Below are 72,089 nucleotides of genomic sequence, written 5' to 3'. Positions count from 1 at the left end.
AATAATGCACACATTGATGCTGTAGAAAAGGAGCGAAGAGACATGAAATGAAGGTTCTAATTGCATAATTGAAATGGCCCAGTAAGGATAGCAGGTCCCATTTAAAAAAAGAAATAAATAAATCATAGAAATTAAGGATCCAAGGTTGTCGAGTGTAAGTTATTGAGAATGTGCGATGATACATTATGAAAATATCTTTAGTTCAGTAGCAGTGAAACTGGAAGTGTACAGACTGGGGAAAATCCAGTACAAATAGCAGTGTGAAGCCTGTTTCCAAAAAATAAACTTGACAAAAACAACAACTCCGCCATTTCTTTTAGTACTTGCAAGCAGTCTTAAATTAGAACTGTACTTGAAAATGCTCTCTTTCAGAAAAATAAATTAAAATGAGCTGGAAAATAGCTTTGAGAATCTAGTCCTTAATGTTGCAAAAATATTGAAAGTAGAAGCCATATGTGGTCGCTGGACTTGATTTCTCACTACAGGTGCGTGCTATGGACCATTGAGGGAGCTGATGCCAGGTTGTAAGTGGGAACGTCAGCTGTGGGGCCCGGAAGTGCTAAACCGAGAAGGTGGCCATGACTGGAGTGGTGAATACTGGGCTTGATAGAGATTGCTACAGCAATGGAAGCAGCAATTGAGACAGTGAAGGGGTGAATGAGGGACTTCATATCCTCGAAAATGTTGTTTATGAAGCTGAAGGGTGGGATTTGTTTCAGCTGCGTCTCCCGGTTGCTGGGAGGAAACGAGTGACCATGACTGGAGAGAACTACGGTGCTGCCGCCTGTGGGCGAGCGAGTTTGCGGAAGTGCGCTTGAGAAGCAGGTAGGCAGCATGGTGTAGCAGATATAAAAGGTACAATAGATATTGAACAATGCCATATTATCGCTTTCAGCTGGGATGTTGATATTGTTGTCGTGCACGGTTTCTAAAAGTTAGGCAAGTGGCCAATCCTTATAAAATAGCTGCAACGAATATAGGCCTTAGGCTTTCCCACATGTTTGTCTGTGGGCCAAATGAGCCGTGCTGAAGATTTCCAATATTCGATTCTAACTTCTGTGTGGTTTGCTGAAGAATTTAATGGCATGGTAATCATTACTAAATAAAAAATAAAAAATAAGGGTAATAGTATTGCAATACTAATGCACTTATTGATGCTATAACCTTATGTTACTCCGGTCATAATCATAATAAATCAGTTAAGATTTTTTTCAGTTTCTACTGTTGTATTCATGTTTTACTACATTTTTATATTCTTCTCAAACACCAGTCAGCACCAAAGTAGGCACATTTTTTAAGGTATTTTGATCATTTGCATATTATTTCACTTTGTTTATTCAAAAACACCAATAGGCCTGCCCAATAGTAGCCCTTTTCCATCATTTTATATTAATGTTATTATTATTATGTTATATTATATTATTTCATAGAAAATAGAAATCTGGAGGGTTTCGGTCCAAATCCAGAGATTTTTTCAAACTTGTACAGAGATATTTCTTTTCATGATATGGTAACACTGCTTGCCTCCTCTGAGGAGCCAGAACTGCTGTTCATACTGTATGGGAATGAATCTAGTGCTTTGGTTAAATTTCTTTTTTTCTTGCATTTAAGACAATTTTGTTGTTTCAATGGACATTATTATATTATAATGCTACACAACAATAAATAGATATGATATTTTATTTATGAAAATACTTTATTATTAAGTATTTATAAAAAAGTTAAAAAAAAACATTGAAAACCATTACATAAAAGATTAAAACAATCGTTTCATTGATTAAATATTAATATTAGAAAAGCCAGTTATATGAGAATTCAAAAGAGAAAACTCCCCCACAATATTCAAAACTTCACACACAGTTTATCATCTTCAATATCACACAACACATCATCAATATACCAAATCTGCTGAAAACTCTCTAAATTATTTTTAGTTTTATAATAACAACAACATTCTAAAAATGACAACAAATGATTACTAAAACCATTAATCCTATTTTTTCTGCTCTTTCAAATAGCCAGTTGGGCTTGTCCAAAAATACAATTAACAAGTTGAATAATAAAATTGTTCTTTTTACAAAATCGAAAAACTAAAATAAAGATGACATCACTAACCTGGAAACCCAATCAAACAATAATATTTCTCAGCACATTGAACATTGGTTTGAATCTTTTACAGAAAAGAAAACAATGAAAAACAGCCTCTCCGAGAGCAGAAAGGGCAACTATCTTTAACTTCAGGATTACTAATACACACAAAAGAATTAACAGCAAGAATAGCATGTACATTCTCCACTGCAGATCACCTGATCTTTTTGGTAATGGTGGCTTGTATAAGGAAGCCCAGGCTGACTGTATATGCTCCTCCACCCCCAACCTCTCTGTCCAAGGAGAATCAGGCAGTGACTCAAGCTGTTTTTGATGCTGTGTTTTCACACAAATTCTATACAGCTTCTTCCCATCTACTGTAGCCAGGCAAAGATCTTTCAGATCTTTAACAGCCAATAGCTTCCCTGGCACATCAGAGTCCAGACTGAGTTCAGGGGAAATATCTAAAGAGGGAAAATCAGGGTCGGGCTGAGGCAGAGTCTTATTTCTAAGACGTTCGTCCAACAGCTCTATATTTTTCTTGAGGATGGCATTGCGCATTTCATTAATGAAACGTTCAGCCAAGCAGAGCGAGTGGATCCCTAGCCCTAAAACCAGGGACCTCTTCTCTGACCTCTTCCATGTGAACCTGCGATAATCCAGCAGCTGTCTCAGTTTTACTATTCCCGCCCTCACTAAATGCTCCATAAAACTGTTGGATTCCCCAAATGTTGTTTTTAAACCAGGATTCGCTACAAGAGGCTCTTCTAACAGCCAATACAGGTTTATATTCCCAGGTCCCTCTTTACTGTCAGTAACTTCCATGCCTTAAATAGACTGCCATAATGTCCTGGCAGCTGCTTCAAGTCCAACTTATTAAATTGACAAAAAAACAAACCAACAATGTTTTATCTAACTCCATCCCACCCACCAGGGGAATATAGCAACCTCTGCAGGGCCTGAAGCTGGAATGCAGCAATTCTGCTGGAAATGTCTATAATACCCTGTCCCCCTTCAACCAATGGCATATAGATCACACTATTTCTTACCCAGTGCACTTCCCTCCAAAAGAACTCCAACAGTGCTGACTGAACTTGCCTAACAAGACTTTCCGGGGGATCTAAACAGATAAAACGATGCCATAAGCTACAGGCCACCAAGTTATTGTTTATCAACATTGTCTCTGTGGGAGAGCTGTGGGATGAGCCACCTCCATCTCTGGAGTCTGGCCTCTCCAGAGGTAACCATGGTCAACCCTATCGAAAACTATTTATTGATAAAGCGACACTAAACATGCCCTAAAACCATAATTTGGAGGCTGCCAGAATTTCTCGAATCAAAAATATATTATTAAAAATTGATCTATCAGGTACACAGTAAGTTTGATCTGAATGCACCACCTTTCCTATCACAGTTTATAAACGATTTGCCAGAGCTTTAGGAAAAAATGTATAATAATTCACACCAATAATTGATACAGGTCTCCAGTTTTTTTATATCACACAGATCAGCTTTCTTAGGAAGAGTAAGAACAGCCCTCCTGCAACTCTGAGGTAACACTCCTTCTTGTACACTCTCTCCAAACACCCCCCACAAATCCTCTCCCAACAAAGGCCAGAAGGCTTTATAAAATTCCACTGGGAGACCATTAAGTCCAGGTATTTTGCCATTATTCAGTCCTTGGAGGGCATCAGTCAGTTCCCCCAAAGTCAAAGGGCTGCCTAACCCTCTATCCTCCTCTACTGGCAGTTGAGGGAGATTCTGCAGGAAGCACTGTAACTCCCCAGTTTCCTCCACAATATCCACTGAAAACTATTTATAAAAGTCCACAGCCACTATCCTAATCTCCACAGGCTCCCTCAACTCTTGCCCACCCTCTGTCTTCAGGCAATGAATCATTTTACCCTGTGGGCACTTTTCTTTTTTAGCCCCCCCAAAAAATGTGTGGGGGGTCCCCGAATGGCTCACCTTGTAAAAGCACTGCCGCGCGGCATGCAAGGCGAGTCATACAACCAGAGATTGCAAGTCTGAATCCTGGTTGTGCAATGCAGCCGATCTCCACTGGGGATTCCATGGAGGCGCCGCATTGGCTTTGGCGCTCCCGGGGTTGTGGAGGTGGGATCCGGCTTAGACTGTTTCTCCTCTCCGCTCTGTGGCGACTCCTACAGGCCAGGTGCGGAGTGAGCTTGGGGACGGAGATTTGCTGGGCTGGTCTTTATCCTCCAGAGGCTGGTAGCCTGCAGACTTCTGCTCTAGTTCCTGGGTGTAAAAAGACGCTGATTGGCCCGTGGGATCGGAGGACACCCACTGAGCCTCGGGTCCCCAAGCTGCCTTGCCTTGTTTAAACTCTTAGTGACATTCTATTAAACTGTTGACAAAAAAGACTGGATCTGTACTTTCCCAACCTCCCACCATAACCTCAAAAGAAGAAAAATCCCCTTTCTTCACCCTTCATCTCTCCCAAAAGAAAGTAAAACATTTTTTAAAATGTCCCTCACTGGCTAAAAGATTATTAAAATGCCATTATGCACTATGCAATACACAGCATGATGATCCAATCAGCCAATAATAACACCGGATTTAAAAAGACTCAGGTTATGTTTGAAAGTATAAAAACTATCCAATCGGGCCAGGTAAACATCATTACCACATGTTTTAACCCATGTGTAACATATGCCATTAAAACTCCTCCATACATCAATCAGTTCTGAATGTTTTAAAATTCTTAAAAACTCTCTAGCAGACTGTGGATGAGGCTCAATGTGATTTCTATCTAACCCATTATTTACTGTACAATTAAAATCACCACCTAAAATAAGAACTTTTACTGGTCCACAGTCTGCTAATATACTTTCTAAATGTTGGAGAAACAAGACTCACTCCCTACCATTAGTGGGTGCATAAACATTTATAAAAATAAAAACCCTGCCCTCAATACAAGCTTGAATTTTCAACAGCTGACCTTTCACTATTTCATCAACAATAACTGAGCTGGGATTGAAATTTTCTAAAAACCGAAGAGTCTGAAACGATAGAAGAGTCTGTAAGACTACCTTCCTCGCTCTCTGAACTCTCCTCTACCACTTCACTAGCTGCCTGTTTGCACTGCAGTCACCTTTACAGAACTCACAGCTTCACTACTGACACTGTTTTTTTTTTTTACATGAATGTCACAGGTGGGGTGACCAGGGGTAACCACAAGTAAATAAATGATTTGAATAGTACCAACTACGCCACCTTGAGTTTGAAAAGAGAAAGGATCTTTATGACCGAGTAGTAATAACCTTCCCAGAACAGGTTCTTTTGATCCCCGGGGGTCCAACACACACACCAAGGGAAAACCAGGTAGGTTAAAACAAATGTTATTGTTTCTCAACAGGGTAAAAATGCTCTTTAAAAACCACACATAAACTCACAACAAATAGAAACAGTTAAATGAGGGAGAACCTAAAAAAAAATACAAACTGAGGTAATCCCCTCCTGTTGGTAAAAGTCTATAAAAAATATATATATCAAAATAATGTTTGTGCTTAGCTGCCACAAAGAGTCCAGTAAAAGTATTGGAAGTCCGATTAAAGTTGGTTCCCAAACCGCTCAGCTGCCCACTCGTCCTGACGTCCACTGTCCCACGTATCGAACTGCCAATGGACCTCACTGCAACGATACGCCGACCCACTGAAGAAGATGAAGATGGAGATCCGGGGAAACCTGAGAGGGGGAAGGGGGGGGGGGCAAAGAAGGGAGGCCATCAGAGACGTGTACAATGGTAAGTAAAGTTTTCTCATACACTCCTGTGTTCCAACTGGTTACTTCCCCTTAGCTTATCTTTGACTCTTGCATATCTATCTCCCTCTCTCTCTCTCTGCCCAATATGACAGGGCATGAAAAGCAGTCACAAAAAAGTTGGTGCAGTAAATAAACAAAATAAGATAATCCCGAAAAAAATAAACAGAAAAATTGTAGCACATCCCAAAACAATAAAAATCCCAAAACAACCAAACAAAAGAATCCAAATCCGTTAATTACCCTACAGCCAGAATCCTTCTTTCAGGGTAGCCAAGACTGTCTTATTTTTTTCTTCTCTTCTGTCCCAACCACAACCACAACCACAACCACAACCACAACCACAACCACAACCAGACCCAGACCCAGACCCAGACCCAGACCGCTTACCAACTCCACAACGCTCCACTCCTCCTTCCTGTCCTTCCTCTTTTATATCTCCCTGGATACTCTCATTCGCTGGACTGGGTGTGGGGCCGGACTTCCTACTAATGTGGGGAAAGTGCTCATGCAGATGGTAAAATAGTGTGCACACAAAAATAAACAGTGATTTAAACATGCAGATTCCAAAAGTGCAACAACAAAAAGAAAATACAAAAGAAAAACTAATCAGGTAAAGGTACATCGTAAGTGGGAAACACAATAATAAATCATTTCAGTGTACAAAAAAATAATAATTAATACAACGTCACTTGTGACATTAATACCATCCTTTGGTTTTCTTTGCCTTTTTCTACAGGGTAACATAAACCCATTACTCTCCCTCTCCCACTTCCGTCTGCACGTTTTCTGACACACTGTTCTCTGCAACCACACACTTTTATTTCCTACCTCTTCTGCTGTCCCTACTATTGCAGCCTTATTTTCAAACTCTCTCAGCCTGCCCTGCTTCAGTGTTTTGATCAGCTGGCTGTATTCTGTCTGATACAGCGCTACCGTCTGTAACCTCTCCCTGTAACTTGATCTTCTTCTCACCTGCAGACTCTACATTCAATCCACTTTCATTATCACGTCTGTCTGTTGGCAGTAGAAGAACCTGCCTGTTGACCACTGTGACCCCGTTGCTTCTTCCATCATTATCAGTCGGTCTGTCAGCATTCAAGGACCTGGCTGATCATTGCCTTCATGCCTTCTCCTCTCCTCTCTCTCTTTCTCTGGGCAATTTTTAATAATAGGTCACTCACTCCAACATTTAAAGCACTTCGAGTCAGAAGTGGTGAAAATGACATGAATCAGTACCTTTAATCTTAAATTTAAGAACAATATTTAAATCTTCATTTACTTCATTAAGCACCATATATACCTGTCTTCTAAATGACACTACATGCTTAAACTGGGGAGATTTACAGCCCAAAAGTTCACTTTACCCCCGACATTAATTGCCCATTTTTTGCTGAATGAAACAAAGTCTTTGCATTTGCTTCAGAATTGACCAGTGCTTCTGACATGGCAAATATTTTGAACTGCCTTACTTGGGGAATAATTACCTTCAAAAGAACAGTACTCGCTTTTCTTTGTTGATGTGGGAATTACCATGCAGAGACTCCATTGGTACTGGTTGTGCCATTTGGTGCTACTTGCATGTATTTGTAATTAATGCATGCTCAGTAAGCACATACTGAACATTTTATGTTGAAACACCTGCCCAATTTTGTAGGTTTGCAATTACTAAAACCGTAACTTCACAACAGCAAGGTTAGCTTGGTTTCTTAGCGCTTCTTAATTGTACGCTCAGCTGTTCGTCTTTCAGTTTTCCCCCCACTTTTTAACGACGTTAGGTGCCTATGACAGACACAAAATCCTTTGACCATTGCTTCTGACATTGATTAAAACACAGAATTGTTGTACTGCTTTTAGAATGGAAAAATCACCTATAGGTACCAAAACTGACGCAGTGTTACAGAATTAGAAAGTTTACTGGTCCACAGCTTACCTATACTCAACGTGATTAGAATTTAGATTTTACGTATATAAACTGACGCAGTGTTACAGAATTAGAAAGTTTACTGGTCCACAGCTTACCTATACTCAACCTGATTAGAATTTAGATTTTACGTATATAAACTGACGCAGTGTTACAGAATTAGAAAGTTTACTGGTCCACAGCTTACCTATACTCAACATGATTAGAATTTAGATTTTACGTATATAAACTGACGCAGTGTTACAGAATTAGAAAGTTTACTGGTCCACAGCTTACCTATACTCAACCTGATTAGAATTTAGATTTTACGTATATAAACTGACGCAGTGTTACAGAATTAGAAAGTTTACTGGTCCACAGCTTACCTATACTCAACCTGATTAGAATTTAGATTTTACGTATATAGTTACATAAACTGTTAATGCAAAACCTGTATTTTTCACAGTTGGTTATTAGTAATCAACATTGAAAATGATATCAAACTCCTTAAATTAAGTCTTTGAAAATTGTCAAAATGGTCCCTGAAGTCCTTGAAATTTGTATCAGAAAAACTGTATGAACCCTGTATTTACGACATCTGATTGAGTTAAGCAGATTGTATATTACTTTTTTCAGCTGAGGTTTTATAAAATGTATATTATGTGAATTGGGTATAAATGTAAAAGGTTTGATCAGTAACATTTCAAAATCTATGTTTGTTAACTAGCCTCATGTGTGGTTTATCAGGTTCATCCATCTGGTAAAATGACAAGTTGTAAGTGAAGTCACATCAGAATTTCTTTTTCTACAAAGTCCAGTTCAAATTTGCTTCTGAAAGTGGTCCACGATGGCTCAGAACGCACCTGAGAGAATGTACAACCCCAGAGCCCCAGCCAAAAGACTGGTTTAGTGCCCCAGGAGTTTGTCAAAATGACCATTGGCCACTTTCACCCATGTACAAATTACAGCATGTGACATTTAAGAAATATATTTTTGTTAACAAGTTTCTACCTTTCTTACAGTTTCTGAAATGTTATGTGCAGAATCTTTCCCATTCTTGTAAAAATAAAAAGGCTGCCACAAAACTAGAAAACCTTGAGTTTTATAATAACACATACAGCATTGTGGGCACTAAGATTTGTAGTAGCACTAAACATTATCTTGGGGCTATAATTAATAATAGACAGCTCTCTCTAGAGTATAATTATCATTATTAATGTCACTCTCTTGGTTTTAATTGATGGAATTACATGTACAAAACTATAATTAGTAATGTTTTATTTACACTAACAATTAGCTTCCACATATCATTGTCATATATTCTACAGTAGAATACACACAGTTTGCAGTACAATTATTCCTATCACAGTATGGTCTTCAGGCTCAATATAAGTAGATTAAACACAGTATTATAAAATAAATGCAAGGCCTTGAAAGAGTTTCTGTTTTTTGTGTTTTCTTTGGATCTGGCGTAACATGGCTCTTCAGTTTCAAGCAATTACGAACCACTGATGAGAGATATGGATAGCACTCAAGTGACTGACTCACAGGAACTAAAATTACCTCAATGAGGTATTTGGTTATGTAAGCGATATACTTTCAAGCAACAAGAGACTTAAGTGGTGTTGTGGAACAACATGGTCTTAATATGGCTATGTGCCAAATGACAAAGAGGTGTAAGAATATACTGAAATCTAACAGCTGTAGCATTGGTTTGATTCTACAAGACCTTTTTAGGACAGTTTAACCTCAACTCAAATTGTAGGTATTATTCCAGTATCTCCTTTAACAATATATACATTGTGTCTTGGATTTTGTTTATTTAAACTAATGTGTACATTTATCATAGAAACACACAAGACTGTTCAACTGGATTAATTCATTGGCAATTTCATGGTTCTGTTACAATACAGTATATTTAGGGTGAAAAAATGAACACACATCTTAGTGGTCCCTGTCAATGCTGTGTTATTTCTTTACCGTTATTTTTACTGAAATCAACAAACCTGTGACTTATATTGTGGGTTATATAGTTTAATATAGATACTGTAACATTTGCACTAAACCCCAAGCTGCATCAAGATGTCACCCACAACAGATTATTTCTTAATTTCCTGATCGTAATCTAACATTATTATTTTTAGAAGGCCAGAATCATTTTCAAGACAGTACTTTATAGTACTAGGTATTATTTTTATGGGGCTTTTCAGATTGAATCGTAAATATTTTGGATTATATATATATATATATATTATATATATATATATATATATATTATATATATATATATATATATATATATATATATATATATATTGTAACGATTTCACCTCTCTCGGGTTCGTTGCCCCTTTAAAAACAGTGACCCAACACACAGAAATGGATTTTTCTTGCACGGTTGCGCTATTTTAATAAACACCAAAACAAAAATACAAAAAAGAAACACCTAGCTCTTTATGAGCACTAACTACACAAACAGGAACTCCCTGACTAACACGGGACAGCTAAGCTGTTTCCCCGTCTTTTCAAAAACCCCGGTTTAACACAGCACTTACTTTAATTCAATGGCTACTCGGAGACAGCGCACCTCTCTGCCTCCTTCCACTCAGCAGCCCCGAGCAGACTGCCTGCTCTCTTTTAAACCCCCACACCTGGGTCTAATTCCCCAATACCGCCCAGGTGCGGATGATAATTAACAATAAAACAATTAAACAAAACAATAAGCAACCAATCCAAAACAATTAACAAAAAGGTGCATTCTTCTCGCAGGGAGGTTTTAACCCCCTCCCTGCTGTCTCACCCAACCTGCTTCCTTACAATATATATATAGCTCAAGTACACAAATGTACTATGTCTTTACTATGTTTTTACAAAAATGTGTGTCATATAAGAGTACTAGCAAACAGAAAACATATAGAACAAGGTATATTTCAAGAATGTACCCCACCAAGGTTATAAAAACATTACAGATGTCATTAGCATGGAAAATAATGCCACCCTAACCAACACCACAGCAACAGCAGATCCCTGAAGCATGTGCTGTATTGTTCTTTAATACATATATCACACTTGAGGGAAAAACACCAGCCGGATTATTAGCGTTAAAAGGACAGTGACTTTAGGATCCACCCGTTTAGATCATTAATATCGACCCCAGCATCTTATAACAAAATAACCAGGCAAATATTCATCCAATCAAAACCATACGCTAGAATGCTTATATGCTTAAATAATAACAATCATACACTTGGATAAGAATGTCTTATGTGGGGAAATTAGCAGAAAGTGCAACTACAGCAGAAATGTGTCCCTGAACATATGCTTAATAAGTCCCATTGCCATGAGAAAGCATTTATTTGTTTATAGAAACATACCATCTAAAGATACACACATACTCATGATTATTGAGAAAAGAATAAATATATTTAGTGTTTTTTACTGGTATTAGATTTAGTTTTACATATGCAGATCTGCTACATGCGAAATATTAACTCTGTTATGAAGTAATAGTATCCTGACTTCTAAACATATAATTAGGTTAATTTTCCAGGAAAACAAATCAGAAGATGTTACTGGTCATATTCACTCCATTCAAGCTTTAATATACTGTATCAGCTACAGAATAAACAAAAAGCAAATGGGTCGCTTAATATCAATTCAACAATAGAAATGAATCTGTCTAAATGAGGTGGAATGACATTAACTGGCTTTTGAAACATTTTTTGATTTTCTTTTTTTAGGGGGCTCTTTAGATTGAACTGTAAATCTTCAATGATATAACTATTCAGGGAAGCATTTTTTTTAAATGTTCTTGTAAGAATATACAGTAGTCTAACACAAAGACTGATTGATATGTTTTGCTGATTCAGGGTTTTATTCAGACAATCAGATCTATAAAAGCTTATATTTGATCACAGTATCAGGAGGTCAAAGACCGTGAACATCACAGTATTAATGTCCATGTTACTTCACATTTTGAATATGATGATTTATCTAAGAAAGCTGACTTTATGCGGTTTAATATGTTGGATCTTCTGGTGGAATTACCATTACTTGTCTGCACTCATCAGACAAGCAATGCAAGCAATTAATGTTGTGCCTGACTGGGCACTATCTATTAGCCTTTGCCCTGCATTTAAAAAGGCATAAGAAAATTGACAACCTGCATACCATTGATCTCATTGCATAAACAAACATTAATGAAACTATAACCTGAATAAAGCACCAGTTAACAACAAGCTTTATGGTGTTTCTTCTTAGTTTGCTGTAGAAATAGCAACAATTATTTGTCACCATCTAATAACCACTAAAGCACTAAATTGAAGAAGAAATCTGTGGGAATCTAAGGTTAACCCAACTTAAAATTGAGAGGAACGGTAGTTCCTCGAACCATCAGCGAGAACTGCCAGAGACTCTCTATACAGCAAGGATAAGTTTACATGTTTTCAGGGTATTGACGCAGCAAAAGTAAATCAGCCAAAAAGCACCATTTCACTTTTAATTTGTAATTCCCAACAAATGTAGAAAAAAAGTCAATACCTGTCATACAGTAAGATTAATAAGTCGCCAAAAAAAGGTACAAATGTCCTTCTCCTGGGTTTTTTTGAAGATTTTTGCAGACCCCAGGCACTTTTATCCAAGCATATGTATAATAAAGGACATCCAAGTTTAATAACAATTAACTTGTTTTGTCAACATGGAAATATACTAGGGAACACATTTATTATGACGTCTAGATCATTTATATTAAATTATTTATCTGTTTTAAAATGCAACATTTGCCTTCCAGAAATCTATAATTTTTTATATAATATAAATATAAAAAGGTCTAGCATGCAGTATGGAGTAGTGGTTAGGGCTCTGGACTCTTGACTGGAGGGTCGTGGGTTCAATCCCCGGTGGGGGACACTGCTGCTGTACCCTTGAGCAAGGTACTTTACCTAGATTGCTCCAGTAAAAACCCAACTTTATGAATGGGTAATTGTATGTAAAAAAAAAAAAAATAATGTAAAAATAATGTGATATCTTGTAGCAATTGTAAGTCGTCTTGGATAATGGCATCTGCTAAAAATAAATAATAATAATAATGCATGGGATGCTGCATGATTAGTTGAGAAAACAAACAAGCAGTATTTTGAAAGATGAAGCCAGCCAGCTGAGAATTCAGGACTTTGTTATTTTTTACATTTTGGAGATTTTTTCATTTTGATTTCAAGTCATCTCATCATTCTGAAATTCTGATCTTGATCTCTGAAAATTTGGGGTTTCCTGTCGGTGTAACACTCATTGTGGTCCCTATTGGTGTAAGGAAGTACGGTTTCCTCTCATTACTGGTTGATGAGAGTAACGCTATTTGTTGTCCTCACGGGACAAAAAGGAACGTTAATTTCTGAGAATTAGCTATGCTGAAGGATAGCCTATATATTTGTTAAAAGTAAAACAAATACAATGTCATCCCAGGGGACTTTTTCGACCTGAAAAAAGAAACCAGGAACAGGGATCACAAATGGAGATTAAAAACAGAAAATAGGAGGCACTTTTTTACACAGAGAATTGTGAGGGTCAGGAACCAACTCCCCCGTAATGTTGTTGAAGCCGACACCCTGGGATCCTTCAAGAAGCTGCTTGATGAGATTCTGGGATCAATAAGCTACTAACAACCAAACGAGCAAGATCGGCCGAATGGCCTCCTCTTGTTTGTAAACTTTCTTATAAATATTGATGAATACATAAATCAAAACATAGACATTTCTTTCTTTCTTTATCTTGATATGTATTTCTTTTTCACTATCAGATATAAACACTGCCATTTAATACTGTATGAAACTAAAATAAATACTCAATAGTTCTTGTTCATGTATATTCTTGTACATTAGTGAAGATTTTTGTACATAAAGGTTGTCATGCTTTCATATATTTTTACTTTCAATTTAAAAAATATATTGTACCGACCCAGACAATTGCTTTGTTGCAGGACTTCTTGTCTGTTCAGTTTGTCTTGTCTGTCTTATGTTACATGTATTGTCTTCACCCTGCCACAATATTATATAGACTGACTATCATCTCTAATAACAGAGAAAAGTAAAGAAGCCTTTATTTCAATTCTTTGTTCTCTATGTATTCTCCTATACCAGGGGTAGGCAACCCTGGTCCTGGAGAGCCTCAGGGTCTGCTGGTTTTTGTTTTACCCGAGCCTCTTAATGAGTTAATTGACTCAATGAATGGGCTTAATTGGTCAAAATTACCATTTGCTCCATGTATTCAGCAATTGATAATTACAAGACACCTACAAAACCTGCAGGATGGTGGCTCTCCAGGACCAGGGTTGCCTACCTCTGTACTATACAGTAATTTAAACACAATGGTTAGGTGCTTGTTAAAATAAAGAAAAAAATAAAGAAATAATATTTGGTAACATTTTCAAGGGTATTAAATCTACTGAACCAGATTTTAGCAAACACAATGATTGTATATTTTAATTATTGCTTTTGTAATTAGTTATATAAGAGTCACTGGTTGAAAATTCTGACCTGTCATTGGTTAAAACCTCATCATAGGAGGAAAAATAGATTGAACTATTGCCCCAACATCCTTACACCACCGGGCAACAGTCCACTGCTGAACAGTGATTCTGTGACTTAACAGAAAATGAATTACAAAACATGCTACAAAAGAAAGAAAAAAAAAACTTGCAGTATAAACTTCAAAAACATTTTCTGTTATTTATGTTATTTACTGTATCTGCTATATTTAAACAAAATACTGTAAACCCATAAATATTTGCGACCAAAATATTTGGTGAATCACACCCATAAAACCTGTTTTGCTCCAGAAATGTTGCCGACCTGTTGCACTGGTAGTAGTATATTACTTCATTATATGTACAGCACTAAAGATATTTGTGCGAAAAATGTTTACGCTTTTTTTTCTTATATGCACAAAACCCATAATAAATGGCTTGCAACTATCTATGGCTTTACAGTATATAAAGTCATATTTACTATCCAACCTTGCCTCTCATTATTTTGACTGACTCGTATATTAAATATGTACTGCAGACTCAGCTCATAGCCTGCGGCTTTAAGCACTATAGCCCCCCTGTCACCCCCCTGAACACTAGTCTTCTTTCGGGTCAATAATTTCGGGTCAATAAGCCCTCCTCTCCAAATATATATGGTACAAACACACTGTTTAGTTTCCTTGTAGGAATTTGCTTGAGATTCTTCTGTCATAAAACAAAATCCTTGAAACTTTGACCTCACAGATGATGTAGCATAGTTGTCTGAACTTGCATACAATTGACTATATAAATATACTCTATACAGAGTAATAGAACACACTTCTAAAAGAGCTGAGAGTAAACACATGGCAATAATTAATCAGTTTGAAATGCTGCTATGAAAAACTCACTCTGAACATACAGAATGCCATCTGTACACTGATATTTTTCTCTCAATGATGAACCAAGTAATGCCCACATTATTCAGTTTCTGCAATTTCTCTTCTGGGTGTCAGCTAAAGGGTCTTTTATGACCCCTGTCAGTAGTCTCATAGAATCTAGGTATTAATTATCAGTATCAATTTTATACTTGCCAAAAGCAATTGGCCTCTAATTCATGGGATTAAGGTATCTCTCATTCAGTACTTTTTGTAATAAGTATTCTGTGCTCTGCAGTATTCTTCTTAGACTATAAGTTTATGGATTATGTTCCGCATAATGCCATTCCTCTAGAAAATCCCTATTTACATGCAACTTTGGTAGAATACTAAAATATACTCATCTGTAAGTAACACTCATGGGCCAAAATCCCATAAAAACAAATGAAGCTGTGCGCATGTCTCTCACATTGTCTTATGGGAGAATTCCACCAGTATACTACATACTGCAAAAGGGACTTTAAGTATTCTGCATACAACTGGCATATACTGTACCTCAAAAAGGCCCATGTCTATAAACTATCCTTTGGTTAATCACAATGTTCTTGCTCTCAGGCTGCAGAGTTGGGCAATGTGAGTTTATGCAAGTTTATTCTTTAGTATCAGACATACATTTAGAGTTTTTGTAAAATGTATAAAAAGAACATAATAAAACAATATATAGATCCAAAACATAGAGCCCCATTGCTAATAGGTATGTTGTATGATCTAGTACAGTTTATAAGTGATAAACCAACACAACAAGTACAAGTGTTTTCACTTCAAAAGCATATTTAAATTGCACACCAAATAGTCTTCAATCTTTATTGCAAAAGTACACAATTTATTCAAAATTACTCCAACAATGTGTGAACCATGAATATTTAAATATAAAATACACAGTACTATACATTTGTTTCCCTGGCTTATCTCCAATAACAGTCAATATACCCTTAAGACATAGTAAAGGTTAGTTTTAGCAAAGCATTATTCAATATATAAAATATAAAGGTTGTAAAACCAATATTTGACAAAGCATGGAGAGTATTCATAATGCAGAAGATTATAAGGAACCACTTTAAATGTGTGACAGATAGATAGATAGATAGATAGATAGATAGATAGATAGATAAACAAAGAAATCCATAATACTGAAATAACAAAAATAGATACCCTTGAGTCAAACTAAGTTATAAAATACATTCATTACTTATGGAGCATTTTGAAATCTACAGATTTACAAGTTTTTTGGTATGGGCATATGTTTATTCCTCTTAAGTTCAAGGTTATTATGATATTTTTTTTTTTTACATTTACTTTAGCTATCTACTTACTACTTCAAAATACAGACTTTTAAATGGCACAAAAACAGATCCACAGCAGACAGTAGTAGACTGTAATGACTTTAGTCCCTCTACTACATTAGTAATGCAGTATTTCAGATTGTGTTAAGCATAAATATGCACATCTGGCACATCTTTGAGGATACTTTCTTAGAGGGCTTGTATTAGAATATCCACTACTTATCATTAAAATAGACCCAACTATCTTAAAAAGGATACTACATTGAAAAATAAGCATTTTTTTCAGTGGTTTATCTTTGCAGTAATTGTTGAACACACACAATTGTACCCACAAGTGCTAGAATTAAAGATTTACACAAATACAGTTCTTTGGTACGAGCAATGAAGACAGAAAATAGACATAAAAGTCACATCCCAGTGATAAAAAATAAGATTGAAATCTGGCAGTTTGAATGAGCACCTATATTATTTCACTTTGTTAATTTATCATTTGAGAACTAGAAGTTGGATTAATTCCATGGGAAGCACATTTCAGCAGGTTGTTTTTTTTTTTTTTGAGCTGTAGTCTTTTAACTTATTTTTTGTTCACGATGCTGGGAGTTTTGACTGCTGCCCTGGAAAATAGGCTGATAATGTTTGTGGTTTTATCTGATTTGATAACAGCGCTCTAGTTGGCACTGGAAGAAAAAAAACAAAAAAAAACAAAACACAATTGTTATTTTATACTGTTGTTTCATATATAATTTTACGTAAGTTGTTCAACCTTTCAATTATTTAAAACACAATGTAAAAAAAAAACAGCAACACTTGGTGACGTTTATTGTGTTTAAAAACTTAAATGAATACCAAACTACCTGCATTATAGGGATTGTGGCCCTTCTGTGCTTTGAGCGGAATGCTCTTTTGCAAGTACTTCATGTCTAATCCAGGAGCATCACTGCAAAATGAATGTTAAATAAAAGTTTAGAAAACTTTATATATAAATACAACATATCGAAACGTTGGGCAGCTGGCTCTTTGAGCTAATATTTTATTGTGTGTATTTATTTTTTAATGCAGAGCAAATACCTGACCAATGAAACATTACAATATTGTTGCGAGGAACATACTTTTTATCTGAGGTATGAGGTATCATAGGAGTGGAAGTTGATGGACCTGGTCTCGGTTCAGATGCACTAGGGGTTGCACTATTCATTGAAAGGGGGCTGAAACGCACCTGCAGGAATAAAGGATTGAATGTTACAGCAAACCAACCTCTCTTTATACTGTTGCTACGTAATGTACAGTATATTAACATGAAGATGTATTTCAAGAAAATTGCAAACTTGCCATTAAAATGTATAATGTACAAATGTGTTTCAAAACATAAAAAAAAAAAAAATCTGCCTATAAAAAGATAGAAGATATATAAAAAAAGAAACACAGAAGATGCCTGCCTGGGGTCTGTGTCTAATCATACTGGGGCCAAAAGATGCTGTATGCATTCCAATCGAAGAAGCAAAGATCTTAGAATAGTTATCTGAAGGCTGGGCAGAAGGGGCATGCTGGGGCATCAGGGGGACAGAGAAAGGAGTGCTGTAGAGAGCTGGGGGCTGCTGCTGCAAAGACAAACAGTATTGTTAAAAGCCAGCTTTGATCATCATATGAAAAGCAAAAAAGATCATTAAAAATGCAGTATTTATCATAGTTGTTCCACATATGAATAAGTATAGCCGTCATTCAAAAATAATAAGCAGACAGCTGCTCACCTTACTAAATTAAAATACTGCAGAAGATTATCCCAATCTTTATCAAAGCTTTTTGATACTCAAGTTGTGTTACAAAAGTAGTGAGAAGCTACCCAGTAAGATTAAGGACTCTGTAGCCCATCTAAAGTTGCATTTGCAAGGTTTCATTCATCCAATGTTTTTGAGTCAACCTTGACCAAGAAAATCAGACCACCTACTTCGATCAAAGTTCTTTGAAGAACATGCTCAAACTCATCAAATTTCTTTGAAGAAACATCACGTCCAAGTTAGCTCTGATTGGTTGACAAGTTTGCAGTCACACATTAAGCTTGCTGATGACATAGCTGGTGCCTTTTTAATATACCAAATATATTGCTCATCAAAATAAATTGGATCCAGCGTTGATCCTATTTAAATATGACCATGAAATCAGTTATTCCAATAAACTGAATCAACTCAGATCCAACTTGATGTACATTTATTTGACTCCGAAAGTACACTTTATATAGTTTCTTACAAAAACAATGCAAACTGGAAATTGAAAATTCATAGAGGTGGTGAGAATCAATAGGTGAAATCAACATTGATAAAAATCGGACCACCCTCAACAACCAATATGTTATTGGTAAATATGTTTTATATTTCATTTTCTTTTTTTTTTTTTTTTTTTTAATTCCCTTAACAACCACTGTGATTTTGTGGTGGTTTGTTTTAACTTGTATGTAAAATATTAGTTGTAAATGATAGATGTCTACTTTATCATAATTGATCTTGTTTGCTGGACCAGAAATGACAAACTAAATCAACAATTAATGGATGTAACATCAATACTTAAGCACCATTGTTCCTGACATGCAAGTATTATGCAAACCTAGTCTCAACCAAGGTAACCCCATACCATCTGGCGCAGCTGCAGGTGACTGCCACATTATATGTAACAGATTGATCCGAGAACTTACTGACATGACCAAAACAACTGGTAGGGAATCCACTACAAGCTAAAACAACCCAATTAGACAGTTATCTACATGTGCAACCACACAGATAGCTAAATTAGGATGGATTAACAGTCATACATCCTACAATTACAGTACTGGCTACAGTGGGCCATGGGACAGGTCATTTGGACACAAAGACAACGGTACACCAAAGAAATCCAGAGTTCAATCCCTCATCAGTCTCAATGGCCTCTATACATCCATGTTTGAGCAACACTGCAAGAAGCTTATTCTTCCCAGTCTTTGCATTAACCCCACATCAGCAGCAAGGGGTGCGAACCGTCCCCCCCCCCCCCCCCCCCCCCCAGATCTTTCAAATTCGCAGATGTCATAATTATCTGAAGATCTCTGAAGAACTTTTTGAATATCCTTACATGTGATTAAGTGATAAATCAATTAACTTTATTTTGATACCAGGCATGGATTTGTTTGCCTCTGGAAACGACAGCAATCCTTCGTCAAAGTACACCCCTTTCAGCCTTCAAAGGGTTACAAAAATATTAATATTAATCACATAGCACATCATAGCTCCTGCTTACTGCTTACAGGGTTTCACTTCTAAAACTGATTTATCCCTACATATTTCTTTTTTCAGCTAATATGATTTTCGTGAAACTGAATTTGTGTGTCTAATACATTAGTTTCCAGCACTGTATTTGATACCTGCATTCTTTATAGTGTCCTGTTTATTACCAGATACAACATAGGATTGAAAATAATTTATTTCCTAAATATTTTCGTCTTAAGGGAGTTGAAAAAAAGGGCACGTCTTTCATATACTGCACAGGCTACCACACACAGCTGTCTGAAAGAGAAGACAGGAAATATGCCCCCCATCTAGAAGGACTTTCAAACTAACATATTGGATTGCCTTTTTTTTTTTTTTTTTTTTTTTAAGATTTGAGGGATTTAGCCTTTCTTTTTTGTTATGTTTGAAAGTTCTCTTGTGCACTATGTTTTTTTTTTTTTTTTCGATGAAGACTGAAGCTGCTTTAATGCGCAATGTGACTTCATATTGAAGTTCAGGTATGTGTTGACAAATTGTTGTACATGATGTACAAATATAATATTTATTTTTGTAGTGTATATTTGTGTTTGTGGCATTGTAAAGGCATTTACTATTAATAGCAAAATAATAAATGCTTGGCACTTCAACCTTTATTTAATAAATGATTGCTTAAATAATAATAATATAAACCAGTTTTGCTTTAAAATTACAAGTTAACCGCATTTACGTATGTGGTGTGCATTTGCACTCCTTTCCGCGCGAGCCCTATTATTGCTGCTGAAGAAGGGTTAAGGATGCATGATGCCCAAGTTAAGAGTCTAAAAATGTCCTTATCCATGTCTACACCATGCACATTTATCAGAATGGGATAGCCACACCACATAATGGACCTTATTCACAAAATCCCTTTTAAAAACATTTCTATAACATCACCCTTTGATCTTTTGATTGATTAATTTTACAAATCTTCTAACAAAGTGGCTGTGTGGCTTTGAAAAGAAGAGGGTGTGGAACAAATATTCAGTTGATTAGCAAATCCACAGATTGCGCTACGAATCCACAGAAAACTGTTGATTAGTCAACAAAAGCACAGTCAGAACAATAACAGAAAAGTGAATGCCATTTTATTACACAACAATCATTTCAACAATTCGTTAATTACAGTACTACACATTTCATACAACACCTAGAAAAGAGCTTGGTTTAGCATTTCACATTTCATATAGCTTTTGATTTGTTCCGTTTAACCATTATTCAAATGAGCTTACAGCCTACTTCTCAAACGGATGTCTGGCAATAATATTTAGGTCTTCATCTGTTTTAGGTTTGGCAAAATGATCAATAACTTTACTCAGTTCACTTTTTTTTTGCATTTTCATTTTTTTAATTCCACTTTCATGTTCTACATCTAACATAGTCCTCACTACTATCTTCATTTACAAGAGACACTTTTGTGAATTCATGACAACACTCACACAATATGAGAGACTAACATTTTAACTGTTTAACCTAAAATGTAACAAAAGAGCAAAAATCCAAATCCAATGACCCAACTTAACAATTAAGTATCAGATTAGGAGGAAATGTTTTAAGTGCCATAAACAACTCAAAGTGTTGAAAATCGGTACGAAAAGAATCCACAGTTCATTACTTTTTACCGATTCAACACTTATCGTTGTTTATCCCTTAGGAAAACTATAGCCGACCACTTTAATTGTTCAGTAAAAGTATTATGTTCACAGTATTTAATAAGATAATGTTCCAGTTTGTCAGCTTACCAGGCTGTTCTGCATCACCGAAGGCTTTGATGAGATGCTACCAGGCATGGCAGAATCACAGAACCCAGCTGTTCCTTGCACCGAAGCTATCTTATTTTCATTTAGTTGTTTATTCAACCAAGATATCACTGGAATAGAGATTGACACACTTAATTGTATTTAATACCATACTTTATGATTTTTACAAAACTTTTTTTTAAATACAAGTATCTCAGCATACAGAAATACAGAGTACTGTACCAGTACAATAGTGCAAAAAAAATAAATATTTGCCAATACATACATTTACTCACCATTTTCATTTGTCTTAAGCAACTGTTTACTTTCATCCAATTTTTGTGCTGTGCTATCAAGTTGTTCTTGCAGCTTTGAGGCCTAAAGGGAGAAAATAATATTTTCTGATGTTATATTTGACCAAGTTATCAAACAAGAATTTACTTTTGTACAGAGTCATTGGCTTACGTGCATAAGACAATCATTTTTACAACAGAAGTGTGTGCAGCAAAGCCTATGTAATTATTGCAATGTTGTTCTACAAATGCCCAATGTATTATAAATCCCCAGCAAAAGGGATATAGCAATGGTGTCGCATGGAGAAGGTTCTTCACATTTAAACAGTTTTCCATATAAATGGAAAATCTCTTTTCCAATTATAATGAGACTTGGTATTAACATTATTTAACATTAATTACTGGGAGTATCAGAGTGTGGGGATCTATGGCGGTGTCTCTGCCTGTAGATCCGTCTGTCTGCATGTTACACTTACATTTTTACATCCATTTTGAACACAAGAAGTTATATGACATACGTTTATTATGTCATTTTAATCCATGATACGAACACCTCATTTGTTTACCTAATGACATCTAGTTCTTTAATACCACTTGTCCAACTTTCATTTAACTATTAATTGCTATATATTTTTCTAAGCTACTCTGTACATGCTGTGGATATACGGTCATCAACATTTCATCATACTGATAGCTCTAATTTTGAATTTACAGCCGTGGCGAGGGATATGTTACCGATAGACTTGCTTTTACCTCATCTTCCTTTTGTTCCAATGCATGTTTCAAGTTGTCCAGCTCCAATGTTTCTTTTTGAAGCATTTGCTCCTTTTCTGTAAGAAGTTTCTCTTGTTGCATAGTAACAGCATTTTTTAGTTTCATTTTTTCCATTAGTTTCTTTATATCCCCCTGCAACTTTTTTATAATTTCATTGGCCTGTGTAGATAACATTTCAGAAATGTAACCCAATAGCACAAAAGAGAATATATTATATATATAATTTTTTTACATATACATCTTTGTGCATTACCTTTAAAAGCTCCTCTGACAGGGATTTCACAGTGGCTTCAAAATTTCCAATTAGCAACTGTTTGTGTTCCACACTTTCTTCCAACTTTTTCTGAAAATACACACAAGCATACTTTTTTCTTCTTCAGATTCTTCTTTACTTCCCATGTTACTAATGCAATAAATTGTGAAAACAGGGACTGACATATAGAAAGAGCAAACGTGTCACAAACTTTACTAAAGTCTAAGTTTCTCAAGTAACATCCATTTTAGATTTCACAAATCGTACTTGGTTTTCGAACCACTGGTTTTGAATTTAGTCTTTCATTTTGCGGTTGTATGTCAGAAAATGGTCTGCTGAACATACAGAGTTTAAGGTGGAGTGTACAAATACCTTGTGCTCCTTTGCAGTTTCAAACTCATCTGTTGTCCTTGTGACAACTTGCTCCTTATCTTTTACTTTCTGCTCCAAGACAGCTGTCCTTGTCCTTAGCTGATTCAGTAGCTTCTCTTTTTCATGACACTCTGAATCTAGGGTAGAATTCTCTCTTCTCAAGGAAATTACTTCTTGTTTAGCTCGATGATAATCCTGTCAAACAGCACAGTATAACCAAACTTATTACCTTGGACAAAATAAAAAAAAATTTAAAAATTGATGATCACATTATACAAGGTATACTTGAACATACAATAGGTTAAGTTGTTTGTACAGAGCAATCCTGCAACAAAATATTCAATTGCCATTCCAGCAACACACTGCAGCACTGACAACACTAATTTCAGCATTAGCCTATGTCCTACCACATAAAATCTCTAAACTTTTTTTTTTTTCTTTTAATTATACAATATTTGTGCTTAGGAGGCACTTTTTTTTTTAAAAAACCTTGTTTACCTCTTCCAGGCCTGTCAGCTTAGCTTTCAGCTCTCGAATTGCAGAGTCTGATTTGTACTTTCTCTCTGTGAGCTCTTTGTTGGTGGATTCCAGTTCTGCTACTCTGCTTTCTAAGTGCTGCACTGCTCTGCTGTGTGCCATCTCCATCTCCCTTTTCTGTTGTTCATATTTTATCTGGCACTGGGACTGAATCTGTGAAAAGCAATTTAAGAGACAAAACTGCTGTAACATACAGCATTGGAGTGTCTCCTAAAACATTAACTTTTTGAAGCAACATAATTAATGAATGAACAACAATATTCGACTTGAGTATGTCCAGATATCCAATAAGCAGAGGACATCTTAAATAAAAAAGCAGAGAATCACAAAGTTCAAAATAAAGCGATAACTTCTACAGACCACAAAATGGGTTTTCTTCATGGCATATAACTCTATGGACTGCAGCAAGTCTAGCAGGTAGTGTTGTAAGTTGCACTGCCATTCGAATTCTGACCCGTGACAGTTAGATGAGAAGGGGAAATGCCTCCACTCAGTTGCTTTGGTGCTGTGAGTCGAGTTCTCATAAGCCCCTTTCACACAGGCATGCTCTATCCGGGTCGGACCCTACCTGGATCCTGACACAGGATCGACCTGGGTGACAGAAGCAAATACACAATGCCCCGGAAGCAGTAACGTTCACCCTTTCATCTGTTCAGGTTCCATCCAAGCTTCTCTGGACTGAATCGTCGGCCCAAATGTTGATTAGAGCAAATGTTTCTTCATCCCTGCTGCAATCTGGCTCATGGTGCATCTCAATCAACAGAAATATGGCTTGAACAGAATAAACAGACGTTCCTTGCAGGCATGGCTGTTTGTTACTTTGTCCGATTCCAAATGCCGAAGACGTATTTTGTGGCGCTTGACCAGGGTCAAAGCATGGAACCGGGTAGGAGCTCCAGTGTGAAAGGGGCTTTAGATAGCTGCGATCGATTGCCAAGGTAAAGGGGGTAGGTGTTGTGTGATGCATGGCTGTTCAGATTCTGACCTTGGCCCATGTGGCAGAGTGCAAAACTACATGAATGTATGGTTGGCTGTTTGTTCCCAGCCTCAGCCCACACAGCTGTACTATGAATGATGATGCACAGCTTTAATGTATAGCCTATAAAATCACCCATGATAGTCAGTACTGGTATTTATAAACACATTTCACAAAGTAGATAGTTCTATAAAAAGTTGTACATACTGAGAAAAATACCTGGCGCTTGTTGACTCTCCATTGTCTCTCTCTACTCTACTATGCTCTGTGTGGAGGAAATGTGAGAAAACAGGATCCTTCTTTATCATGCAACCAAATATATGGTATATATGAATACCATAAACTTTTGCAAAAGTGACAGTTCTGGTGGCCCTAAGTTTAATAGATTGTTTGTATAAAAAATAAAAATTCAAATGTAGCACACTATTGTAATAACAATCACCAAATTGGATCCTTCATGCCAGGATTCAATTGACAGTCAGCTTGTTTATTTAAAGGAATGTCTCTGGTTTTTACAATTCTCAAAGTAAAACCTCCGATTTAAAACACCAAAGAATATTCAGAGGAAATATGTTCAAATATTTCATAGTGCATTTAACTGCTATCACTTCTATTGATAATTTTGGTGAAGTTAAATTAAGAGTTCAAATTATCATATATAAACCAACCTCCGATACCATCGCTAATAATTAAGGCTGGGATTAAGTCACAGATGTAGCGGATTCTGTGATTTTTGCTGGATTTCGTTATTTTTGTTGGTGTCCATGATTAACAGAGAGCATTGAACTTTATCAACTCTACTTGAAATTCTACTAAAGACCTGAACTATAAATGTGGGGGGGGGGGGCACAAAATCTATCTCGTAAGTACATGACAGTTTCACATACATACATGATATCTATGGAAAGATCTTGATGGATTTCCATATTATCATTATTATTATTATTTATTCATAAAGCATGATGCCTTTATCCAAGGTGACTTACAATTTCACTATGCAGCAAGTGACAAACACAATAAATATGGTAGAATTACAATACATGAATACAAAAGCTGTTTTATAATAAGAAGTTTGCAGAATGCATTGGTCCAGCGTGGCGGCATGGTATAGCAGGCGATGCAGTGCTGGGATCCAGGGTGCTGTAAATCAGTGAGTAGAGTGAGATCAGAGGTAGATCGGTAGAGTCTACAAGTGCAGCCTAAACTGACTGGTGAAGATGATACATTTTGGAACTTCTTTCCATTGGACGCGGCCTTACTGCAAGCCTCCGAAGACTCCAGACAGCACCGCAGAGGAAGAGGCTGGATCGCCGAAAACATTACTCTGACATAGTTCATGTTGCAATTTACATAATGGAAGAAACCGAGAAATCGGGACAACGCCATGGATATCGGTTGATGCATTTGAAATGCATATGAATTGTATAGATATTATTACCTACATACTTGATACTTTCACAGTACTTTTCACAGTAACGCGAATGATGTTGAACTAGCCTGGCTGACCAGTGTAGCTACTGACACCTTGCTACATTGCAAGCAAAACAGCAAAAACAAGTGTGAAAGCACGATCTGGACAATACCCCAAAAATGTTTTTCATGAAAGTGGGGGTTTACTGTTTTGTTCAACATATTGGTAGATTACAGTCGTAAAGCAAGCTGTGAAGAACAAACAAACAAATAGAACCGAAAACTGTATCACAGCAGAAATACGGCAAACTCTGCATAAGTCTTAAATTTGTTCTCAATGAATTTGTAAACTTTAACGAACATAGGTAACATGCAAACGGTTAACGCAAAGATGGAAAAAGGAACACAACTGACCTGCAGAGATTTCTCTCTCTCAGCTGTAACGTCCTGAGTGTGCCGGTTTGTCAGCAAGGAGGCGTGAGATGACCATTCATTCCGCAACCCGTCTAATTCTTTAGTTTTTTCAGCCAAAGTCTACGCAAAACAACAAAACAGGGATTTCAGTTGAAAGCTGAAAAATACACAAAAAGATTTTTAAAGAATCTATGGGCAAATAATACCTGCTGAGTTATACTTAATCTTTTAGATAGGTCATCTTCAGTTCTGTGAAGCTTTTCCTCCAGCATATGTTTTTCTGTCTAAAAGCAAGATGATTGAGACAGTTAAATTGGCTGTTCATATCTGGTTTGTTTCCAATTTCACTGTTGGTCCACTTAGATTAACCTTTAGCTGGGAAAACGCAATTTTGTTAATATAAATTACTCAATTAACAAAATGGATGTGGGACATTTTTTTATTTTGAGGGCTTATTACTCTATAAAATGTATTTCTCTTAGTTTGTGGCCATTATTTAATTGTCTTAATTTGTGGCCATCTTCTGTCAAAATTTGCTTAGGGATGTACAGGGAAGCCATTGAAGAAGTCATACTCCTAGGTCACTGTGAAAGGTTAGCGTTGTGGCCAAGGCTTGTTACCAAAAGGAAGCAGACCCGGAAGCTGCAGTTTTAGCACTAATGCATTATTAACAATACAAGAACACAAATAAAAGGGTTAAACAAAACACTTTAAAAACAGAACAGAAAAAACAGCAGCCAAGCTGAGCTACCACAGTGCCTGCACTGAGAGCACACCCTGCTGCACTCAGCCTCTCCCCCAACTAACTTGCTCAAACATGTGGCTGGGCTTAATTGATCTTTAATCCATTAAGCTCCAGCCACGTTCTGCACAAGGATTCGGCAGGGCTGGAATAAACCCCATCCCTGCCAAACTTAAATACAAAAACAATAAAACACATAAATTTATACAGGCAGGGCTTCCGCCCTGCCACAGTCACTCATACTTGAAAGTGGGTGGTAAACGCCTTTCTGGATCTTAGAAAACAACTAGACCGTGCTTTAACAGTGTAAGTGGGTAGTGCTAGAACTGGAACTGCCTCAATAATGCATTTCTGGAAACTGAACAGTGATTTAACATTATTTGCGACTGATTAATTTGTAATTTTGTATTTATCAACGGAAGTCAGCAGTTTCATAAAAAAACGAGTATGTGTAATAAGCTTCGGTCAGCTTCTCCTTATAAATCTGATCTTCTGTTTTATACAATACAAGTTAAACAGTGGCAATATTTAATCTGCCGCGGCTTAGATAATTAAAATAGACCCCAAAGTACTTTGCACACATTGTAGTATACAGGATTTACTATGTATACAGACAAATAGAACAGAAATATGCTCACTTAAAATATTTATAAGTTATTTTGTATGATAAACTCAGAAAGACAAATACACAGAGACAATGTGTATATCTTAAACATTTCTGGCATTTTAAAAAAATGAACAAATTGAAATATATACTGAACCTTTAAGCTTTTGAGACAGATTGCTAAATATTTCTTCACATCACTGTCGTTTCCTGGGAGCAGCTTCAGTGAAAGGTGAGTAAGGTGTTTGAATGGGTTTGTTTCTATTACATTCAAACTGGCCGGCAATCTGTCTAGGACTGAAGATGATGCTTCCAATTGCAGTAAAAACCTTTAAATAAAAATTAAATCATATATTCAAAGCTAAGCATCATTTGTTGGGCAGATTGAATGTTTATCTAAAGCATGTTGTGAACACCACAGTACTGTCAATAACAGATGGTTTAATAGTCAAGACTGCATTACGAAGTACACCATTATCCACACGCTCAAGATACCTTGGGTTTAGTCATGTTAAAGTGACAAGTATTCACATTATTCTTTAAACAAAATGCCATGGTTGTTAAAATATTTCTTCGCGCTTGAGAAAGTCCACATATTTTATATTTAAAAAAATCTGATCAGATATTTAGTTTTATACACACAACTTTACATTCATAACCTACCTTGGCACTTCTTTTGTTTGCTCCAAGATGCACTGTTCTAAAAGGTCTATAAATCGTTGAGGGAATGATGAAAATTCTACTAACAATCCTTGCTGGCATTTTAGGCTAGAAAATAAAAGATTTCATGATTATCTAAACACATGTGCGCAGCTACAGAGAAAATACAGGTAATATGCACATTGGCTTTGCATATAACATAGAACAATCCAACTTCTAACAAAATGACGATCATAAAATAACAAGGGTGCAATGGGCCATATTTTCTGCTTTGACCAGGCTTTAATTAACTCCTAGGACAAAACAACTAAGTAATATAATCCAAGCACTCTTAAGCAAAAATGCAGGAGTTAAAGACTGGAGGAAAACTGTACAACCTAACACAGGTGTGGCACAGCTTTACTGGCACAGAGTGATGAATCTCATTTTAGAAACTCACATGGAGGACTGAACTTTCCTCCTCTGCAGCAACAGCATCATATAAAGGGTATTCCCTTCAAGTATCTGACACAACACAAAACAATTAAATATTTTCTCCCAAAGCATTAGTCCAAAGTCATTGTAATCAAACAACCCCCTGCTGTCTCTCTTAAAACATGAAGCTGAATGACATTTATTACAGCTAAGGGCCACTCATACGTTCCTGGAGAAAATACAGATATGGATATAGGTTTAGACACATACTGTACAGTCATACCGCATACAAGGTTTTCCTTCGCAGTAGGGCATACATGAAGATTCACATATACTGATTTGTCACACAGGCCCTTACATAAGCTTTGACAGCAGCTTACCAGTTGATATTTACAGCAGATTGACATGTGACATTTTCCCAGTCAGTTTAATTTCTCACTTATAGTTGGGAGAAATGTCAGCGATCGTTGGATAATATCTGACATTCTAAAGCGTCTTATGTCGACAGTGAAGGGGGAAAAAATATATGTAATTTATACAGTACTTGTGTAAAGTTCCCCGGCCATCAGTATGCAATCCAGAACGACCAAACTTTAGAGAAGTGTTTCAGTTTTGCATCATGAACCATCCTTCTCCAAACAATCAACCAAATGTCAGTTGTTCTTAGAGTCGTGGCCATTTGTATTTCTTTCTAAAATGGTATTACAAACCTAACATGAACAACTTTTTTCATCTTGTTTGTTTTGTACTTCCATGCCAAAAAAAAAAGTAAAAGTTGATGTCCTCTACAAACAGTGCCAGATTTAAAAAAGGTTCAAATATAATTTACATATCCTACAACAACCACAAGAAAGTTTTTTTTTGTTTGTTTAAGGTTTTAGTGGAGGGATTTCTATGCCATACCTCTGGAAATCTTCTTCACTGATCGTGAGGTTGTATAGAAAAAAAGGATCTGTGTCATCAGTTAGCCGGACGATCAAATCCTGTTAAATTAAAATTAGATTTTTAGTCAAAGGTATTAAAAGGTGAACAATAACTTAGGATGACATCTAAGGGAAAGGTGTTTGCTGGCCTGAACTACTGGATTTGGACATTAATGGACTATTTTGCTGCTAATTTAGAAAATATGAAAACTTTTGCCAAGCATAATTATTTATTTTAATATAAATTATATTGTTTTTAAATGACAGTCCAACACTCACTTATTGCCAACAAAATCATTCACATTGTCTGACAGCAAGGCATGATTTTTGTACATGAATTCCCACAAAAACACACATACATATATTTATATACACACATACATTATATATACACACATACATTATATATGTATATATATATATATATATATTATATATATATATATATATATATATATATATATATATATATATATATATATATATATATAAATAAATCAGTGGTAGCTGGTGGCCAAAAAATGTGGAGGCAGAAAAAAGGCAGAGGGCTTAGGGTCCCCTTAAGATCCCAGCAGCTGTAGAATCTTATTGTGTTCGGACTGACAACTCTTTTTATATTATTAAAGGCAACTTAAAGGTTTTACAGGGCAGTACAGGGGTACAATGCAAGATTAACATTTAAATACAGTATAGTTTACAGGGAGTAAAAATAATACTGCTAAAATACAATATAATCTAGGACGCAACCAGTTAGGATTACAAGAGGTGATCTCTACAATGACATAATAGAAGTGCAATAGTGAAAGGATAGTGCATCAGCTGAGGATCCAGTAACGTGGTGCGTAGGTCAGGGAAGTCCAGTGCATAGTAGAAGGGGTCGATCAAAAGATCTACAAGTGCAGTCTAAAAAGGTTTACCCCAATTTGACTGTTAAACACATTTTCTCCACTAACTAACAGAGAAAAGAAGCCAGTATCCCATCATAGTTTATTCTAATATACTTAACTGTTACACACTGCCAGCATCTGTTTAAAAATGCACTGTATACAACATTGATATAGCATTTCAATTTCTACCATACTTTGCATAAAATATTTTTCAAACATAGTTGTTACGGTACGAGAAAGGCAGACAAAAATCAAGCACATCTTATAGACTTAATTTGGTAAACTTAAATAAATGACCAACAAAATAATTATATACCGTACAGGCGATAAGAAAGTGAAAGAGTTTACCTGCGCTGGGGAAAATATACAAATGCTGCTGGGGAAGGGCTAAAATAATATAAATACAACATCCAACAAAAAACAAATGCAGTGTCCGCCCGCATTTAAACATACTATAATAATAATAATAATAATAATACAAATGAAAATACATACATTAATAAATATGCACAAGGGGTGGGCACCCTGTCACACACCTTCAGAAAATGGAATATGAAACTGAATTATGCAATTCCCATTCTTCAACACGTCACTCATAATCAAGCATACAGCAGCAATGCTTCAGCATACAAAAGACATGCCTCCTCCGAGGAGCCAGTACTGCTGCGAATATAGGAATGCTGAATCTAGGGTTTTAGTTAAAATGTCATTTTTTTTCTTGCATTTAAGACAATATTTTTCTTTTTGTTTTATTGAACATTTACATTATAATGCTACACAACAGATACTTTCATTATTTTAACATTTTTAATCGTTTTTCAATTAAAATCTGTTTCGATATTCATTATATATGCATTTAAAAAGTACTACCAACAGTAAATGTCTTTAAAATGCCTCAAACACAACTATACAAAAATGATTATATTGTACTTGGAAACCCAATATACAAAATCTGTCAACACATTGCTTCAATGTAAAAAAAAAAAAAAGGTGCACAACAGAACTTGCTTACATAACAAAAAAATGTAATAGAATGCCAATTCAAACAGCACTGTTATCAAAGCCCTGGCATCAGACATCGATTCTACAAGTTAACCGTGCAATAGTGGGAACTTAGAACGATGTATTATTTTTCAACCCATGAAATAAATTAACTGTGAATAATGTACTGCAAGAGGCAATAAGGAGGGTACTGTAAAGAATGCAGTAATGAAATAGTGCTGAATTCTGATGTAAAATTAATTTGTAGGGCTACATCGATCATTTTAGAAGCAGTACACAGTCTATCACAGCTGCCCTGCAACTATCAGCAATCTATTCAGTCAACTGGGGCTGCACATAGACTACACAGTACAGTACATGGAATACATGCCTTTTTTAAAACTCCCTAAACACAAAAAATAATAAAATTGTATTTGTTAAATACTGCACTTTAGCGAACAAGGATGTGCTTGGTATCACAATAAAAGGTAATCAATTAACATTTAATCATATGTAAGCACCTTCATGGTGCTTCAAAAAGTTATGAGAAATGTTCATTTTAAACTCACTGGGGTGCATTTACACCCCTTGTCGCTGACAAAGGGTTAAAGAAAGCTTTGTAGCCAGTGGCATCCTGAAGACACTGCTGGTGTGAAATGATCTAGTAACAGTCAGCCAAAAAGTAAGGCATGCAAACTAAGAACTTTATAATGTTTGCAAATGAATAAGACAGAATTCTTTAATTAGCTACAGCCCTTTAAGACAAAATGATATGAAGTAATATAGGGCTATTGAACATCTTTTTGTATTTACTTAGTGTGGTAACGTGACTGGCAGTCAAGGCAGACATCAGCAGGAATAGCACTCAACCAGAGACACAACTGTAGTTCTGTGCACTTTTATTCACAAACACTTTTAAACAAAACAAATAAACAAACAAAAAACCCATGGGAGTACTAACTAACTTTTCCCAATCCCTAAACTATAATCCGGATTGCTAAACAGTTTACCGGTTACCAAAACAATATTCACAGTACCTTTCTTCTCTGTCTGACCACACAGGTCTCTTCACACGCTGCACACTTTCCACAAACAAACATTTCAGACCTGGTTTTATACACCATGTGTGCCTCATTATTGGCTCAACAGCCAATTAGCCCTCAAGGTATTCTGGGGGATGTAGTCATATTCCAAACCCCTTGACTACATTTTCCTCTTTCCTCCCCCTACTCTGCTACACTAGATAATGAGGACATTAACGAAACTTTCAATATACTACCCATGGGATTTCGTAAAAAATAAACAAACATTTACAGTACCTTTTTGTGGACTGGGTTTGATGCACTCCGAGTTTCAACTGTTAGTCTAATGCTCGCTCTCCTGAATTAAAAACAAACAAAAGTATTTAGGAGGGACATTTTCTGAATACTTTCACCTTCACCTATGCATTGCATTTCTATTCATAAACTCAACAAATATGTTGTACACTCCCTTAATGGAGAAGGTACAGTGACTCACCACCTATACAGCTGTAGTATATGAAAAAAATCAATCCAACATCTTGATTTAGATTTTTTTTATTTTTTTTTTATGAAACCTCAATACTGACAATTGCAATCACAAATTGGTGTTCTATTGGTATGTGATAGATAAATAAATAATTCTCTTTTGGTTTAGGTATGTGCATTGTGGAAAAATAGATACATATATATATGTATAAACAAAATTGAATTGCTGAATTGTAGAGCTTAATGACAACAGATGAGAATTTAAAAGACTTGTGATGATTAGTCAATACATTCAGTATTTCGAAGTAAACATTTAAGTTATTTTATTTTATTTTTTGTATTATTATTATTATTTCTTAGCAGACACTCTTATCCAGGGTGACTTACAACTGTTACAAGATATCACATTATACATTATTTCACATTATAAAGATATCACATTATTTTTTACATACAATTACCCGTTTATACAGTTGGGTTTTTACTGGACCAATCTAGGTAAAGTACCTTGCTCAAGGGTACAGCAGCAGTGTCCCCCAACTGGGAATGAACCCACGACCCTCCGGTCAAGAGTCCAGAGCCCTAACCACTACTCCACACTGCTGCTGTATGCAGGCTGATCCCTTTTATGAGGGATCAGCCTGCATACATTATAAAAAAAAAAAAAAATATTTGGTTACATTCATTAATTCAAAGTTTCAGATAGGGTGCCGGAAAGTAAAATTATATTTTTAATGAACAGAAATTGTAGAGATGCTGCCTTGCACATGTGTTTTACCTGGAAACATATCTGAACATTAGGAGGTTGGATCCAACATCCTGCACATCCTTACTGCTCAACTATCCCACAAAAAAAGAAACCTTGCTAAAACAACCATCATGTCAAACTAAAGAAAATCCTTTGCATGTCAACTTGATTTGAAAAGAATCTGCAGTAACTACATCATATACACCACTATAATGTCCTGCTTTGCTCTCTGTCACCTACTCCTTGTTTCTGTTGCACACAAGGCTCAAGCTTTAAAATAACTATTCAGATTTGACACTTCTTTTCCTCAAGCAAGTTTAATTGCTGTAGTCTAACAAATTGCTACATTAATTTATATGATGGATACTGTCCTACATTTTTGATCATATAAGGCTGGCACTTTAAAACTGAAGTGCTAACATTCCGTTTATAAATCATTAAGGCTCAGGGTTAGAAACTCACGTTCACTCGCAAATTAAATCTGATGAGAACTAGTAGTCCTCTAGGTATGGAGGGAGATCACTGTCAAAAATATTTGTATGCGTAAAAATAATTTGTACTTGTAATTACAGGTACAAATAAAAAATACGAGAACGACTCAAGCAAAGCTACAGGTACAAATCACAAAGTTACGACTACGACTCAAAAGGTTACGAGTACAGCTCACAAAATTACAAGTTGGACAGAGCGTGAAATCGCTGTCAAAAATACGTCACGGAGGTCACAGGACAGGCTGTTGATTGGGGAACAATCGTGGTTGCACGTTGGGGAAATTTGTAGGAGGAATTTTCAAAGCAGGAATATGGCACAAAGTCGCCAAACAGATGGACAGTCTCAGTCTCAGCAAAGATTTTCTATATACACAAGATAGTCAACTCTCCCTTTTTTTCTGTCCCCGCCGATGCGGTGCATCATGGGAATCCCAAGAGTTCCGGTGGCGACTTTTATCCTATCTCTATAATGTAAAGTCTGCTTAATTTCCTATTCAAATCTTTCTCTTTTGAAAATAGTTGAATTTTTTTTAGCAAGATTCACCTATATTTGTTTAGAGACACCCCTCCTTAACACATACGTGTTATTATGTCTACGATCGATGCATTCACTTGGCCTGACAAGAGCTCTTTATCGCCGAAGTGCTGTCCGAAATTGCCGGCTCTCATGAATATAAATTTTGGATTTGTACCTGTAATTACAAGTACAAATTATTTTTACACAAACCAATATTTTTGACAATGATCTCCCTCCATACTGAGCGAGTATACATGTATGTACACATATACTCTCACGTTTAGTTTTGCGTTAAAAAAATGGAGGGAAGTCCATTTTCTAACGGGGTGTGGCAGTGGTGAATAAGCATTCACAAATGATGCTTAAAAAACAGTCACTCGGAACTGAAACCGCCCTTCATCTCCCCTGCAATGCCAAACCTACTTAATGACGTTTTACGTTTGTGTTCTCCCTCTGCGCGGGATGGGAATTTTTATCGTTTGAATTTACTGAAACGCGTTGCATCTTTTGAAGGAAGTGTAAAGTCATTTTACAAAAATGTGGCGATTTAGCCTATACTGGGTTACGACCCTGACTGGGGGCCGGTTGTACTAACGAGGTCAAACAATAGGTCACGTTTTAATAAACATTTTAAAACAAATCGTATTAATTGTATTAAAACATAATAACACAATATATTCATAGACCATGAAATTAGCCATTTTTTACAGTGAAAAAAATACAATATATTCATAATAAAGTTGAGTTCTTATCTATACTGTAGCACGTTTAAAGCTTGGGACTCGCTGTTTGTAGCTTGGTGTTGTTTACATTATCGTCAGCATATTTTAAGTGATTGGAAGCTGAAATTACTTTTTTTTTTTTTAAATTTTCTTATACCAGAACAGTATTGGTGAGCAATAATCAGTTTGTTTGAAAACCGCAGGCTTTAATCACTGATAATAGGTGCACAGGCGGTAATGCCGTGAGTTCAAGCACCAATGGGGGAAAATAAGGTCCCGCACAGTGCAAATAAATCACCTGGATGTCAAATTATAGTGTGGATGCTTTACAAGCAGAACTGCATTTAAAAATATAAAATCAATTTATACAAAGTCTCACAACTCTAGAGAAAATTATCCATATTGAATGCGACAACGCTATTTGTTCTGCTTTAATAAAGTGTTTAATCATGTATTTATACACATTTTTAGACCATGAAATTAGCCATTTTTTACAGTGAAAAAAATACAGCCCTACTTACAATGGCTGAAATTAACAAAAAGGACACTAAACAATTGAAACAACATGGAACTAGATGTTGGTTAGATCAGGACGGGAACAAGATGAGAAAATAAACTCCATGTATCAAACTTGCCTGTGGGTTCGAGGGTAAATGGTATGTGCATGCATAGAAAAGCAGTGCAATTCATTATATTATAAGAAGTGTTTTTTACACATTGTTCTCCATGTGGGGGATGACCGAGAGGTCCATTTTTAGTACGGAACCCCTTCAAAAAAAGTTATGACAAAAAAATGTTATTTGTCTAGGTCAGGGGTCTCCAACCCTGATCCTGGAGAACTACTGTGGCTGCTGGTTTTCATTTTAGCCAATCTCAGTTATTTAATTGAACCAATTATTGGCTTAATTAGTTAAGATTATCAGATGTTCCAGATCTTTAGCCACTGATGATGTAACCTGCAGGATAGGGGCTCTCCAGGACCAAGGTTGGAGACCCCTGGTCTAGGTCATCCCCAGATAGACAAGTGAGGTCAAAGAACCTAAAAATTGGCATTTTTACCACCTTCTCACAGTTCTTTTGCACAAGACGCCTTCCTTAACCATTTTCTCAATTACAGTGCTCTGTGTATCATAAACCAAAAAACAGGAAACACCTCCCCAGAATGTGGTCCACTTGAGCTAGAATGACCTCAAGATGAATACAATTAGTATCATTTTAAAGCTTGTTTAAAAACTGGTGATGAAAACTAATTTTTGTTTCCAACCAGATTATAAAAAAATAATCATAAACATTTCACCAGACAGTGTCTAATATGGGTTACACATTACACACTGAAAACATGCTTTGTATTGCAAATAATTTACAAAATGATATTTCATTGATGCGTTATGTGAATAGTCTTCCAAGGTTTCCTTATTTGTGGGCCATGAGTTATATACAGTAAAAAAAATATTTGCATGTTGTAGAAGAGGTTAGTATTCAGGCTTTATTATTTTCACATTACTGACCACCTGTTCCCAATCTTGGAGAGCAACAGCTATTAAAAAATGGGGACATATGGCGATTACAGGATGTGTTGTAGGCAACAGTGTATTTGAATCATCAAATGTGTGATATCAGTCATGATAAGATGCTTGTATTTCAGAGACATGTGCATGTTTCTCCCCTCACCTTTAAATGACATTCACAGCCAAAAATATTCATTTAGTCTACAGAGAAAATTAACTCTCCGCTGTTTTTTTTTTTTTTTATCAATGTAAATTAATTTACATAAATGTGCTTCTCTTTACTATTTCCTACACAACATAATTGTACATGAAATATTGGCATATAATTATAAACGTGACTGTCGTCATAAATAATGAAGTGGAAAACGAAAACAACACATACAGCACCTGTGCCAAGACTAACCAAACTGGTCATTTAAAAAATACCGTAATTCGCTTGCTTAAATAAAAAGTTTGAAACACACACACTTCTGTAATATATATATATATATATATATATATATATATATATATATATATATATATATATATAATTACAGAAGTGTGTTCTTTGATTACAACAGATGAAATTTAAAATCTAAATTACATTTGGTCTACTCACCTGTCCTCGCAATCTTTACACTTTAAAATTACGTTGACAACTTTACAAAATATCTCCTCTGCCATGGCAATTTTAATTTAATACAACTTTCAGCATAAGGCCTACACTCTCGGTGATGTGGAGTTATTTCGGACTTGCATTCCCTTTCATCTGTGCAGTTTTCAGAAAGGCATACGCGCTGCACCGGCTCTCAGGTAAGTGTGTATTTCCTTTCTGTTGTTTATGCGGATGAAAAAATCGTGGGTTTAAAACAACAACGTTCTTGTACAAATTATACTTTTTAAATTAATTCATACTTTTTCTATTACGTTTGCCCTGTTATTCAATTTCCATTGCTGTGTTACTCCACATTTTTCCCAAAGGGAGTGTTTAGCGCTGTTCTCCAACAACTTCTTCCTGTCCGTGTGAATTATCCCTCTTCAGTGGTTCCTATGGATTCGCGCCCCAGTCCCGCCCGCACAAGCACCTGCAATACTTCCCAGGTAGTTTGTCTAATTTGTAGGGTTAGATTTTGCTACTGTGCTGCAAGTAAAATAAACATTTTAATTATATAGTAATTTACCATTAATGCACTCATAGAAATAAGGTCTGTGAAATGTACGTCGGTGACTTGTAGAAGAGAAACTGAAACTTAAATGTATGAAATAATTTCCCACGTGTGGTTGTGTGGTGAAAGTGTCGGGTTTACAGTGCATAGTAGTGTCTTAATAAAGGTGAGCTTTATGTGCACCTGGTAACTGGGAGTCTACTGCAGTACACTCATTTCAGTTTGGAAGAAAACAAATACTAGTAGCCCATCATAATTTACTACTGTACCTCCCATTGTCCCATCTGAGGTGTATGTAGGGTACATTCCAATTGTACTAATCTAAGGCCTACTGAAAGTCTAAATTATGGAGCTGCTGAAATATCATTTAATGTCAGAAACAGGGTAATAATAATTGTTGTATTGGTACAGATATTGTAAATGTTTCATTTTTACCACGTGCGTTCAATGTGTTTCGGTATAAAAGTTTGAAGAAACAAAAAAAGCAATAGCTGTCATATTTAATACGTGTTACATGTGGTATTGAGTGTACCTCATTGTGATAAAAAAAAATGACTACTGTTGTAATTTCTTAGTATATCTTTATTATTATTATTATTATTATTATTTATTTCTTAGCAGACGCCCTTATCCAGGGCGACTTACAATCGTAAGCAAATACATTTCAGGTGTTACAATACAATACAATAAGAGCAAGAAATACAATAAATAAATATTTTAAATATATATAAAACATAACCAAGTGAGTACTGGTATGTTTCATTTTAACTTGCATTCAAATAAAATGTTACCAGTACAAGTATAGGAAAAGAATGCAGTGTTTCATACCACAACAGAGAGTGGATGTTAAAATTGAACTAAAGGTGTGTTATGCAAATATTTACCTGCAGACTAATTTACAGTTATTGACAGACCATTTCTATATGTGTTTCCCAGGGTCATGACACTGACTAGTAGATAACTGGAAACACTGTTTCCCAAAGCAACTGTTTAACAGTTGTTATAGTTACCAGTACACTGTTTATTTGAGCTTTCTGAACTCCAAGATGAATTTCTTGGATAAGACCTCAACTGTTCCTGTTACAAAGCAGCTTCTTCTAAAATTATTTTAAATTGTACATAGGTAAGCTCCTGTGGTTTCATTATGACTAGAAAACCTACTTTAGAATTTAAATCATTGAAATACACAATTCATTTAAAATTATACTTATGTAATCTTGGGAATTCTTTGTCCAGTTGTGATTTGTGTGGGCATTATTTTGGCGGTTTATTAAGAATATCATAAAGGTGACAAAAATGAAACTAAACCGCTGCAACTAAAGTGTATGCAGAGTTCAATGTTGTATTTGTGGGAACAGTTAATGAACATAGACAGTTTAGCAACTCGATATTGCTCATATGCTAAACAAAGAAGTAAATTATGTTGTAATAAAAAAAGATGGTAAAATAAAGCACATTGTCAAGTTTACTGGCAAAACAGATGATTTAAATAACTAAATATGACAATATTTGACATTTGAAATCTGCTCCAATCACCTTCCACCTTATTGTTGTGGTATCTCTGTGTTTGACACCTTAAAATAACAAAGAAGTACTACAAATGAATCCTTCCTTCAAAACAAGGTGCTTATGTTTAGCCCCAATATGAGGACAGAAAAGCAGCACATAAAACATTCACTACCTGCTGGGATTTAGTTGGTTGCTTGTTTTGGAACTTGGGTTGCATTTTTGTTACGGCGCAGCTGTCATTATAGCAGCTTTTACAATGTAGCCAATAACAAAACAAACAGTGATGTCAGCATCTTTATAGTCACAAAGTTATCATAAGATAGGGCCATATTGCAGTTCATTAAAATATAATCCTAGGGCTTGGTTCCTGTACCCTGTTTAGGTTTAGAATTATTTATTTTTTTGCAAGATACCGCTGTGCTACAGTAGTTTCATTGTAATTGTACATAATGGCTTATTTCAGTATGTGTATTTCTGACCGTCAAAAAAATAACAATATGAAGATGGTTTAGTGCAGTAAATAATAAGCACACACACAACCAAGGCATGCAATGAATTCCCAATTCATAAATGGCTAGGGAAGGTAGCTGTCATTCTTCTTGAGTAATAAGGCTGCTCTGGGGAGAGAAAAGTAACAGAAGGAGTATTGGGAATTGAATTGAACATAAAAATGCTAAGGTAGTGGTGCAAGTAAAACCCCATATAATTAGGGGAAAAGCAGTCAAGACGAAATCTTTAACAGTAAAAATACAATCACATTGTGAAGTTCAATTCAATTGAATTGCCATTGGCTTACTACAAGTTGACAACAGCATGTTGTAGGAGCAATTAATTTAAGTAAAATGTAATTTAAAAACTAAATATAATAAAGTCCTTGTAGTTCCTACTGTACTGGATACCTTACCCAAAGGACAATTCATATACACAGATCATTATAAAAAATTACACAAAAAACATGGCAGGGTCTTCTTTCTTTTTTCCAAAAGCCATTCATTCCTCTATCTGTGGTTTTAGGCAATCCTTTCAGGACATCATAGTTGACAACTCAGTGATACCTTGGTGGTATAGCAGGGGACTGTTTCTGAAGTAAAACGAACATACATCATTGTTAGCCTTTTATAGAAAATCTTATATGTCTTATATTTGAAGCAGTGACTGTGCTTGTTAAATTGTACAACAAGGCTGTGATGCCAACAGACTGACTCAATAATGAACTTGAGGCCTCCGAGTCACTTTCTTATTAAAGGGCCTGTTTACTGAGCTTTTATAACCCTGTGCCAGGTTAAATATAGATATACACATTTCCCATGGATAAGATACAGGTGCCCCATTTTATAAGCCACAATATTAGGAAATATAACGATGAGAGAGTAAACACTAACCCGAATTCTTTTTCATTCGTATGTGTTAGCTTTTACCTGTATATATTGATTGCAGCAGTTAGGTACTAAATTGGGCCAACCTACCAAAAAGTCGAGGAGACCTCCACCTATAACCCTGATCCCTCCAGAGACCTTCCAACATCTTGTCCCCATTCCCAGGTGTAGGTCCAGTTCATAACACTGTGCCTTACAATCCATTGATTGAGCATGTAAAGGTTATATGACAGTTGTACATGACTATGTCAGACTGCCAGAAATGCATTTCTTTCTTGGTGGGACCGGATACCAAGAATACAACAATATCTGTTGACACAGAAAGGTCAGGCACTGGTTTGAAGGCCAACACTGTCGAATCTGAAGCCTTATAGGATGAATGTATCCTGTATTGGATCTCAAAGTATTTCAGAGGAAATGTCTACATCTCCAGAAAGCTTTGCTGATTTAAGCAGTCTGTTTGATGGGAGGTAGAGGTTATGGAGACTAGCTGTGGGAAGCCATTACTAACCCTGAACTAAGACCATCTACAGTCATATACAGAGGGGGCCACAGAGAGCATTTTCTGAAATAAACCATAATTTGGCCATAAGAGGTATCAATGGAAAATGAGTATAATCTTCATGGAGGAAATACTTTTTTGTAACAGTGTCCCCTTGATGTTTTGCCTGGAAATGCACATATAAAAGGCAGCTGATCCCCTACAACCACTCAGCAAGGGTTTCTCCCTGCTGTGGTTCAACTGCTACTTCAATGTGATTCCTTTTTTGCTTAGATAAGGGTTAGGAGAGCACAATTATGTTGGAATGTGTATTTGTCTCTTGTGATGTGAATGTGGGTGCGTTCATGTACAACCATTGCTCCTTGCTGAAAAACATTTGTTACTGATGGACAGAAAAAAAAATGACAGTTTGACAAGGGTAATCGTCAAAGTGAAGAGTGAGAGAGTGATGGTTAAAGACTAAGCACCATGTGGCTCCCCAGAAAAATCCCTGGGTCAATAAACCTGTTTTTTGGGGTTTTTTAACCAATGTCATTTTCCTACCAGTCCACCCCTCTAACCCCAAAATCTGTGATCAATGTGATCAATACTGTACCAAAGGTAAAATAAATCATGCTCTTACCTATGTATCATTCATGTTGTTTAGTTTTGAATTATTAATTTGTTTCTGCTTTTCATTACATCCTTGAAACTTATTTTTAAAAGTTTGAGCTCAGCATGCTTCATAGCAGTATCTTCTCAACTAAATACCATCAAAGCATGCTTCTATTAAGTTCCCCCATAAGGGCTTTCTGCATCATCAATGTGAAACTAAAAGAAAGAGGGTGAGACTAATTTGGTTAAGAGTCTCACCTTCAACACCAGTGCAAGCTTTCCTGTAATGGAAAAAAAAAAAACATCTGACTTACTGCATCATGTTAGCAGCAGCAATTAATTCATCTAGCCTATCACATGTGTAAAAGGCAAGACTAGTAATCAAATTAGTCTCAGTCTCTTATCTTTAGTCTTACATTGCAGACGCAAAAAGACCTGATGAGGAATGATGCAGAAGCATGATTTAATAGTCTTTAATAGAGAATATATTGCTATGAACCATGCTAAGCTCAAAATTAGTATCACGGATCTAATGAAAAACAGAAGCAATAAAAGAACAAATGATAAGGCACCAGCATTAGTGAGTTAAATTATATTATACAGTACTATAGCACTTAAAAGTAACAATAATGTGCACTACATGAGTTTTAGGACATTCAGTATTTTGGAGAAAATATTGCAATAGAAGTTGATATTCTTATAGTTATGTGTAGTTATTTGGAATAGCATAAGAATGCACAGAATTACACAAATGTACCTCTGTCCCTCAGTGACTCAACGTATGCTTGAATAAACTCCTTTTCAAGCTCCTTCTCACTGCCGTGATCTTTCATTGACTCCGTTTGTTCCGTCTCATCCTCACGATGCTTATCAAATAATTTTATAAATCTGCAAGATGAAATACTTTTAGAGAGGAGTCCTAAATACAGTAGTTACTTTCTAATAAAGTATGAAGAAACCACAGAGGTTGTACCCCATGCTGTTTTTACTGAAGTGTATTAGTATTACTTAAACTATTGAAAATTAAGATACAATCTCCAACAGTTTTAGGGTACTAAAATTAATCTGTACTACAAGAACTACACCACAATTTTGTTTGTCTGAACATCAAAAAAAGACTAAATATTATAAAAAGGCTGAACATGATCATCTATGTTTCTATATGTTGCTAGACACAGTAAACATGTCCTGGTATGGTTTTAATGTTCTAAACTGGGTAGAAGAAACCATTTACTTTATGTAAGACTTTTCAATTTCAATACATAGAGAGCATTGTCAAACATAACCAGAGAACTAAGATGAAACCTGATGTATTGAAAAACAGATTTAATAGAGACTGACAAACTTGAATGACTACCAGACAGGTGGTAATTTAAAGACTTGTTTCCGACTCTCTAACACCCTGTCTCTCCGAGTTGAGAGAGTGGAATTAGACACCACCTACTGTGATAGTTGTGGGTCTGTAATAAACTGCTAAAGCAAGCAGTACTTATTGTATAGCTGAAAATGCTCATAAAATGAAGATGACTGATATAAGACTGTATGTGGGATGTAATTTCCCGTGAAAAGTCTTTTTTAATATTTTTAACCATACAGTATTTTTGAAAAAGCCTGACCTCTCTGAGGTTAATGGATTGACAGTAGTCATTTGATCATGGTAAAACAATGACCTTTCTGGTAGAATACTGGTTAACAGTTAAGCGTATAAACAAGCAGGGTAACTAACCTGTCATATTAGGAGGTCCTGTATTTAATGATTGAAAACATTACAAGAAACTTTTTTGGTTTAACTTAAATACTGTACAATGGGGTCAATTCATGTAAAATAAACAGTAGCGGATCTGAATACTGAAAGTTAACACAGGGATATTTGTGTTCTGTACCATGAATTAAGTCTTGTGTATATAGGTCTGTAAAATAATGTATAAGTTCAGGTAGGATCCATCCTCTTTTAACACCAATAGATCACGGTGCTGATTAAACTGATTTCGGTTTTTAAAAAGCTGTTATTTTCTGTTTTTCTTCATTATTTAAGTAGTCCAAAAATGACATAAACCGTACAGTATTTGTTTTCCTTCTGCAATGTATTTGTAGTTGGTTGTCTTGGAAACTTTTAGAGGTGGGTAGCAAAATGTGTATATACCAACATATTTCATATCTTTGATTAGCCAAGTCAAATCACAATGTTACTTCCAAAAGAAGGATAAGCCACTAAACCAGAAGCCAATACACTCTTTAGAGGAATGTATTTATAGCAAATTAAATATTTTACTGTTTGAATGATGACAGGTATATATGATTTATTGGTCAGAAATAAAGTAACACATCCCTAGAATACATAGTTCTAACAACAGATTAAATTAACCTTGGTGTAAAGAAAATGTTATAGCCTTTTATTTTATTTTACCTTAATAGCAGTTTATCTCAATAACTCGGCCCTAAAGCAAGTGTAATCAAAATTAGATACATGTAAAAATGCTGGTGTGACATACAGACAGAGACACCTCAACATATCCCCACAGTAATTAATTCCACAGGGCTTGAGATGTTTGGTTAGATGTTCCTATAATAGTATGGCTGAGTGCCTTGATAGTGTTCTAGTGAGCTTTAGAATCTGAGGCACAGTGGGGTCCATCAAAATATGACAGTGCTTGAATAGGTTTTTCTTGTAATGCTAGAATAGGCTGGTTCTGCTTTAATAGAATTGTAGGTCACAGCATATTACTTTAATATGGTCAAAGTGTCTAAGAAAAAAGTATTCTGCTGATCAGAGATAATTGCCGGTAATAGTGCCAACATTTGCTGCAATTTGCTCATTTTAATTTGAATTAAAAACTGGTCAAACCAGCAGCGTCAAAATTCGTGCCAGCAGAATGTAAAACATGAATGCCTAAAATATTCTAATTGTTATTAGACATAGATGTCTTTCTGTACTGTGTATTAAAAAAACTGTGAAACAATGGTCTTACTTACTTAATACTGGGACTGCTACAGATGGCTGTTGGCATTTTAACCATGCGTTCTCCACTTACTACAATCATACTGAGCTTTGTTAGGTTACACAGAGCTTGAGGAAGATACGTCATTGGGTTCTTTTGAAGGAACAAGGATTGTACTTCTTCCAACCTAGAGAGATATTAGTACAGACGTGTGAGTTTAAATGCAGAGTACCCAATAGATAAAAAAAAAAAAAGAAGTTTACATATTAAGCCTCTGCTGGTTCATGTAGAGGTTTTCTGTAAAATGTTTTTGTTTTTTTTTTGTTTACTGTTAACAAAAATGCCATTTGAAAAAAAATATGAAAAAACATTTTATGGGTCATCAGTTCTCTAGTGTTTATGAAATATCTACTTAATTTAAAATAACTCATTTTGGCCTCATTACATAAATAATTAAGTACAAATATTTATAAATATGTATAAATGAAAACAAAAAATGCTATGAACTACCATATACTACAATCCCAGCAACATGCTTTTACTGCTATTCATCAGTTTAGAAAAGAAAAATCCTTAAATATTATGAAGTAGTACATTTCAAAACACCGGCCCATTTTCCTCAAGAAGCTTTCGGCAGAAAGGATGGAGAAGGAAAGAGTCATAGTTTCAGTTACCTGTCAATATCTTGAGGCAGTTCTTTCAGGTCATTGTTACTGACATCCAGCCACTGCAGGCTTGACATGCGGAGAACACAGATGGGTATACTGCTGAATTTGTTTGCTGATATGTCCAGGTATAGGAGCTGTTTCAGATTACTAAGCTGAAATGTCACCACAAATCAGTGTTACAGATATTGTTAATAAATGTGTACTGCTTACAAATATACATTCATGAACATACAAAACTTTAGCAAACACTCTGCGACTTCTATGAGTCTCTCTACATGTTAATGAGGCCTCTTATGTACTACTGTATATTTTGATGCACATCAGATCACAATTTGTTTTGCTATCTCTGTCCCCATGCCCTTGGTCATTAATCAATTTTGGTCAGCTTGCTGGCTACCACTTGATCTGTAACCTTTTGTCCTCTCAACGTCATATTAAGTCTTCACGGTTTTGTGTTATTAACACTCCCATAGTTCATGTGTGCTCGCCATGACTTTATGCCTTGTTTTTGAACACAGAAGTTAAACATTACAGAAAAATCAGTAGTCAAACGTTAGTTAACATTTGTGTTTCTCTTTCCTGGGTAATTAATGTGTCACAATAAATTAAATATAATATTGTTCTCTTTAAGGAATACTGTATACTCTTTGAATGTGCATAATATTTATGTTTTAAACTGTTTATTATCCTAGGAGATTAGTTCTTATTCATTACTTCATTGTAAAAATGTTGTTTACTCAGAGAAAGCCCCAAAAGTAAAATATGCTTTTATTAAAAATGCCACACATCCATGTGTGCAGAATCATGCTAAATACTTTATTAAAGTTAAAATAAATAGGGTGACAAAAATAAATCTTGCTCTCACCTATGTATTATTCATATTATTTAGTTTCGAATTATTGATTTGTTTCTGCTTTTCATTGCATCCTTGAAACTTTAAAAAAAAAAAAAACATTTGAGCTCAGCATGCTTCAAACAGTATTTTCACAACTAAATCCTATCAAAGCATGCTTCTATTAAGTTTCCCCACAAGGACTTTTGGCATCATCAATGTGAGACTAAAAGAAAAAGGGTGAGACTAATCTGATTACTAGTCTCACTCTCAACACCTGTGCAAGCTTTCCTGTAATGAGGGGAAAAAAAACATCTGTCTTAATACATCTCGTTAGCAGCAGCAATGAACTCAGCTATCACAAAGCAATTGTCTTTTGTCAAGGGAAGCTTGTACAGGTGTAGAAGGTGAGACTAATAATCAAATTAGTCTCAGTCTCTTACCTTTAGTTGTAAATTACCATTAACGAGCACATATAATGATAATAAACAGATAAAAACATAATTTTACGTACATTCCGAGGGTATAAAGTACAGCATTCCTGATATTTTTACTTTTTTACTTTTTAATTTTATGTTATGTGACAGTTTAATGGACTGATATTTTCACTAAAAGTTAATTTCTTCAATTGAGTGGAAGGACACTATGGTACAGTATGGGTGTATATTTCAGCCATTGTTTTTTTTTTTATGTTTACATAAAACATTTAATGATAAGCTGTGTTTGCTTTGGTATATATTAAGAACCACTTCCCAGGAAAAGCCTATTGATAATAATGTACAGACTCAGTACAGAAAGATTATTGTAATCGGACATTGAAATTCCAACCAGGTAAGTTTGTCCAATTGTCAGAATTTTTCTTAAAAACAAACAAACAAAAAAGCAGCTGAAGTCAATGCAGTTATTTAACGAAGTCCACAGTTGGTGCCGCTTATAACAGACACGATGCAACAAGCGAAACTGCTGCGATGCGACAAAATGAGTAGAACCTTTACTTTTAATAAGTATCTTTCACACCACAGGCGACACCACAGGCAGCGCGGGAACGACACTGGAGTGACGCAAATTAAATAGGATTGAATCCTATTTTTTACGATTTGTCGTGCAACAACTAGGGAATTAACCAATCAGACAACAGCTTCAATGCACGTGGTCCAAAAGAGTGAAGCAGTCTCCAGAATGATGGCAGAGGAAATAATACCTGCCCTTGAAAAAGTTCCCAGAGCTTATGACAAAGGTCATTGCAATTATAAAAATACAGATTTAAAAGACAATATATGGGAGTCCATTTCAAAGAAACTGGATAAGCCTGGCATGTATGATTTATTGCCATATATGTTGAAATACCATCAGAGAAGGCACTCATAATTTCCACATCATGTTGACGAATATGTAACAGTCTTGATTATAGTTTTGTCCACAGCAATTTTTAATAATTGTATAGATCTGGCAGTTTTCAAACATGTCGTATCACCTCTGTAACCTGGCATACCTTCTGAAAAGCTGCTATTTAAAATATTCATATTTTAATGATTTCCCTCAAGACGGTTGTTAATGCATTAACTTCATTTGAAAACTCAGCTAAAACACAAACATGTATCATCAAAATCCTGTATCTGGGTTGCTTCACTTTGTGTGGAATATCTTTACTGGTATGTATTTAAAAAATAAATAGCTGTTTTTGCCATTATTAGTCATAGATTTATTGAATATTGAATATCTGAAAAGTTAACGTTATCAGACATTACCAAAATTCTGTTTATTGTGCTTAGCTCTGTCTGCTATTCTTATTTATTCCCATTTTAACTTTTTGTTTTTGTTTTTAGATAATGAGCAACCAGTGGAAAAGCTGTGTTGAATCCCCTGAATAAAAATATTAGCATGATGAATTCAAAGACTGACATGCCAGAGTAACAGATTTGTAGTATATCTTTTTACTGCCCCCTATTGTACCATTTTGGTAATAAGAAAATATTCTAAAAGGGAACAAAAACAAAGAGTTATGAGTGACTATCAATTTACCACAGTTCATGTTCTAGTGGTTATATTGCTTTCATTCCAAAATGTAACCAATTTAATTATAATCCAAGGTATGTAAAAATGTTCACCATTCTGAGTATAAATTTGACCATTTAAACCTGATTTTGTGAAGGTTATTTCAGATAGTGCTGAACAACAACAAAAAACAAGTCTGCTTACTGTAATACCACTTTAAATCCTTTACTACAAAATAAATGTCTGCTTAGTCTAACCTCATTTCAAGACGTTAACTTACAATTTTACATTTTTGCTGATGGGGGGGTGGGGGGGTTGTGTGTTTTTTCTTTGTATGCATGTTCACCAAAGTTAGAGTGGCCCATGCCACACATTGTAGGTGTGGACAAATCAGAACCTGAAGCTAGCTTTGCCCAGGTTGGTTGAGAGACACAGACTTATGGGGATGCAAGGAGGCTGTGTGGTCCAGTGGTTAAAGAAAAAAAGGGCTTGTAACCACGAGGTCCCCGGGTTCAAATCCCACCTCACCCACTGACTCACTGTGTGACCCTGAGCAAGTCACTTTACCTCCTTGTGCTCCGTCTTTAGGGTGAGACGTCATTGTATGTGACTCTGCAGCTGATGCATAGTTCACACACCCTAGTCTCTGTAAGTCGCCTTGGATAAAGGCGTCTGCTAAGTAAACAAATATTACTGCAAGAAAGGACACCAAAGTAATGCAGGACAGACATGTTAGCTCTGCACAATGCACAGATAAAAATGCAGCTAACAGTTAACCTCTGTGTTCTGATTGTGTTTGAGAAAAAAGCCATGAAAAAGGTCTCACTTATTTACAACAGATAGCTCTGTGCTGCATTCAGTTGCTCAAGATTCTCACAAATCCATGTGAAAGCCACTGTAGTCTGTTTAATGGGGCGTTGCACTGCTGCATAGTCATTCAGATCTGTCCATGAATATTAAAAGCTATCTATTGTATTCAGTTTGTTGTGCTTAACGCTTCTTATACAAGGCTGGTGTGGAGCAGACATGTTCAGGTCCATTCAGAAATAGTAATCTCAAATCAGTAATACAGATTAGAGATGTAGTATACAGCCCTGCTCTGTATAAGGTAAATACAGTACTTAATGCCTGAGTAATAAGGCTGTGCATGGTATCAGAAGAGCTGAGGGTTTCTTGGGAAAGTATGGGAGATGGATTAGCTTTAGGTGGAATTTGGAAATGCTGGTTGAGAAAAAAAAAACGACACGCAGCATTGCAGTAACAGCTCTGCATTTCAACAGCCAGTGTAAAGCAGCTAACGAGTTCATGGCTTCAATTGGTTTACCTGTCTGCCAAGCTTACAAAAATCCTTTGTGGAGTCACGTGTGTACAACATATGAAAAGTACAGGATTGAACAGTGCATTCAAAGGTGCAGATATGGCAATAGCCTGAACTGGTCCAAACCATGAATTTCCTTGCCTTTGTGTCTCAACTGTATTCTGTGCTATTATGCAATTGATCTGAAGGTATATTTTAATGATTCACCTGTGATTCATGAACAATTATCACAAATAATCAACCCTGTAGCATAACTCACTGTCACTGAAAACAACTTGAAAATATAACACTGAAAGACACCAATGTCTGTTACCTCGAATGGTAGTTCCCAGAGGTCCAGGTTTTCAGTTAATTCCAGCTTTTCCAGATTTTCACAGTTTCCAAGTTCAGGTGGGATACTGGAGAGCTTATTATAGCTTAGGTTCAGTTCCTTAAGGTTCCTCAGTTTACCTACAGTATTAGAAAGACAGTAACCATCACCAACAAGGTATTATGGAGAAAACTGTATTGCATATTTAACTAGAAGTTTTGTGTATATCCCGCTAAGGAAGAATATGTTTGCTCGAGGAAATTGCTTGTGTAGCTATAAAAGGGTTTGAATGCACTACTTAGTATCAAGTTGGCCCTGACTTTGCTGAAGGGTCAATGAGGGTCTGCGCTGCATCACATCTTGCTCTAGATTTGGCCAGTTCCCACAGATCACCAGGGAGTGGTTTGCTTTTGATCCTAAGGTGGTCCCATGTGTCTAGGGTGGTACATGTCCAGGACCTGTGTCTTTTGTGACCATCATCATTTCTAACTATTGCTCCATCCTGCAGCAGCCATGTAGGCATACCATGTACTGTAGGCTGGTATCCTGGATGGAGACGTATGTAACTCTTTCCACCCTTATCAACTGGCCCTGTAGAAAAGTTGACTGCACTGACTGCCGTCCACAGATCCTGGGCCTAATCAATCCACTCCAAGGTGTTGCTGTTATGCCCTGAAGAATGTGTCCACATTCTCAGATTGAATATTTTACAAAACAAACTTGTGGCATGAATACAGGCCCAGGTAAATATAAAAGCTAAAAAATAAAATGAATTGAAGAAAATACATCCTGCTATGTTGCGAGCCTGGGATGTGTGCGGACTGTTAACAAACACGTTTCCAGGACACATTTATCTGGCTTCTGATACACACACTGATTGTCCCTTGTTTGAGCCAGTGTGGGGCCTCAGTCTATTCCTTTATTTGCTGCCAATTTTAGCAGCTGCCATTGGCAATGTGGCACTGACTGCTAAACCTCTGTCAAATTCAAGTAATGTGATGTATTACAAAAATAACTACTGCACTTGTCAAGTAATAAAAGTATAACTACAAGATATTTTATTTTGTTTGTTTGTGATTAATCTGTTTTTGTCTGGTGCCTTTATGGAATTCCCAAAAGGAAAGGAAATGATTTGCCCTTTTTTAAAATTGGGTTTGGAACACTATTATCCATTCCCCTTATTTAAAATGAAACATAACAAATCCTCAAAACAATAAAAGCCACGGCTTTTCTTATAAAAAGTAAACAGTTTCAAATCACAATGTAATGCCTCTGTTGTTTATTTATTTATTTATTGCCTTTTCCTTACAGCCTAGTTTTTCATTTCCTCATTCCTAAATATCACATGGCTTTTCTGTTGGTTCCATCTGCTCTGTACAAACTTTATAAAGAGCTGAAAGGCTCTTGCTCTTTTTTAGGAATGTGAAAAATCAAGGCTGAACTGAGCTCTGAAACTCCAAATGATTGCATACACCACAGTTATGGTTCAAACCTTGAAGATATTAATTCTTATACTTTAAAAATTCAATGCATCATTGGTTTCATGCCTTATAATGATTTATAAAACATGCTGAATATGTTTCAGCCGTTTAATCGATAGTGCAGATTGCACAACTATGAATTTGGGGATTTCCATGAGAATTAATAATTATTTCTTCATTCTTATTTTTTCCATTGGACTGCTTTGTTCAGGTTATGTTGAAAAAGAACGTTCCTTTTCATTAAGTGGTCCTGCTTTTTCTTTTCATTGAGATACTTTCACCCAAAGTCTGATTAGCACAGATGACAGTACTTGTACTGACAAACAAGCTGTGACATGTGCCAGATTTCTGCAACCTTTCTCTTCTCCTGAACAGCAAGGTGGCCAAGAAAATATTGATAGAGGAATGGGATTGCTGTCCTAAATAGTACATTCTGAGATACACAGTGTAGTTTATTATATATGTCATGACATGCTTTCAATGAATGGATTGCTTTTTCCCTAGATAAACCATAGTCATAAACCAAGTAACACATATACAGTATGTTGGATATCCCAAGGACTTTTTCGACCTGAAAAAAGAAACAAGGAATTTCCATCCTGTTTATTTCAAGATCACAAGATAATTGATCCCAGGATCAATCTATCCATTTCTCTAAATGGATAGATACCTAAATGTAGAAGTTCAAGTAATAATGAATTTACCTATCTCTGCCAGGAGCTCCTTGATGCCATTTCTGGATAGTTGCAGTACTCTCAGATCCTGAAACAACTCAGTATACTTAGGAAGTTCCTGTATGCTGGTTCTGCTTATGTGCCATTCTCTGAGGTAAGTCATTTCTTTGATTGAATCAGGGAGTTCCTAAAATTGAAAAGTAATCTTGTTCTGGAAAAAAATCTTTCAGATAATATGCATTTGTTTTATTTGCTATATTCCAGTTTGCTCTGAGATAGAAGCTTTTTTTTTTTTTTAGACAAACCAAGAAACCATGTAGACTGAGTAAATTACTCTAAACAAACAAAAAATATATTGTAGCAATCTCGGTTAACGCAGGCAGGCGCATCACACAGGGCGAGGCAATCCACACACAGGCGGAGGGCGGGTGTGAACCCGGGACCTCTCGCACTAAAGAATAGTGCCGATACCACTGTACAAAAGAGCCGGCTCCCTTGCAAGGAGTGTATATCGGGATTATGTCCCAGAGCGTGATTATGTCACCTACCAGCCCTGTTGCTGCCTTCCACCATGCACACTACAATATTTTACATGGATGAACATTTATACTGACACCCAAAAGTTATTCATTAAAAACAACTACAGGTTTCTGTGGGACTGCATTTCAAATGTAGGCCTGTAGGCCTCAATATGGTAAGGGAGGATGACTAAAAGCTTGCCTTTACCACTTTGCTTCGCAGGTGGTGTAAGCTTCAAATCTACAATACTGAAAAAAGACTAACATATTAAATACCTTCCATTGTTCTCCATTTAGCTCATAAATAAATGTTTTTTCATCAATATCAATCTCAATTCCTGAATCCAGGGAGGAGCGTCCTTCTGACAGCAAATTCTTTTCACTACTGTGGTAAAGTTTGAAATCTGTTGCCACGTTCTCCAAGTTTAGCTGATTTGATTTTTCACGGAGCCTCTTCCTGTGTTCTAACCTGCGACTCCATTCTTGATTCAACCTGGAAACAGAAAATGTTTCTTCAATTGAAGTTACTGTATGTACTTTTACCAGAATTTACATTCATGCAGATGAAATGTAACATATACAGTATTTCCTTTCTTAAGGTAGCACTGTTGACACATGGAAATATGGTGCTTTATTGCAGGAGCAGAGCAGAGCTTGGACAGTTTTAATAAAATATTAATTCTTGTATGTATGGTTTTAGATATAAATATGTTTGCTACATATTTATATCTAATGGAATGATTTCACGCATTCTAAATATGGTTGAACTAGAGGGATATAATCCCTGATATGTGCCCTCAGAATCTTTGTAACCGCATCAGAAAACAAACAAGATCACTCCATCAGCTATTAACAAAATGTAGTTTTAAAGTAAATTTAAACCTTTTTAATAAGTAAATTGAGGAATGGCTAAATCAAAACATCGCTGTAAGTAGTATAGAGAGAAGTACTGTTGGACAAACTGAGCCGGTTCTTTCTTCAAGCTCTTCCAAAGGTCACGCTGCTTCTGCTGTCCAAGTACTAGGCAACTTTCCCGGAAGCATTTTTAATAACTGCTCGATATCTGGAAATATTCAAATCATTTACCAAGGAAAAGACTTTTCCCGATCTTTGTCCTCAGTTTATTTTCACAGAAACATTTTTAATAACTGCACAAAAAAATAAATAAATAATAATAATAAAAAAAAAAAATAAATAATAATAATAATAATAATAATAATAATAATAGTTAAACTGCATTCCCAAACACATCTTCTTTTATCTACAGCGGAATCCATTCTGTCCTCATAAGAGCTGGATTTGCTGTTTTAGACCTGTAATAAAATGTGCATTTATCAGTTTCCAACTGTACCGTTCAGTTGGCACCGATGTGTGTAAATGACACATGGCAGAGGTCCATGGATAATAGAGGGTATATGTAAGCAATAAGACCCAACACACAGAGCATTACTAGCAATTATTACATCCAATGTTACAGCACAATTAATTCACTTTATTTTATTTTAACTGCATTTCGTTACAAATAAAACTGGTGGAGTGATATTGTTTGATTATAGGTATCTCTGGCCCCATTACCCAAATGGTCCATGATACCTGGTAATGCCCTCTGTCGGGTCTTATAGCTTACTTATGCTTCAATGGAAAGATTCTCTGCACTCTGATTGGCTGAGCTAGAGAGATATAATCCCTAGTATATGCCCTTAGACTATTTGTAACTGCATCACAAACTGTGTTGGGTCTTAGTGCTTACATATACCACGCAAGACACCATCTGCAAGCGGTCTTTACAGACAGGTGGTCTTTATACTGTGGCTCCCTGTGGAATCTGCATAATTATCACATACTGCACTGATTCATGCTGACATTTTTAACACTTGCTAAATACTCAATGAGCCAATAACAGCAACAGCTGACGCTAGGCCAAGTGCAAGGTGGTGTAATGTGGGTAAATAGAGAGTTATGTCACTGTGAGAGCATTGTAGTTTTTAATCTGCACTGTGGTGTCATTCCTAACTCAAATGAGTAAAGCTAGGACATACATTTCCCCGCAGAAACTATACTGACTTTAATGCCCCTAACCTACGAGGTTGTTTTTATTGTATAATTATTCCTGTATTTTTTTTGTAAGCTGCATTATCAGGCAATGGAATCTCCTTAACCTGGTGGGGTGATGTGTGAGTGTGTTATTATAAACACTAAGTAGAAGGGATTTTATTAGTTAGCAAGAATTATTGTGCCTGTAGCAGGGAAGGAGCTAGCCCTGCACATAGTTAGTGAGGCAGGGCAGCAAAGCCTTGCACATAATAAAAGGGGAAGGGCAAAGCCCTGCTGATTTAAATGTCTTGTGTTTCTTATTATTTTAAAGGGAATGTGTTTTGTTTATTTTAGCACAGGAGAAATGTATTGTATGATTTAAATGCATTTTTGTGTTTTATTTAAAATATTATGATTTGTTATTGTTTGGCAGCATAGATGGGGAAGCCCCATCCCACAAAGCTCATGTAGAATGTGACCATCTCCGAAATGGATTAATTTAGTGTTAATTCAGAGATGGTCACACGTATAAAACAGAGATGCCAAGGTTTGGCTTTCCTTAAGAGTGAGATTTACAGCCCCAGAGTGAGATTCAAGGTCAAAGAGTGAGACTTTCCAGGTGTGGTGTTAGGTCATTGCTTAAGACAAGGACTCTCGTCTTTGATCCTTGGCAACATCCAATAGTCCAGGTTTTTAATCTAACCAGCACTTAATAGTTTATTTTAAAATGTACACTGCTTAATATTGCGCTTTTCACCCGAGTGCACGCCTGTGTGTTCTCTGTCAGCTTCCGTGTCTGTTCTGGGTACGTCATCACTCACTCGGGCTACCCTGTCACAGTGCCATAGAAATCATATACGATCTATAACAACCTCTCAATGGTCTTTATATAGACGTTCTTTTTACCCTAGAATTATCACACATGTCCTGAGCCAAATAGATATTTTCTTACTCAATACTGACTACTCCAGTAAGCTAATTGACGGTAACAGTGGACTAAGTGTAGGTTTAAATTCTACACACTTTCTGGGTTATTATTTCCAGAGCAAAGCCTTTAGATTATAAATGTATTATTACACCGTGTAACAATTTTTTTATTATTTTTTTTTTGGTTCCTGGGTAGTAAGTGTTATTTCTTAATTGCTTATGCCTCAAAAGTATAGAAAATGGCTATTATTCCCCACAAACTTTGCTTTTGTGACCAGGACAGTGATATTTTGAAATTTACCTATTTTCCAGAACATTCCAGATAGATTCAGTGCTGAGTAAACTTGGAGTAACTTCTAGAATTTTCTAGAACTTTCCAGTAATATAAATAGTAGTATAAATACAGGGGCCTTAAGCCCACCAGTTCAGTTTAGTTCCAGCTGCCTAAGTGGATACATATCAAGACCTTGCTGGACGCCTTGAAGTATGATGAGTACGGCTGGGAGGTCATAGGAGACTTCAAAATGGTGGCATTCCTGATTAACAACATTACACTTACATAGTGCCTTTCACGGTCAAGACCATCCCAAAGGGCTTAACAATAAACACTGGAGACTGGTTAAAACAATCACATTGAAAAAAAGAGAAAGATTGCAGCGAGGGATGTCAGCTGCAATTCGAAGTTATTATTCTTGATACTGGAACTTTTGTTTCTTAACGATCTAAACAGTGAGATGTAAAATGTAAAAGCCTGATTTTTTGCATGGACCCTCTGGACCTCGTGGTTTCAGGTTTACAGTACATTGTGAAAGAGCAGTATTGGAATAGGCATTACAAAGTTTGTGTTATACTCTCAGTTGTGGCCAGGGGGTCAGTGTTCCAGGATTTGGCAAAAATCGGAACACTTGAAATGCTATCACCCATTCGACTGCAGTTGATGAGGTTTTAAAACAACACAAACAGACAGGATATGTTGCTGATAACAAGTAGAAGCAATAATGGCAGCGGTGGCATACGAAATCGCTGGCTATCAGTTTTAATTGCTTTAAAAAAAAAAGTCAGCTGTCATAAATTGATATCGTTTTGAACATGCTGTGCACTACGTTAAAGCAAGTGCAAAGTCCAGTTTTGAGTGAGGAATATATTAGAAGATACTACTGATTTAACTGCTTCTTCCTGCAACTGTTTTTTTCTTGCTAACTTTATAACATTAATGTTAGCAGTGTCTGCTCTTAAGATCAGGTTGCAATCTTACTTTGCTAATGCACTTTTCTCCTGCCGTTCCCGTTCCTTCCTTTGTTGTTTTTTGTGTTTCCTTATTCGGCCCTCCCAGATGCCCTGTATGAGTGACAGGTCGTACACCACTATTGCTGGGCTCATACTTACATTCAACACGAGCTTATCTGTAAAACAGTTACCATGCAAAGAAAAAAAGACAACAAAATGATTCCAAGCTTGCATTTTAAAGACCTACTCAGAAGCTTTAGACAAGATCTTCCAAAACAGTTAGATTTATTTTCTTTTGCTTCAAAGGTGTTTCAGACAACCTTCAACATTTGAGACACTAAAATAAAGGTCATTATTATAAAATAAATAAAGAATGTACAGTATGTCCACATAACACAAAATGATCCGTACCATGTCAGTACCTACTAGTTTTCACTTTCAAGTAGCACCAATCACTGTCAACATTCATTGCAGCTGTCTGTATTATTTTGTCACATTATAATATTAAGATAAAATACAAGACTTATTATCACCTAAAAATGGCTGGTATACTGCCCATCTTTATGCACCATAACTCATGCCACATAATAACTGATTCCAATAATAATAATAATAGTATAGCATTAAACATATTAGCCAGACCCCCATCCTAACCAGCTACACATAGTTGACAGTGTACCACTTCTTATAAACTATATTCTTGCAAATCCACAATAAAGATTAAACAAAAGGAAACCGCCAAACAGTTCTACTTACCAACTGTTTATAATGCGAGGCTACACATACGTTTGACAGAAAGTTGTTTACAGCAGCACATAACATGTTTAACCTGGTGAGTCAGGGTTGTTCATTTTCCCAATGTGACTAGCCTCTCGGGTGATTTAATATTCTATTCTTGGAAACTGATAATATGATTCCTGTCGTAGTAGTCGCCAGTTCAACAGGGTTGGTATTTAAACCATGTGAGTGAACACAGTGTAGCCTCTAATAGGCAGTAAAAACATCCTGTCTGTGTGTGATGAAATGAATCAATTAACCAATCAATCAGTCAATAGATAATCAGACATCCATACTGTGTAACCTGATATCTACTGTAATACTAAAGAAAAAAGACTGACAAAGATTTTTTTTTTTTGCAGATTTGAGGAGTTTACTGATTTGATTCTGATTTCTGACCGTGCGCACCAAGCACCATGGGCACCAAGCACCGTATGCACCGAGGCACCAAAATACCAAGGGCTGAGCGTGCACCGAGGTACCGAAGCACTGGGGGGCAGCTAAAGCAGCGGTGCCTGCCCTGACCGTGTGTAGGCACAGGACAAACCAGGGAGACACACAGGCTAAAGCCATGGTGGGCGAATAGAAAAACAACAGGGGAGAACACTCAGTAGGCGGGATCGAGGACGTCACCCCATGAAGGGGCCTGTCGGCAGCCCTGATATAAAGAGCTCAGTGAATACCTGCCAATAGGAGGAAAATCCCATAAGAAATGTTTTGGTGGTCGACTTCGAATTGAAAGTGAACAGTTTAATGTTTACACTGGGCTACTTTACATTATTGTTGGTAAAGTTTGTTAATTGAATGACTATTCTGATATTTCTAGTATTTCTACCCATGCTGCCTTGTTGTTTAGTATTTTGTATTCCTTTCAGTCATGCTAAAGCAACACAGATGCTTTAACATTTAAAGACAGGCGTCCCTTGTCCCTCAAGCATTGGGTTTAATGTACTGGCATCAAATTATGTTTAAAATCAACACCATTAGTAATTGCTGGGAACAGTATGACTTTCAGTTTGCATGACCTCAACATTTAAAGGTTACAACACTGTAAATGTCAGCTTTCCTGCTGGGAACAGCACATTACTAATCTTTTATTTTACTTTATATTATTACCAAACATGGCCGTGTTTTACAGTGGTCATTTATTGTGACTGAAATGTGTCATTTGACAGCTGTGCCCTACAACTTGTCTGTGTTGCCCTTCCTTTCATACCGTAGCCAAATCTTGAAGCTGCCTGGAATTCTTTCTGGTGTATTCTGTCCATTCACTGTTGGTATATAGGGTCACAAAGCAATGTCACTTCTAGGTAGCACAAACCTGCTTATGTTTGTAATCTAATATGGATTTTTTTCTTGTAAAATGTTATTATTGTTGCTAGTAGTACTAGTATTTTTAGTAGAAGTAGTAGTTACTGTAGAACTTCATTTAATGGTTGTTATACAGTAGTGTGCAAATTTATTAGAACACCGCATTGCTTCTGTTGTTTTGATTTGTTGTGCATATGAAATTAGTAAGAGAAAAGGAACACATAGCCACAAATGATAAAATGTATGAGACATTTTAAAAGTTGTTTAAGATGTCTTAATTAAAGCATAAAGTGCTGTAATATTTTCACGTGAGTGTTTCACTGATTACTGACCGAAAATTGGAATTCTCACACCCTGAGGTTTTCATGTATGTTGTATCTTGCTCTTAATTGTACTGTAACTCTTGATATGTATTTTTGTATAGTTTATTTTTGGCTATGGTTTTTATTAGGGGTGAATATTATATTTGTATAATTGTATAGATGCTCTAGAAGGCGCTGATTAGAGAGTGACATGAAGATGGGACTCCCGTGGGATTCCTGCGGTACGGAAAAAAAATGGTGTTAAATTTTGCGGGATGGGATGGTACAGGAGTGAAGCTCATGGGAACCGGATATAAAAAAAATAAAGCTCTCAGGACAGGCAAGAACAGGATTTAAGCTTCCGGGAATGGGAAGGAAGGGGACTACTCTGCCACCAGCAGACAGGAAGAGTGTTTTTTGCTCTTCAAATTGTGTTTAACCCTTTGCGGTCCTATGTCGGACCACGTCCGACATTACAATTTTCCCTTTCCGGTCCGATGTCATCATCAAAAAGACATAAAACACAGGTCTCTAGTCGTTTTTTCTCTGGAAAAAGCCGAGAAAAACATTCAATGGCCAAGTGAGACCGATAGGAGCCAAGAGAAGCCGTAAAAAATAAAAAAAATAACAAAGGGGCGGATCTAAGCAATACACAAAGCCCTAGCACCACAGAGATAACACGAACATAAACAAACAAGATAGCTACTTCTGCATCCAGCCCTCAGGGGATATCACAGACAATTCCAGAGCTTTTTGAGATGTTATAGTAATAAAATAAATAACTTGGATCGCATTATTGAGTTTGGTGATAAAACGAGTGATCAGGAGATGATTTATCGGTATGCACTACTATGATGAGGTATGTGAAAAATACAGCAAACAAGGGGTGGGGTGGGCCTGGAGATGCAGTACTGAGTGTCCTGTTGATATGCAGTGCCTTTTAAACCTGTTTTACTGTAAAAAAAAAACACTTTTTAAACAGCGCATCTAAAATAAACTCTGCGTGTGAAAATAAATTGCACCTGACGTGCCTGAGAGGGTTAATCTCGCTACAATGAATCAAATAATACCCGGAAATACACAGAGGGCGATCTCCATTTCCTGGTGTGGGCCAGGCGACTGTAACCTCAGGCTCCTTTCATCTGCCCGTATAGATGGCAGTCAGTATGTTTACATGACAAAGCGTTTTCCGAAAACAAATGTTTTCAGAAAACTGAATCAGATTTTCTTAATACATCACTTTTATGTGTTTTTATGATTAACGATAGAGAATCTAATTAGAATTCAGCTGTATACATGGATTGAAGTTTTCAGAAAACGCAAGATATTTCACATGCGAAGTACTGTAGTAGCCCAAGTACGATTTGAACAGAACGGACATTTCTGTGACCGAACGAAGACCAATCCAATAACTCAAGTGCTTTATCGAAGTGTCAGGTCAATGGGCAATCAACCTTTCCAACAGCTTTTCCTGTTCTATATTACCGGTTTCTTTTGCAGACATTATTTTAAATTCTCACGTCATTTTAAAGCGGAAAAAAATTAGCTTCAGTATGGACTATTAACAAATACATACAGACTTTAACAAATGTATTACTTTATCCCTAGCTAGACAAATGGATGCATGCAGACTGACTACAGATTATTAATATTTTCTCAGTTTTCTAAAACCACGTGCAGGAGAAAAGGGTCAAAGTGTGCACATGCGCAGTATGCTATTTCAATATGTTTTCCCAAAAATGTGTTTACATGACTTTTGATATCGGAATTAGTTTTCTGAAAACTTAGTTTTCCGAAAAATATCGGAATTCTTATGCTCATGTAAACGTACTGAAAGAGAAAGTGAGAGTAGCCTAATTGTATCAGTTTCAGACACCTCTTATGAATGTGAATCATGTAGTGATGGATAAGACGTAGAGAGAGAAAACAGGGGTTGTCTCTGTATCAATTCGAGCCGTATGCCTCCAAATCAGAATGTTCAAACTCGGAGAGAGACTCTGACAACACCAACGCGGACGGACCAGTGGGACAGCAGATGTCCACGGAGAATCAGCGTCCTGGCGATACGGAATGGTTAATAAAAACCCTTACGTTTACCATAGATTGATACTTAAAATATTTCATATTACCCATAATTATATAGTTATGTCAGTCCTTTTGTTAACAATATTGATACATGGATTATTGATACTAGCAAAATAACCGAACGCTGTGGATTGCTACTGGCATGTATTTAACATATCTCTCTCTATACATATGTACAGTATATTAGGATGTGCAAATCATAATGCAGAGATGTCAAAGGCTACGATTTGGCTGTAGCAGCTACTAGTTTTTGGCAGTACTGCTTCGGCGCTATGTTGAAGGGGTATGTATAATACTACGATTTTTAATAAATAAATATATGATGGATACTCCATGAACGTTTATGAAATATTATTTCAATACCATGTTTTATTGTTGTTTATTTTTTTAATGAATTAATGGTTCGTAATACCGTATTTCACTGACAGTTTATTGTGGCATTGACATACTAAAATCTCTGAGCCGGGTTGCTTAGAAACTGAAACTGCCGCACAAAACTCCAAACAGTTGTTTTTATATTACCGAATTTATATATCACGTCATTATATTGCACATTGTGCTTATAAAGACCCTGTGCTTGCACTGTATTTTGTTCTGAAAAAAACTGAAACAAAAACAAATTACTAGTAGTATACCAGTATTGTTTAATGCAAAACCATATAAACCCTAATTTTATACATGAATACGAAAATATCTGTACCTCCAAATAATAATTGATCTCTGTTTATCACGGGATGGAATGGTATGGGATTTTTTTTTTGACAGGACAGGATGGGACAGGAATTAAAAAAAAAAAAAAAGTTATGGGACGGGACGGGACGGGAAAAATTTGGACAGGACAGGATTGGAAATGATGACTCTTTCATGGGATAGGATGGGACAGGATTGGAAATGATGACTCTTTCATGGGATAGGATGGGACAGGATTGGAAATGATGACTCTTTCATGGGATAGGATGGGACAGGATTGGAAATGATGACTCTTTCATGGGATAGGATGGGACAGGATTGGAAATGATTACTCTTTCATGGGATGGGATGGAACAGGAACATTTTTGAGAGGAAAGGATGGGACAGGACTGAAGATTCTCTAGCTATATCTATATAACTGTTTTAATTTATGTGTCCTGGTTCTGAGCTTTGGAAATCTGGTCACCTTACCTGTATCTCAAGTAGATTCCTAGGTTTTTTATATAGGTCATTTCTTACTCAAAAAAAGGTGAAAACTCTCATCTTAAATGATATATAATATTTATAATATATAATTGTATTGTAACACTTGAAATGTATTTGCTTACGATTGTAAGTCGCCCTGGATAAGGGCGTCTGCTAAGAAATAAATAATAATAATAATAATATAACACTTGTTTAGAACATGTAAACATTGACAAGTGTATTACCATGCTCAAGTGTATTACTATGCTCATAATTCTGTCATCCTATCTATCTACATACAGACGACTTCATCAGAACTACTGCGCACATTAACAACATCAAGGAATATAACGGTATTGAGAAGTAAATATGCAATACAAGCTAAACCAGGGTTTCAGTTATTTGTATTAATCTGGAGGCAATTGTCTCCGATTATCCCATAATGGCAGTCTTGTGGGTTATAATGAAACCACTCTAAATCCGTTTACATGACTTCTGGGCCTGTTTTCTGTAATGATCCTGCAAAACACAACACAGCTTCCAATGGAGAGTAACAGAGAGGTGTTGCTTTTATTAAAATGCAAACAAACTTGTGAATCATTTTCTTTAGAGTCTGCTTTTATGGGGAGTTAGACAGTATGCATTTTAGTTTTGTAACTGTGTGGACACATCCTTAATTAAGGCACTGGAATCCCTGAAAAAGCCAACAGGCTATGTCCCTGTTCTATTCATTAAATCATGTAGAGAGCAGTGTTCTTGGATCATCGACATGCTGAAGTAAAACAAGGAACAGAAAAGGCTTAAAGTTATAAAGAATAACTTGGCATCAGTTGACATTGTGACCCAAACTGTTCAGGAAGCACTGAAGTAAACAGATTTGCAGTAACCCTGAGGGCATTTTTGACAGTTATATGGATTAGGTTCATTCTCAGTGGATTAAAACATGGTACAATATCTGATACATCTGTATTCACGCTACACATAATCAATATTTTAAATTAATCTGTCTGATATCTGATATTCAAACCACTTTTGTTTCTTCTGTGCAGTTTTAAATGAATCTCTTTGTTATTGACTTTCATCAGGATTCCAAATCTGTAAGCTGTATCCTGTGTAGAACACTGTCCACTTCTGATACACAGGAATGTCACAAAGGCCTCCACTTTGGAACCTATTATAGAATCCGGCATGACTTGTATGTCTTTTCTGTCTAAAGCCAGTGTACAATATGGCATCGTCACAGGATTTTTAAATAAAAAATCAAGTATATTGCATAAATACGATAGTGTAATCGAGTTTTTCAGTGTTCAGATAGTTTGTCATTTATAGCTTTTTTACAGTAGCTACCTCTATAAACCAGCACACATTATCTGGCATAATTTCTTCTTTTGTAATAAAGACATTAGTTATCTGTGCATTACAGTTGCTGGGGGGTCTGGGTTTTTTTATTCAGCCTTTATTATTATATGAAGACAACAGAGAACTCTGTTTAGAGAATACCCAAAATATAAGCTTGGTACAAGTGATACAGTAAGAGTTATTAAAACCATGTAAAACCAGTGTATTCATTTGAAGAAACCCTAACAGAGCCATTGGTAGAGGTTGTTGAGTCAAAATGAGTTTAAAATACATAAAACATAAAACTACCTTCACAACTAGCATAACCAGGAATGGCAACACAATACCATTCAAATATCTAGATAAAGAAACACACTGTCTAGTACGGCTTTAGGAACCATGGTAGTAAAATGGGTCATCTGTGTGTTTTGAGATAGAAATTATGAAAATGTACAAATGGGTCATATATAATTTCATTGTAGCTACCATTGCCTCTTTGTATAGAACCATGGAAATGCCATTGTGCTGCCGCTGCTGAAACATTGTCATTGAATAGAATTAGGTAAGGGCACAACATGTCTTTAATGTAAATAATATGTGATTTTTTGTAAAACTGTAAAAGACATTCTGTTAATATGCATTATGTTGTTTAAAGACAGTTTCTCTCATCCTGACTTTCATCATGTACCAAAATGTAGATGGCTAATAGTTTAGTTTTACTTTAAAACAACAGCAAGTATTATGTTCATAGAAGGAATATGAATGTTACATTGTAGGGGTTAATTTAAAATGCAGTTATTACACAAAATTGGGGATAGAATAGAGTGTCATTATTACTTGAAAATAGGATGCCTGACACAATCTAATTCTCCCATCAACCAACTATGCATTTGCTACATATTGCCCAGCTGATTCATTCAATTTCAATCAGATTCAGAATGACTGCATCTTCTCAGTTTTGAATGTGATGTTCACAGAAATATGTATGTATGTATTATTATTATTATTATTATGTTATGTATGTATGTATTATTATTATTATTATTATTATTATTATTATTATTATTATTATTATTATTATTATTATTATTATTATTATTAATAATAATAATAATAATAATAATAATAATAATAATAATAATAATAATAATAATAATAATAAAACTACAGTTTTAATCTCATTATAGTATATATCATTATTGGTAATCTTAGCTCTATTTTAATTACTGTTTATGATTTTGTTTTCCTAATTGACTAAAACAAATTAACAACAGGCAATTAGTGTTTTACAACCTGCTGTAAATTTCATCCAAGGACACAGTAAGTGAAACAATATTTGGTAAATGTGTCTCTTTTTTGTTACATCAAATGTGTGTTAAAATATTGTTAACAAAGTTATTGACTGTAATTAGACAATAAAGAACAAGCAAACATCCCTTCTCTTTTATTACACACAATGCACGGTGGCTAGTTTGGTAGAATAAAATACTGATAACAGTGCTTTTCTTCAGCAGCCCAGGAGGAGGAGGGGGCGTGCTTTTGAGACGAGTCCAGTGAGCTGGCCTGTTCCCCAACTGCTTGATCTAAAGCAGACTTTCTTCTGGTAGATAACTCTATCTCAGCTCCTGATGGTGATTCCAGTGCTGTCTTCTTTCATTCTCACTAACACAAAGTCAGGTTGCTTCTGATATACCCAACCACACTATTCTTTGTTCAGTGCCAGAAAACCAGTTAACAAAATCAACGTAATACATAATAGGTAAAATAGTAACAGTTACCACTCCTGCTATTGCCTGCACAATAGCTGCATAGAGCAGATAACACCCCCTGGCTGATGCACTGTTCAATTAAGCTGCAATGTGTGCAGTACCTCGGCATTTGTTGTTGGTTGTCGCAAAGGTGCATGAGTGGAGACAGCAGACGAGGGACGTCCCGCTACCGCCAAACTAAGGACCCTTCCATAGATGGGAATAGAGATGTGAAAATGTGCGTCCTTTAAGTCCACTGTGGTAAACTGGACAGACTGGAGGATGTGACGGTGTGTGACCATTTGGAACATCCTCTCCCTCAGGAACCCGTTGTGATGTCTCAGGTCTAGGATGGGGTGAAGGCCACTGTCCTTTAGGATGGAGCAAAGACCCGTGAAAATTCGAGTAGAACCCCTCCTCTTGAGAGGTGGGTTCTATGAGGTGAATGGCTTGTTTGAGAAGTAATGTATTTACTTCTTGCCTGAGGGCCAAGACCTGGAGAGGGTCGCTCAAGGATGTAACCATGTCTGAGGTGCAATTGCACCAGTATTGTAGCTGGTGTTGTGAAGGGGTTGATCTGAGGCTGCAAGTCTTCAGGGGCCCTTCTGGGGCTGCTGAGGCTGGAGTGGAGCCTGCTTTGTAAGCTGCCTAGGGTGGCGTTAGAACTGCCTCCCGGAGCGCTGTTGCGCTGGGGCCCCATGTCCGGCATTTCCCCGTCCTTGCAGGCGGCACCGGTTATTAGCTGCCGTTGGAAGCCTGAAGACGATGCCTCAGGTCGCCACGTGGCACAGTGAGGATCGGAACCGTCCGGTTCACAATTTGTGTCACAGGCGGACACCAGCGTCTCATCCTCTCCTACACCGGAGCACAAGAAGGGAGCATCGAGGCCACATCCCGTTCTCTGTGGGAGCGTTGCAGGATCTCCTCCACTGCTGGCCTGAATGTATGGCCAGGGGAGATAGGCGCGCCCAGCAAGGCAGACTTGTCCGTATCCGGGACCCTTGCCTGGGGCAGCCAAAGCTGTGTGCGCACCACTACAAGGCCTGCCAGGCTTTGGCCCAGAGCTTGCCCTTGGAAGCATGACACCAGCAGCAGTGTGCCTGAAACCAAGTGCAGCTCCAAAGCTAGTGTTTCAGGGAGGGGTGCCGATTGTAGAATGCCAATCGCATTGGTCCTGTGAAGCATCCCTCCACAGGACCAATGCACTGAGGGCACTGATGCAGGGAGTGTCTAAGCACTGAGGACGCCGAGGCACCAAGGCTCTGGGGTACAGAGGACGCCGAAGCACCGAGGCAACAAAGCTCTAAGGCACAGAGGCATCGAGGGCACCGATGCTGGGAGCGTCTAAGCACAGAGGGCACTGAAGCACCGAGGCACCAAGGCTCTGGGGTACCGAGACACTGAGGTTGCTGAGGCATGAGGGTACCAAGCACCGAGGGCACAAGCACCAAAGGTACTGGGCTGGGTGTCTAGTCTGGACCATGTGCAGTCACACAACCGGGGCAGCGCATAGCTTGCAGTGGTGTGGAGCTCTGCCTACAGATAGTTTGGTCTGGACTGCGTGTAGTGGCACACCCGGAGCAGCACGTAGCTTACAACAGAGTGGAGCACAGCCTTCAGACAGTAAGAAGTAGAAAAAGAGAGTAAAAAATAACAAAATAAAACCTATTCTTGTCTGTCTATGCACACTTTTAAAAATAATGTCAAGTCCCTGTAATGCAGAGATCCCTTATAAAAGTTTCTCATAGTAAAAGCATAGCAAAGTTTAATAAAGCATTGTGAAAGCATTGGTTGGCATTGTAAAGAATAGTGAGGTTTGGTAAAGAATATAAATAAGCATGGCATACCAGGGTAAACTATTGTAAATGCATAGTATAACTAGGTGAAAGGTGCAAAAAATACTGTGGTAAATGTATAAAGGGGTAGGCAATCTTCCAGTCCTTTTTTTTAGTACTTAATTATTACACTGACACAATTAAATTCCTGACCATGCCCTAAGTACTGTCCTCAATTTATACATGTTGTTCAGTATCACTGCTGGTCGATATCAACATGGTTTTAAATATTCCATCGTTTAAAGTTTCCAAGTAGCGGCAAATAATGTCAACATTGAAGACATTATTTAAATGTAAGTTTAAGTTTGGAACAGCCAGTGGCTTAAGAAAAGTGTTACATTGGTGTCCAACTTTAAGGTGTTTTTTTTTTTTTTACGGTACCCGTAGTATATTTTAAAAACAACAACAAAAATGTGTTTGTAAAACAGTTTTAATAACATCAGCATACATTGCATTTCAGCGCTCATTTGCATTTGAGGTCTCCGTGCAAGATTTCAGGGATCGCTGGTCTGGAGGTGGGGCTCATAGGTGCTAATTGGTTGTCAAAAGCCCATTGACTATGGGCTTGCTGTGATGGTAAAGGTATTAGTTGGTCATTCTTCGACATGAACGAGTTTCAGGAGTGTTCTGCGTTTAGTAGCATCGATTATATCCAGCTGGCGACTCAACATCCATTTCACTTGGAGTTTTCTAATATTTTTACAATTCCGTGAAGATAGTTTTGGATTAAAGTAATTAAATTGGGTCCTCGCTACCAGGCGCTGAGAAGAAAATGCACTGTGAATGCTATTTTGGGTAACGAGACTTTTTTTTTTTTTTTTTACTAATAAATAATGTCATTTATAGCTTTTGTAGAGTGAGTAAAGTAAAATAATGCACTTGTCTGTGAGCCAAAATCCACCGATGTATCCATTTTTTTATTATTTATTTATTACTTTTTATAAAGTGTGTTTTAATGAATATTATTTGTTTTTCAGGGTTCTCTTCTCTGTGGTAGTCACATTCCAAGTAATTCATTTTGGACTAGGTACGTATTTTTTTTATTATGCTACCCAGCATGTTTTCAATTGTATGTAATATTATATGTATTTGCAATAATCACTAATTTAGCAGTCTCGATTACATTGGGTGGTGTTCGGTAGTACGTTTCAAAGTTATTTTTATATGCATTAATTTGTATATGTTTTTTTTTTTTTTATGTAGGTTGCATGGGACAGGATTGTGAAGACTCCAGACTGTCTGATTCGTCAAAAAAGCAAACCCCTCAACACGCCGAATTTTTAAAACAGTTCAATGAAATGAATACTCGATCCGAAGTACGGAAAAACGGAGAGTCTGGAGTTGTTTTACCTTTCACTGGCCTTACAGGAAGTACGTTTCGCGTTGTCTTATTCATTTCACATTAGCATTGTGAGTTTATACTGTAGAAGCACATGGGACTGTTCTTAAAATGTATAATCCTAGAAAACAATATCCTTGTGATGTTTGTTTTTAATTCCGATCAATCGTCTGTTGTAAACAAAAGCTGTGATGAACTTTGTGTGGAAAGGTCATAAACTTGACCCAAGATGAACAGCATTTTTTTTTTTTTTTGAAGGCCACATTGTAGCTTTCATTGTACTTTCCTTCTGGTCGTTTTACCTTTCCCGCTGCACAAATAAAACTGACTTAACTGAGCAAACACACCTCCAGGCAGTTAATTTTATTGCCCTTTGATTTGAAGGTTTGGATTTCCAGGGTGAACGGTGGAAAAGTAAATTAAGCAGCCATGCAGTGTATTTGCAATGTAAAGTCATTCTGAATTTAAGTTGTTTATTAATTATTATTCTGCCTGAAATATCCAGTTGGATCTGCTAGTTTATGGCAAATCTCTACACAACCAACTTGCATGTACAGTATTACTATATGTTTGGGAGCTGACATAGGACCCTAACTTTTTTGTTTTTGTTTTTCATTCAAAGGTGCAAAATTAAGCAGAAGCTGTTGTCAAAATGGTGGTACATGTATTCTTGGCAGCTTTTGTGCATGCCCAAAACACTTTACAGGCAGAAGTTGTGAATATGATGAACGTAACAGGTAAATGAGACGGTGGCCATCAAAGATTTCTTGTTTGTATTTCTGGTGCATTATATTACATTTCTTATGTGCAATTTTAACCTTATGTATGTTTTTGTTGTTCAACAGAAACTGTGGTGGTATTCTTCATGGTGAATGGGTACAAAAAGGATGTTCATATTGTCGATGTGGGTTTGGGATACTACACTGTTTCCACCAAGTTTTTCATGACAACTGTGGTAAGTGCATGATATTCTGTATTCATTAATCGTCCTGTTGTAAACTTAGCTTGGGAAAGCATTGTGCCATGTCTTCTTGGTATATGGCGAACCTAAAGTAAGCATTTCCCAAGTCAGGTTTGTGGTTTGGGTGCCAGTAAGCATTGCAATTATAATTTCAGTAGTCCGAAAACCTAGATTAGACATTTGGGATAGTAAATTTGCTAAATCGCTGCATTACCTAAATGTTTAAATCCTCCTTAAGTAGAGTAGTTAATATATAAAATCATATTGAACAAGCATTACAGTTCTAGGTACTTCGGTTCTGACTAAGGCTGTTATCTAACTATAATGGAATACATTAAGTCAATGTGCAATGCTTTTGAAAGTCAATTTTCAGTTAAAGGTTTACTTTTACACTGTTAAACTTTACTTGATAGTGGGCTTGTAGTGTGTTTTTGCATTTATTTAAATTGATTACATTTTACTTTTAATGACAGAACATTTGCATCTTATTTTCATTCATAAGTGCTTGTTATGAATGGAGTATCCTTCTTGATGGTTCAGGAAATATGTACATTTGGAAATGGGGCGTAATGGGTCCCCCATTTCGATCTGAATAGACCTGGATTACTATCATTCACAGCTTTGCCTGCCAGGAGACTGGTAGCCTGGTGACCAGTTATCACTGCTAATGGCTCCGTTTTGTCTTACAAAGAAATATGAAAGAAGCACCCTTTAAAATCTTAAACACAGGTTAACACCACTTGGTTTTCTCATGGTCACTGACAATAAGCATATCCTTCCTTCTGTTTCAGATGAGGATGTGGAAGACTACAGACTCCATTCTGAGGGCTGCAGATTACAGCAATCCGTGTTCATTTTCATGTCTCTCCTTATGCTGGCAGTAATTGTATGATTTTAAAGTAGTCTAGTAATTCAGTGCTGAAACTTGACCATCATTTATCATTAGAAAATCAAGATACAATGAAGGTAACCCACAAGGGTCCAATGAAAACGTTAATCTAAAGTGAAAGCAATTTTATAATATTGTAAATGTCTGGTAAATAGTAAAGAGTGAATTCTTCCAGTGGAAGGCCTGCTACTGTAAATGATATGGAATATGCCTTTTATTGTATACATTTTAAAATTGTAAATACTGTATGTTGACACTGTAAATATAACTTGATAAGGATATTAGTCTTATTTTTGGAAGCTCTCAATATTGTGATGTAACATTACTTAGTTGTTGCCTTGGTATGTGTTGTTTAATAGTCTGGAACTTGGTGACATCTAATAGGAATTGTAAGTAGAACTGCTCAGATTGTTACAACTTTGTATTTAAGTAAATCTTTGCAAAACTAAACTCACATTTTTAAACCTGTTATACTGTATTACTGTACTGAAAAGTGATTGGTGTGAGTAGCACAGTGTAGAAGAACGACTCCTGCTCAACATATTAATATGACAGCCTGGGTGTGAGAAATCATGGAATGGTTGGTGAAGCCAAGTTTTAGTTAATATAAGAAAATGGACGGTGAATTTGCAGTGCATGAACTGAAATTGTACCATGCTATATCTGCAACCTGTTACTAATGCTGAAATGTTTGTTTTGAATGGATGGGTGATCCTTGTTTAACATCTCTTGTGCTATCAGTGCTCCTCTCAGACTGGAGCTGCAACATTCTTTTGCAGTTATCTGCAATGAGGCCAGTTTGATAACGGCTTGAATGACCCCCTGATCTTTCATTTTAATTGGTGGCTTGACCCTTGTGCTATTGCCCATATCAAACCTGCTATCTAACACACAATTCAACTGGCTAATAGTTTACTGATTGTCTTTGTGGAAATACTGTTTATTGTGCTGCTTTTAGGCCAATACTGATTTCTTAACTGTGACTTAAATGTGTTTTAAGAGCTAGTTACCCTTTAATAAAAAAGGGAAATGGTCTATAAGATGGTAATCTTGCCTATATG

At 36.4% G+C, this 72,089-nt stretch overlaps 3 protein-coding genes and 1 long non-coding RNA gene across 7 annotated transcripts; 2 read left to right on the top strand and 2 right to left on the bottom strand.

The window, feature by feature from the left end:
* Nucleotides 1-16,001: 16,001 nt before the first annotated feature.
* On the bottom strand, nucleotides 16,002-38,277 carry LOC117409072 (spindle assembly abnormal protein 6 homolog). 4 transcript variants are annotated; one of them, XM_034014666.3, is made up of 17 exons: nucleotides 37,838-38,275; nucleotides 33,062-33,122; nucleotides 29,855-29,934; nucleotides 28,541-28,645; nucleotides 28,035-28,206; nucleotides 26,738-26,815; nucleotides 26,532-26,651; nucleotides 23,693-23,884; nucleotides 23,195-23,389; nucleotides 22,823-22,912; nucleotides 22,549-22,728; nucleotides 21,799-21,880; nucleotides 21,506-21,633; nucleotides 17,931-18,092; nucleotides 17,604-17,710; nucleotides 17,349-17,431; nucleotides 16,002-17,171 (listed from the first exon to the last, which is right to left on the bottom strand). In XM_034014666.3, exons 1-17 carry the CDS (start codon nucleotides 37,900-37,902, stop codon nucleotides 17,080-17,082), a joined length of 1,992 nt encoding a protein of 663 aa, XP_033870557.3. In that variant the 5' UTR covers nucleotides 37,903-38,275; the 3' UTR covers nucleotides 16,002-17,079. The 4 variants fall into 4 exon arrangements, with proteins under 4 accessions (XP_033870557.3, XP_033870558.3, XP_034775961.2 ...); XM_034014667.3 differs by lacking the exon at nucleotides 17,931-18,092 and having other exon boundaries at nucleotides 37,838-38,277; XM_034920070.2 differs by lacking the exon at nucleotides 22,549-22,728 and having other exon boundaries at nucleotides 37,838-38,277.
* LOC131698687 (uncharacterized) lies at nucleotides 38,226-59,741 on the top strand. Its single transcript, XR_009307714.1, has 3 exons — nucleotides 38,226-38,319; nucleotides 52,626-52,736; nucleotides 58,428-59,741. It is a non-coding gene; the product is annotated as an uncharacterized LOC131698687 (long non-coding RNA).
* Nucleotides 38,942-58,151, bottom strand: lrrc2 (leucine rich repeat containing 2). The gene is made up of 9 exons (XM_058991932.1): nucleotides 58,045-58,151; nucleotides 57,317-57,464; nucleotides 53,377-53,593; nucleotides 52,613-52,769; nucleotides 50,431-50,567; nucleotides 45,979-46,124; nucleotides 45,339-45,491; nucleotides 43,123-43,253; nucleotides 38,942-40,974 (listed from the first exon to the last, which is right to left on the bottom strand). Exons 2-9 carry the CDS (start codon nucleotides 57,439-57,441, stop codon nucleotides 40,925-40,927), a joined length of 1,116 nt encoding a protein of 371 aa, XP_058847915.1. The 5' UTR covers nucleotides 57,442-57,464; nucleotides 58,045-58,151; the 3' UTR covers nucleotides 38,942-40,924.
* Nucleotides 59,742-68,353: 8,612 nt separating the features above from the next.
* On the top strand, nucleotides 68,354-71,575 carry LOC117408392 (cryptic protein). Its single transcript, XM_034013346.3, has 6 exons — nucleotides 68,354-68,634; nucleotides 68,817-68,866; nucleotides 69,043-69,210; nucleotides 69,801-69,915; nucleotides 70,024-70,133; nucleotides 70,931-71,575. Exons 1-6 carry the CDS (start codon nucleotides 68,612-68,614, stop codon nucleotides 71,029-71,031), a joined length of 567 nt encoding a protein of 188 aa, XP_033869237.3. The 5' UTR covers nucleotides 68,354-68,611; the 3' UTR covers nucleotides 71,032-71,575.
* Nucleotides 71,576-72,089: the final 514 nt, after the last annotated feature.

Source organism: Acipenser ruthenus, chromosome 2, assembly GCF_902713425.1.
Source record: "Acipenser ruthenus chromosome 2, fAciRut3.2 maternal haplotype, whole genome shotgun sequence".
Taxonomy (NCBI): Eukaryota; Metazoa; Chordata; class Actinopteri; order Acipenseriformes; family Acipenseridae; genus Acipenser; species Acipenser ruthenus.
This window is presented reverse-complemented; position numbering and strand designations above follow the sequence as displayed.

Coding starts and splice junctions, on each gene's coding strand:
- LOC117409072 (XM_034014666.3), bottom strand. CDS start 37,902: ATGGCAGAGGAGATATTTTGTAAAGTTGTCAACGTAATTTTAAAGTGT. Junction 33,123..37,837: donor TGTAAAGATTGCGAGGACAG/GTGAGTAGACCA, acceptor TTTTTAATTCAG/GAGAGCGAGCATTAGACTAA. Junction 17,172..17,348: donor CCACAATCCCTATAATGCAG/GTAGTTTGGTAT, acceptor TTTTTCTTCCAG/TGCCAACTAGAGCGCTGTTA.
- lrrc2 (XM_058991932.1), bottom strand. CDS start 57,441: ATGAGCCCAGCAATAGTGGTGTACGACCTGTCACTCATACAGGGCATC. Junction 50,568..52,612: donor GGAGCTCCTGGCAGAGATAG/GTAAATTCATTA, acceptor CTAATACTGTAG/GTAAACTGAGGAACCTTAAG. Junction 46,125..50,430: donor TCTGGGAACTACCATTCGAG/GTAACAGACATT, acceptor GTGACATTTCAG/CTTAGTAATCTGAAACAGCT.
- LOC117408392 (XM_034013346.3), top strand. CDS start 68,612: ATGCACTGTGAATGCTATTTTGG. Junction 68,867..69,042: donor AGTAATTCATTTTGGACTAG/GTACGTATTTTT, acceptor TTTTTTATGTAG/GTTGCATGGGACAGGATTGT. Junction 70,134..70,930: donor AGTTTTTCATGACAACTGTG/GTAAGTGCATGA, acceptor CTTCTGTTTCAG/ATGAGGATGTGGAAGACTAC.